Source organism: Pinus tabuliformis, chromosome 5_2 (assembly GCF_031772625.1).
Source record: "Pinus tabuliformis cultivar Carrire ecotype Pingquan chromosome 5_2, CPIR1, whole genome shotgun sequence".
NCBI classification, from domain to species: Eukaryota; Viridiplantae; Streptophyta; class Pinopsida; order Pinales; family Pinaceae; genus Pinus; species Pinus tabuliformis.
In genome coordinates this window covers 186,328,850-186,400,938 of record NC_142306.1, presented here as the reverse complement: position 1 = coordinate 186,400,938, position 72,089 = coordinate 186,328,850, and the positions used below count along the sequence as shown (strand labels likewise).

The 72,089-nt window shown below is 36.0% G+C and overlaps 1 pseudogene; it reads left to right on the top strand.

Moving 5' to 3' along the window:
• The first annotated feature begins 20,703 nt into the window (after nucleotides 1-20,703).
• LOC149158180 (putative polygalacturonase At1g80170) lies at nucleotides 20,704-52,955 on the top strand (annotated as a pseudogene).
• The last annotated feature ends 19,134 nt before the right edge of the window (nucleotides 52,956-72,089 follow it).

The window sequence follows — 72,089 nt, the reverse complement described above, 5'->3', positions numbered from 1 at the left end:
GCTGAATCTCCATGATTAAGAATCTTGTTAGATGTTTTAAAAAATGTATGTATGTGTTTAACTTATATATTAATTCTTGAATTAAATTGGTTAATTAAAAAAATATCATATGGACATGAGTTATTGTCTTTTGGGCATGTCGTATTAATAAGCCATGGCCTTAGCTCATGGTATTGTAATAAACATCCATATAAATTATATGGTTCATGAAAGCACTTACTTCATGATACATCTAAACTATGAATTTTATTTTTTTATTATTATTATTATAAAAAATATGTATATGAGCTAGACATGTGTGTGTGAAAAAATGTGTAATAAGATTTTTGACTATGATGTTTCGTCCCCACTTTGGCATGTCGATTCTTAACATGCAAATAAACTTTGTTACAAAATGTGGGTCAATACCATGGATTACTACTACCACATGTAAAAAAAAACCATACCTCATGTTCTATCATATATATTTTTAATTAATCAATCTAATTAAAAATGCAGAAAATGCATAACTGCATTTGAGATAAATTTCAATCTTCCATTTATGATTATTATTAAGAACATTCCAAAATATTCTAGAAAGGTTAAATCCCTACCGTCCACTTAAAAATGATTAATAGTTAAATTATAAAATATACACAACTATTAACTATGATAATTATTATAATTTTGTTTTCCATTAATATTATTAGTTGTTATTAACTAATATATATTAACTCATTATTATCATTATTTAATGATGATGATGATGATGATGATGATGATGGTTAACGTCCGCTGAGACCAAATAATGATCTATCGGACCTAAAAAGACAAATTATTTATTTTGATTTAAGATTTTATTCCTATGCTCAAAAAGTTTGGAGAGAAGCCTCCCGAGTTCACTATAATTTTGGCATTGTAAAAGGCTAGGAAGGTCATTATTGTAACAAAGGTTGTGAAATTGAGATCTAATGTGGTTGTATGCAGGGCACTCTAAGAGGAAGTGGTTTTCATCCTCGATGCTCCCATTCTCACAAATATGGCAGATCCTTTCCATCCATGGCGTTTTAGGAACTACCCAGCGGCCAGTTTCGCTATGGAGCTCATGAGAATTCGCTCTAATCTTTGCTATATTAATTTTCTTTTTTGAGCTAGTTAGAATAGAGAGATACTTTTGATCTTCAAGGGTGGGGTTGATGACCTTCTTATAATAACTTAATTTTCTTTTAGACGCTAAATCTTTCTCACACCACAATTTTTCTTTGAACTTAGAAGTAACAATATCTTTAATGTTATTTATGTTTTGCAAAGCATCATTCTCATTGATCTCCCAATAGTTTAACCAGGCCCTTGTGTCCTTATGCCATCCTCGGTTAAGCCTTACGTGATTTTGGCTGGAATTTAAAGCTAGCTTAGGAAGTCTATGATTGTCTATGTTATTGAGCTTGTGCTTGTACATCAGAAACCTGAGCATAGCTAGGCTCTCAATAGAAGAAACTACATTCAAATTTATAAAAAATTATGAGTGAAAAATATATATTATAAGAAACAATTTAATTATATTTATAAAATGAAATTATTTGATTATAAGAAACAATTTAATTATATTTATAAATTTGAATTATTTGATTTTTTATTTATTTTAATAACTCATTTATAATTAATTTTTATCAAAATTAACATATATTTATATAAACAATATATTTCTCTTAACGATATTATGGTTTATGAAAGGACTTTGATTCACTTTAATTCTATTTTACATGATTTTATTTATTGTTTTTATAATAGAGTTTATAGGTAATTAAAATCATTTTTGATATTTTCATCTAAAATTCCATTATTATTTAAAATTTTCATTTCTTATATTTAAATTTGTTTTAAAATAATAATTTTCATTTTTTATATTCAAATTTATTTCAAAATATAACGAAACAAAAATTTAAATTTTAAAAAATAAAAATATTTCATTACATTATATATTAATTAAAAAATAAAATATATCACCTAAGTGATAAAATAGAGTGCTTAACAATACCTTAATAATATATTTAAAACATTATTTTACCAACCTAACCATTAAAACATATACTTTGATACAGGTATAATAATTATAATTCCTCAACCATGCAAAATAAATAAATATATCATATTCTCCTCCATCGTCATTTGATCGAATCACTCCATGACCCCACAATCATCTGATCGAATCACTCAAAATAGTCTATTCATGACCCCATAAAACAAAGTAAGTAAGTAAAATATATATATCTCGGACATTTGGGGATTGAAAATTATATATATATATATAACTCGGACATTTGGGGATCCAGTGCCATACATTCCATCCTTTGCCCCTTATCCCGATTGCAGATTCGTTCAACCTGCTGACATGTCTGTTCGGACCCACTTGTTTATCTCCGTTTAAATTGACGGACGTTAATGTTGATTACGAATGTATTTATCACCGGAAAATGGTGCAGCCAGAACTTATCCCTTAACGTGCCTTACAGCTGGTAATGTCCTTCCCTTTACATGTCTTATCACTGGTATTGCCCTTCTGCCCTTGAGCGAGGAGCTAGAGGCCTAAAACCTTCACGTGCCTTCACGTGGAAAAATAGAGGTGAGTGTTGTTAAAATTTATAATTTAATTAATTGCACTCCTAGTGGATGAACTACACATACAAACTAGGTATGAGTGTTTTTTTGAAATTTTTTTTTTTTTGACAAAATATAATAATAATGATAATATTTATTTTAAATCTATAGAAATGGGTATTAAATAATTTATAAATATTTAAATATAATTTAATGTCAATTTTTTTTATCTTAAATTATTTAAATATAATTTAATGTCAAATTTTTTTATCTTATTTTAAGTTATTTCATTAATTTCTGGTTATTTAAGACTAAATTTTACAAAGAAGATTTTTTCACATTTATTTTTTTTACAAATGTCTCGTCATTATTGTCTTTCTAAAATTTAAAAGGGGAAAATCTAATATTTTCCTTTTCCACACTCCGAAAATAAGATCACATGGTTGTCAATTTTATGTTTAAAAGCCTATATATATATATAGTAGAATGAATTATAACATTAAGATATATTTTTTATAGGTGGTGACCTATTTAATGATAATGATAGTGTTAATTATTAAAAATAGTTGTTCATAATCCAAATATTAAATTTATTTAAAATTTTCATGTTTCAACATCATTTAATTTGGAAGACATTTACAAAATTCAATATTGACACAATTGCATGCACACATGAACAATTACAATGAATCATTTACATCATACTTTAAAAAAATTGCCAAAGAGTTTCTAATGTCATTAAACATTGAGAGAATAAAAAGAAAGAGTTGTATTAGAGATCTTGAATCAAAGTAACATTTTGGATACAATCCTCAAATATTCTATGGTAAACATCATGAATATAAAATTGTACAAGAAATAAAAAATTATAGCACAAAGGGATCTCATGGTTCTTAATATAGTTAAAATGTATCTATTTATGTAAAATTACCAATCATGGCGAGAATCTACTAAACCTACATATTACTACCTCAAATTTAAGTAATAAATTGAATTCATTTACCTTCCACTACTTGACCTTCAAAGTTGGCATTTCATCCAATTTCTTAGCAATATACGGGCTTGGCACAACAAGGATTATCGCTAATGGAAGAAGACATAACCCAAAACCACCCTCCTTGTAGATTCATAATCATATAGTGTGATCCTTGTAGATTTCATAATCATATAGTGTGATTAGGTCCTCCAACTACTTACCCTCATATTGTAGGCATTGAGATGTTAAGATAACCACTTTGGCTTGGTGTTCATTCTTGAAGGAAATAATAAAATTCAAAGAATTTACTAGAATGATAATGGATTTCTCCACAATAGTTCTCACAAATATTTGATAACCCTACTTGTAATAATGAATTAAATTAAAAGGTGTGGGATTTCCCACTTAAGCTCTCGAATATGCTTGAATCACCTAGAGAGATTTAGATCTTCCCAAAAGTAGTCAAATCTAACCATATTTTCTTAAATCAATTCAAGAAAACATGAAGTTGTACTAGATGACACACATTTGCTAGAATCTAATTACTTCACATAAAACATATGTTGATAAAAAGCTAACTACACACTCTGATCTCTGCAGATTGGAATACATCAGTCATGGTTGCTTGTATTATAGACTAGAAGATGGGATATAAAGAATACCAAACCTTTCCTTTCTATATCATATGGGGAATTTGGAAATGCAAGAATATGTGTGTTTTTGAGAATTATTCATTGGACATCAATCAAACCAATATTAATATATTTTCATACTTCAATGAGACTTGTCCTTGGGTATTCAAGGGATTGAAGAGATGCATTAAACAGGTGGAGATTTGGCATCGATACCTAGTGAGGTTTTTTTATGGGGCTGCAAATAAGAACATTTGTGGGAGTGGTGCATATATAGTTATTAAGCTTGGACAATACTATAATTTCTATTGGTTCAATGGGATGGGCACCAACTCAAGGGTAGAGATCATTGCACTATGGGGTATATTATATTGTGCAAAATGGTTATCCATAGAGGTAATAGACGTATTTGGTGACATAATGCAATTATTGAGTGGGTTGCAGAAAAGATTTCCTTTGATCCTCCCATACTTGATTAAAAATATGTTTGTACTATTTGATGGGATGACTTTTACTCATATATTCTGGGAACAAAATAGGACTGCAAATGCATTATCAAAATTTGGCCATTGATATCTTCCTGGAGAGATCATCTACATTGCATATAACAATCACTATTATCTTGGGTCAGGGATACTCTTTTATACATGATATAGCACAAGATTTTTTTGTTTATTGTCATCAGGGTTTCTAGCAATAATATACTTGTTGCGGTCATATCACGGGGGCTTCACTCAATGAACCTCTAACATATCACGTGCGTTCGAGGCATATTAAACAATACCCTTAATTTGACTACATATTGGAAAATACCTCTAAAAATCACTTTATTTAACCCCCTACCAATATGAACCCAATATACCTTCCCAATTTAAAAACCCCTACTTTCACTAGATATTGTAGGTACCCATTTTTCCATTAACATTTTTTATACCCCTTTATATTTTTTCCTTAACTTTAGGCTCCATTTTTTATACCTGCCAATATAAAAACCCTCTAACCCCTATATATCCCCCATTATATTATGCCATTTTTTCCTCAATAAATATCCCCCAATATGAACCCATGTGGTATGGTATTGCTCCCCCAGTGAAGCCCCCGTGGGTCATATGTAGATATGATATTTCTATTTAAAAGATGTAGTTGTTTTTGGATGATTTTTTATAGATGCCATATGGGATACATTGGACATATTGTTAAATAGGGGTATCTCTGGTGATTAATGCAAGAATGATGACAAATATTAATATATGTAAATGTACTTATTAATAGAAAGTATGTTGATTTTTTTCCTTCTAAAGAAGAAGAAGAAGAAGAAGCAAACTACACACTCCAAAATGAAGGCTCTCTACTAATTCTTAACAAAAATTACAAGATACTTCAATGACATGAAAGTGAAAATTTTCCAAAATAATAAATGAAACATTTATAACGAATTCCTCACCTATAAATCCTTCATCACTAAGTGCACATAAAATGAAAATATAAATGTGTATCCCTCTTCAATTTCTCTAATAATATCACCCTAATATTTGAATAATGTAACAATAAAATTTCCCTTTTCCCATCTCTAGAATGTAGTAACACATTAAGAGCAAGGTAGTTGAGTTCTATAGAGAAAAAATACCATTGTAATGTTGTAAAACCTTTACACCTTACCCATAACAAAATCTTTCCTCAAGACCCATGACAAAATCCTTCCTCAAGACCTTATCACAATATATTTTAATAATTACTTTTTCTATGAGGAGAATCTATATATATATATATATATATATTTATTTAATAACATAAATATTATAATGAATAGATACACAATTTCATTGTTTTATGTTTTATTTTTTTTTGTATTAAGTTTTTTTAATTGATTAGGGATCTATTAGAATGGAAAATATTAGTCATATGGTTGCATAATTTAAGTGTCTTACAATTTTTAAGTTTTTAAGGTACTAATCAATTTATACATTCAAAAATATAATTTGAATAATTAAAAATTACAATCTCATTAAAAAAATATATTAATAAATTGTAAAGGAAAAAATACTAAAAACATAATAAAATAAATTTTGAATTATATTTCTTTTAATGTTAAACCACACCTTTTATAATTCATATATATTTAAAAAAATTATTAAAGAAATCAATATAGTTTTTATTTATACATCAAATAAAATAAAATAAAAATACGTTAACATTTATATTAATTTCATACATTTTCAAACCTAAATACTTTTCATTACAAAAATTTAAATTACTTAAACAAATATTCAAATTTGTCATATTCACACTCAGATTCAAAAGCTTAAACAAAATTCTAAACAAAAAATGACTTTACAAATAACAAAAAGGTAGGCGATAACAACCCTTAGCCTTCCAGCAATATGATGCATCTAAACCAGCCTAGATCCATCTTACCCTAAGATCTATCAAGTGCCAAGAGGGATCAAATATCTCGAGGTGAAAACCTCTTTTTTTAGTGCACAATTTGAGGAAAGGTTTGCACCTCGAGAGATTTGATCCCTCTTGGCGCTTGATAGATTCGGGGTTAAGATGGATCTAGGTTAGTTTCAATTGTGCGTGATCACAACAATTTTGATTTTATCTCTTTCTTTAATGTTATTTTGAATGCAAAGTGACAATGTAATAGTGTTGAATGATAGAAAATGTGAATAATAAAAATATAGTCAACTTATTTCCTTCTACTATTGTTATTGCCACACCTATTAGTTTTTCCATCTTTTCATATCGATCATATGAAAAGGGTGGTTGAAATTGTAGACCATTCAAATCTTTAAGTCAAGCTATTGTAGTAAACATCATACCTTGTCTCTCTTGCTCTCTAATATTAACAATATCTTTTTCCAAGGTCAATCATTGTGACTTATGGAGTGTTAAACCCCAAGTAATTTTCAATGGTAGTTGTTTTCTATTACCTCATTTGAATGCAAAGTGACTAACAATGTTGAATGATAGAAAATGAGAATAATAAGAATGTAGTCAATTATGAATAGTTTACAGTTACACAAAGAAAAATTTCAAGTAAGATAAAAATTGAAGTATTTATTTATGGTTGAATTATTGTAACATAGATGTCAACATGCGTCATCAATATTTTTTTGTGCTTACATTGAAATCAATGCATCTATTTAAATGAAAAACCAAAATATTCATAAGATGGAAGAGTTTGTCTCTCTTCCTCTCCATGTCTCTCTCTCCCCCCACCATCTATATCTATATCTCCCAACATATTTCCTTCTTTGTCTCTCTATCTCACTCACCAAACACACATTCTCTCTCTCTCTCTCTCTCTCTCTCTCTCTCTCTCCATGTCTATCTATCTCTCCCTCTCTCCCTCTCCTTGTCTCTCTCTTCTTCCCTCTCTCCACCCTCCATATATATCTCTATCTCCCTTCGTCTATCCTTCTTTGTCTCTCTATCCCATCCCTCAAACATACACACTCTCTCTCCATATATATTTATCTCTCTTCCCCTTCACTCAATCTCTCTCTCCTTCTCTCTCTCTCTTGCCTTCCACTCTCCTCTCTCCCTCACTCTCTCTCCATCTCTCCCTTGTAACTCACTCTCTCTCCCCACCTTTCTCTCTCTATGTCTTTCTTCTTCCCTCCCTTCCCCGCTCTCTTATCAAATAGGATCAAGAATAAACATCTACACTGAAATCAATGCGTCTATTTTAGTGAAAAACCAAAATATTCATAAGATGAAAGAGTTTGTCTCCCTCCCTTTCTCTGTCTCTCTCTTCTTCCCTCTATGTTCTCGTTGGCTATATCTATATCTCCTTCCATCTTTCCTTCTTTGTCTCTCTATCTCACCTCCCAAAACACACATGTTATCTCTCTGCATATCCATATATGTCTTTCTTCTTCCCTTCTTCGATCTCTAATCAAATAAGATTAGGAATCAACATCTACATTAAAATCAATGCATCTATTTTATTGAAAAACCAAAATATTCATTAGACAAAAGAGTTTGCCTCCGTCCCTATCACTATCTCTCTCCTCTTCCCTCTCTCCCCCCACTATCTATAACTATATCTCCCTCCATCTCTTCTTCTTTTTCTCTCTATCTCACTCCCCCAACACACACACACACACACACTCCATATCTATATATATATCTATCCCTCCCTCTTCCTTTCACTCTCTTTTCCCCTTCTCTCCGTCTCTCTCTCTTCCTTCCCTCTGTCCTCTCTCCCTCGTAACTCCCTCTCTCTCTCTCCACCTTTCTCTCTGTCTTTATTCTTCCCTCTCCCTCTTCCCCTCCAACTCTATCTCTGTCTCCCTCCCTCTCTCCTTCTCTCTTTATTAAACTTCATATTCATACCTTATATTATATTATATTAAAATTCTTTATCCTAATATATTAATATATAATATACATGAATATTAAATTTATGACATCAATATATATCCTAATACATTAATATATTTTATAATATATATCAAGTTTAATATTAAATTAAAATTAATTAAATCATAATACAGAATACTAAAATACTCTTTCACTTATATAACTAACAAAATTACCTTTTTCAACTATAAATATTTCACTTACACTAAAATAGTAATAAACTGAAGTATCTAAATAATGATTAAAATCATTATAGAAAAAAATATATCATTCAAAATGGGTCTTCTCCTACAAAGATAAAACAACATATATATATTATAATGAGTAGTTATAGGCTATATGAATGATACAAACATCAATATGATGATGATGATGATGATGATGATGATGATGGTTAACGTCCGCTAAGACCAAACATTGGTCTATCGGACCTAAAGAAACAAATTATTTATTTTGATTTAAGATTTTATTCCTATGCTCAAAAAGCTTGGAGAGAAGCCTCTCGAGCTCACTATAATTTTGACATTGTAAAAGGCTAGGAAGGTCAGTATTGTAACAAAGATTGTGAAACTGAGATCTAATGTGGTTATACGTGGGGCACTCTAAGAGGAAGTGGTTTTCATCCTCGATGTTCCTATTCTCACATATATGGCAGATCCTTTTAATATGAGTCTGCCCGAATCAATATATGCAATCTTCTTTTACAAGTATAAGTTAAATCTTGGGAAACCCAAAATTTACACTTAGCCAATTTTCAACTTCGGCAAACTCGGTTGCCCAGCCTGTCGGCGCCTCCGCACGGTCACCACACGACTCACCAACCCTTTGTTCACCTCGTCGCACGATTGTGTCGTTTGCCCAACTTGGGTGTGCCTCGTCGTAACCAAGTCGCCACACATAGGCGCCTCCGCACGAGTCACACCTTCGTTCACAACCCAAACACTTCACCGTTTCCACCATTTCGTCGTGCACGACGCGCCCTACCCAAGTCGCTCGTCCGCACGATTCTTCGTTTCGGCGTGCACGGTGCACCCTCGCCCGGCTGCCCCTCCCTTTATAATGTTGTGCATTTCTCTTGTATAATGTTGTTTATGTGAATGTTATGGGCTTTCACTTGTATAAAGGATAAAGAAATAATACTTGGTAATGAAAAATAAACTAAGTATGGAATGTTAGGCGTAGTCTACAATCGTAAGTATTAGTGAAAAGAAAATGATTGGTAGTGCCGCACCTCGCTATAAGCGGTTGAAAGACTACCGCAGGTGTAGGGGCGTGACAGGTGGTATCAGAGGTGGTCCAAGTTTTGCAGGGAACTTGGTGTACTGAATCAAGGAGCTGATTCTACGAAGACCGAAGACTTGGCAAGGAGTTCAAGTTTTGCAGGTGACAAGTGGAATATCAGAGTGATTCAGGTGAATGGTGAAACAGGTTTAGTAGAGGTAAAGCTTAGTGCTTGGGCCAAGCTGAACGACAAGGCATGGCAGGTTTGGAAGAATGTGAAGGGAAGCTCTTGCTTACCTTATACAGGTTGAAGCAAATGAAAGACGAGAACCCCCGGATTCGAGATAAACTTGAAGTCTTGGAAAAGAATGTTGAAGACGAACTTCTTCAACTTGGTTGGACAATGGAGCAAGATGAAGTTGCAGATTGTGCTGACAAGAAAGAGGAAGCCGTGATGATTGAGGATGTTGCAGATGTGACAACGATGGAGGATGAACTTGAGATTGATCAAGTTGGACCAGGATCGTGCAGTTTGCAGACATGGATGGATGAGGATACTCATATGGAGGAACCTCATGATGATGATGTAAGTATTGTTGATACTTGTGTTTCACTTGAGCATTTGGTAGATGGACTGTATGCAGGGAAGGGCAAAGTCAGTTTGTCGATGCTAGGAAGCATCTTACCATGGATGTCTATGATGAGACCTTGTATGGAGAAGCAAGGATTGTTGACTGTTGCAGGACTTGTTGGGGTTGTTTGTGACCTTATGGTAGAAGGTATAAAGGCCCATGACAAGGGAGGAACATTATGATCATTGCGGAGGATTGGGTCATGCTTTAGCCACATATTGGCTAAGTGCCCGACATGACTCATGGACAGGATGAAGGGCACACACTTGAGGTACGATGATACTTTGGTGGACTTCTCATGGCCGAGACCAAGAGATAGTCTTGGTGGAACCTTCAGTGGGGGAGCTATGATGGAAGGGACTCGTGATGATGATGTTATGGTTGGGTGACCGAGTTCACTAGACCGGATTTGCAGACTTGGATGAGGATGACCGATTGTTGTGATGGGTCTACTTGGTTGGACTACATGGGAAACTTAGTCATGGAAATCAGCTTGGAGACATGGCAGTCTTATGCAGGAACATTGTGCAGGAGCACTTGTAGAGGTGTCATTTATGGGCATCCAATGAGGAGTGCCAAGGCAAGGATGTTGTGTAGGTAGATTTGCTGGTGTGACATGGAGATGTTTTACTTATGAGCCGATGGAGAGGTTGTGCACTCTTGTACAACAAGGCCATGGACTTGGATGGAGTTGTGAGCAGACTATGGAGCATTCCTACTACATGGGGATTTGAGGCATCTTGCAGAGACCTTTGGGCCGAGACTTGTATGCTTGCCGAGATGTTGGTTGGGGATGACACATGGAGCTCGTGATGACATGAGATTGTTGTGACTTTTGGAGACTTCATATATGGTGGACTTGGAGGATCTGATGCATTGAGGAGCTGAGGCCAGAGACTTTGATGCAGGATGGGGTGCATACTTTCAAGTACATGTATGGGAATGGCTTGAAAGAGTGACTTGATGTGGAGGATCGATATGAGACACTTTGGAGTGATGGAGTTACGACGATGATGATGCCTTGGTGGCAACACTTGGACATGGGTTGAGCCGAGACTTAACCACTTTGACACATGGGGGCTGATTGATCTATGATCATGGGCAGCACATGGATAGATGAGACAGGTGTATACTTGTTTCTATGGCAGACTTGAGGGATGGCACATTGTAGATATAATGGAGGTTGCTTCATGGACATGGGTGTGGCATGTCGAGAGTCGGAGTTTGATGAGATGGTCTCTTCATATTGAGGAGGCACACATATGGATGATGATGTTGGGATAGATGTGGCTGATTTCATGCAACACATTGACACCAAACATCATGGACAACATGTTGCAAATGAGATGAGGGTTACTTCATGGACCTGAGCATGGCTTACACTTGTATGGAGATGGATTCTTGATCGAGTTGAGGATGTGACAGGATGTTCTGAGAAACGACTCATGATGGCATGAAGATGTGCATTCTCATGGTTTGAGCGTGACAGTTGGACTGATCACCCAACTAGTTCAAACATGGGGACTAGTAGCGTACAAATATGTGTTAGCATTTGTTGGAGTATCATGGTAGCAGTTCACATAAGGGCAACACATGATGAGGTCGACACGAGATGTTGCAGGAAGCATGTAGCTTGAGATGGAGGGACCAACCTTCCACAATGGGGAGTAGCATGTGGAGATTGTGAGAGGGTGGTTGATGATCACAGATTGAGATGATTTCCGATGTATGACATATCGATGGGGTGTATACCTTGGTATGGTGATCTTGGTGACAGATGTTTGCCGGGATGAGATATTGTCGAGGACGACAGTGACTTCCAGTGGGGGAGGATGTTAGGACCTGCGGTCCGTGCGACGGGCAGGGCGACCCCACCGTGCGAAGTATGAAATGAAACGAGCCAAGAAACGAGTTTATAAGGTGTTGGACGAGTTGGGCGGGCCGACCCTCCTCTTGGGCAAGACAACACATGTTGAACGAGTCGGCTTGGGCGTTTGGTGTGGGTCGGCTGGGTGACATAACCCGCCACCTGCCCGTATATATTGGAGGGCGTTTGGAGGCAAACGACCATCATTCGATCACACGAGTTCGAACAAGGAGTTCTGCAGTGCGTGGATGAGCCCACACAACGGGCGGAACTCAGGTGTAAAACTCGTTCAAGGAAGTTGTTCGAGAATTCTTTTGAGAAAGTTGTTCGAGAATTCGTTCGAGAAGTCGTTCGAGAAAGTCGTTCGAGAAATTCATTGGAGAAGTCGTTCGAGGAAGTCGTTCGAGAATTCGTTCGAAAGGTCGTTCAAGAAAGTCATTCGAAAAGTCGTTCAGGAAAGTCATTTAGAAAAGTCGTTCGGGCAGAACTCGGGCGAGGTCATTCGGGCGACCTGGGCGAGGTCGTGTGGCGACCCGGGTGAGGTCGTTCGAGCGACCCGGGTGAGGTTGTTCGGGCAAACCGGGTGAAATCGTGTGGCGAATCGGGTGAATGAGGTTGGGTGAACGGGTGGATGTCCGGACGGGCGGCCGGGCGAGGGCACGCCGAAACGAAGAATCGTGCGGACGGGCGACCGGGTGAGGGCGCGCCGTGCACAACGAAGCGGTGGAAATGGTGAAGTGTTGAGATTGTGAACGGAGGTGTGACTCTTGCGGAGGCGCCCATGTGTGGCGACTTGGTTACAACGAGGCGTGCCCAAGTTGGGCAAACAACACGATCGTCCGACGAGGTGAACAAAGGGTTGGTGAGTCGTGCGGCGACTGTGCAAAGGCGCCGATGAGTTGGGCAACCGAGTTTGTCGAAGTTGAAAAGTGGCTAAGTGTAAATTTGGGGTTTCCCAAGATTTAACTTGTACTTGTAAAAGAAGATTATATATATTGATTCGGGCATACTCATATTGCAGGGAGTTGCGCCTCCCTTTATACTGTTGTGCATTTCTCTTGTATAATGCTGTTTATGTGAATGTTATGGGCTTTCACTTGTATAAAGGATAAAGAAATAATACTTGGTAATGAAAAATAAACTAAGTATGGAATGTTAGGCGTAGTCTACAATCGTAAGTATTGGTGAAAAGAAAACGATTGGTAGTGTCGCACCTCGCTATAAGCGGTTGAAAGACTATTGTAGGTGTAGGGGCATGACAGGCCACCTGTCACGCCCTACACCTGCGGTAGTCTTTCAACCGCTTATAGCGAGGTGTGGCACTAACAATCGTTTTTCTTTTCACCAATACTTACGATTGTAGACTACGCCTAACATTCCATACTTAGTTTTATTTTTCATTACCAAGTATTATTTTTATCCTTTATACCAGTGAAAGCCCATAACATTCACATAAACAACATTATACAAGAGAAATGCACAACAGTATAAAGGGAGGGGCAACTCCCTGCAATATGAGTCTGCCCGAATGAATATATTATACAATCTTCACTTTTACAAAGTTTTACAAGTTAAATATTGGGAAACCCCAAATTTAAACTTAGCCAACTTTCAAATTCAGCAAACTCGGTTGCCCAGCTCGTCGGCACCTCCACACGGTTGCCGCATGACTCACCAACCCTTTGTTCACCTCGTCGCGCGATCGTGTTGTTTTCCCAACTTGGCGCGCCTCATCGTAACCAAGTTGCCACACACGGGTGCGTCTGCACGAGTCACACCTTTGTTCACAATCTCAACACTTCACCAAGTCACACCGTGCACACTTGCACGACGGGCTGGCGCTCACCCGAGTCACCCAAGAACCCGTGCCAAGTCGTCGCACAAATTGGGCACCCACGCCTTACCTGTACACGCCTTACTTCAACCAGCCTTCATTTAGACTTGTGCATTCAAGAGACCTGCCCAAGACTTGGGCGCATATCCATCTGCGCCTTCCTCTTTTCTGCGCCCTCTTCTCTACGCACTTCTTCTTGAAGACTTGCTTGTCGAATGGTTATCTTTTGCTCCAACACATCGTTGAATATATATGGATGGCTAGGCGAGTTGGCTTGCCCAAGCCGACTCGTCCACCATCTAATAACGCACCTCTACACTTTACAAATGCCACTAAAACTCATGTCAGCCTTGGTCCAAGTTGTAGGTCGGCCATGGGAAATCAACCATGCTTCCCACGCTATAACAGAACTCACTCTCCTCCTTTGTGCGTGCATTATCACATGACTCGTCCGTGTCGTAAGTTTGAGCTTGTTCAAGTCGCACTTCATGTCGGGAGCTCGTGTCAAGGACCACAGGTCCTTACATCCTCCTCCACCTGAAGTCGTTGTCATCCTCGGCAACATGCCATCCTGGTAGCCATCCACCAAGATCATCAACAACTGTCTCACCCATGATGTCAACTCCTCTACATACTGCAACCATTCCTGCAACATATGTAGAACCACCGTCTCCATCATGTCTCATCCCAGCAACCATCTGTCACCAAGATCACCATAGCAAGGTATACACCCCATCGGTATGTCATACATCGGAAATCATCTCAATCCATGTTCATCAACCGCTCTGTCACAATCTCCACATGCTGCTCCCCAACATGGAAGGGTGGTCCCTCCATCTCAAGCTACATGCTTCCTGCAACATCTCATGTCGACCTCATCATGTGTCGTCCTCGTGTGAACTGCTGCCATGATACTCCAAGATAATGCTAACACATCTCTGTACAAGCCGGACTTCATGTCTGAACTAGTCAGGTGATCAGTCCAACTATCACGCTCAAATCACAACAAACTCGCTCATGTAAAGAAGGCGCAGGTCTAAGTGCATGGATGCAAAGAAGGAAGGTGCAGATTTGGTGATGCGCCCATTCTTGGGCGAGGCCGCACGGAGATAGATCACTTCTTGGTTTTGGGTGAGGGCGTTTGGGTAGGCGTGCATGACGGGCAGCCGGGTAAAGGTGTCCGTGCAGGCGTGCACGACAGGGCGACCAAGTAGGGCGTCCGCTGAACGAACGAACCGAAGTGCTGAATGGGCAACCCGGGTAGGGCGCGCTGTGCACGGAGGTGAGTTGATTGACACGGTGAGGGCGTGCGGACGGGCGGCCGGGTGAGGGCGCGCCGTGCACAACGAAATGGTGGAGACGAAGGTTGGAACCGGAGGTCATAGAGTTGGGCAGGCGGTACTACGTGCTGTTTCATATGATTTGGGCGTTTGCCAAGGGTTGGCAAGTGGGACTGCGTGTGGGTAGGTATACACAGTTTGGGCATTTGCGGACCAAACGGAGAGCGAACCGGTGAAGACGTGCGACAAGGTGAACGAAGGGTTGGTGAGTCGTGCGGCGACCGTGCGGAGGTGCCGATGAGCTGGGCAACCGAGTTTGCTGAAGTTGGAAATTTGGCTAAGTATAAATTTGGGGTTTCCCAAGAACTTAGCCTATACTTTGTAAAAGTGGAAAATTATATATATATTGATATTCGGGCAGACTCATATTGCAGGGAGTTTCCCCTCCCTTTATACTGTTGTGCATTTCTATTGTATAATGCTGTTGTGTGAATGTTATGGGCTTTCACTTGTATAAAGGATAAAAATAATACTTGGTAACGAAAAATAAACTAAGTATGGATTGTTAGGCATAGTCTACAATCGTAAGTATTGGTGAAAAAAAAACGGTTGGTAGTGCCGCACCTCGCTATAGTGCAGTTGGAAGAGTACCACCAGTGTAGGTGCGTGACAGGTGCAATAGTATATGAGTGCCTTACGAGTGCTTTATATATAATCAATATAAAGAAGTACTTAAAAACCTCTTCATGATTTCGGGAAAGGTTTTCTCATCTTCATCATGGAAAATATTTTTAGTCATTAACACGAACATTATTGATTTCATTGTTGTTTCTCTCGTGAAATGTATTATTTTTGACGGTCTTCATTTACGCGAGGAATTTGAGAGTTTCTAGTCTATCCTTCTGGACACGAGTATGAAGAAGTCTAGAAAATCTTGTGAGTGCTAATAAGAAGTTTTGCAAATCTGAGTAAAATGAATCTCGTTATATTAATAGATTTTGAGTTTTTTATTTATATATTTATTTGTATTTAGAAAATATTTTATTTTATTGGACATTTGTTAACTTCATATTGAGCACGAACGAAATTACACATCACCTTCATACTGGGTTGTAGAATGCATCTCTTAACGCAATAATGATTCATGCATTTATTAACATTTATATTAATTTCATGACTTTTTAAACTTAAATATTTTTAATTACAAAAGTTCTAAGAATAATTTTAAATTACTTAAATAAATATTTGTATCTTCCATATTCACACTAAAAAAGTTCAAATGTTTAAACAAAATTCTAAACATAAAATGACTCTATAAATAACAAAAAGCTAAATCACAATATCCCTTAGCCTTCCTATGATATAATGCATTTAAATAATGATTCATGCATTTAACTAATGAACTTTTTTCACTTATATTTAAAGTTAATTTAAGGGGTAAATGATTTCATATAAATTTTGTTTGCAATGTTTTGCCATCATATATTAATTGCATTAATTACAATTAGAACATTGCTACACACCAGCTTAGCCTTTGTTATTGAAGTTGGGAATTCCCTTATTTTGTTAACTTATAAGAGAATTATCTTAGATTATATATAAATAATAACTCATTCTCTCAAATTAAAAGAGAATGCTATATTGAAATTACTCTTCATTTAAAATTTTCAAATTATGAGTAAATGGATAGTACATGGATAATATTATGATAAAGACAGTTTGTTCCAACCTAAAATCGTGACAAATTAAATATACATTTACAGTCTTAAAAATCAATAATATCTAAAAGGAAATAACCATTGCATATGAAACATGACTAGACAAACACATTATGAACCTAAAAACATAATAAATTTAATCTACTTTTATAATCTTACATATAACAATTAATCAAAATATCCCTAAAAAGGAATAAATGTTACATATTTAACATCGACCATCATCATAAGGAAATGGAAGAATTCTTGAAGATAAGATACGAATGTACTTGATTATACTTATGGTTTTTGCTTTCAAATTTCTATAAAAGAATAATTTGTTTACAAATAGTCCCTCTAAATTGCCCAATTCATGTTCCTTTTTAACTTCTCTTTGATGAGAGTTTACAAAAAAATTTAAACATAATAGATGTTAGTACATAAGTCAAACTTCTCAAGGATGAGGGCACAATGAGGAGTGCTAGGGCTTCTCTGTTCATTTGCAAGACATGCCGACCTATCGTCACTGAGTTCCAAATTGTATCTGGTGGTCATGGAGGGCATTTCCTCCATCACAATCTCTACTTCAAGTGTGTTGGTTTTTGGTCTTTGTTGAGAGTATTGTGTAAAGATCCAGAGCCATGTTCTAATGTATATTAATCAACAACCTATCTTAGGGTCCGACGACATTATTTTGCGTCAGTTAAGGCCGGTGTGGGTATGAAGATATGTTTTCTTGTTTTTGCTTTAGTTGGGGTCAGAATGGATTCAAAGGACTTTGGATCAGAGTAGTATGACAACAGAAAACTCACAACTTTCTCAGTCAGGGCGTATTTTGCCAGATATGCAGATAGAGAGTGTCTTTTTGTATGATGAGTTTATCTCGTAATGCAGTCACAAATGCACTATGTGGGGCTTTCCCTTCGTAGATTCATGGAGTCAATCCCAAGAATAATCACTCAATGATGAAGATATGCAAGTTTTTTTATCGGATCTGATAGGAAAATTGGTTTTTTCAATAAATATAGGAGAGTTTTCATGGTTCCCCTTCCAATCTTTGAAGTTATAGGATATATCTAAAATCCAAAGGAAATCGATAGTCGTAAATCATATATGGCAAAGAGAGCAATCAACAATTATAAGGGTTCAGGGGATTAGGTGCTTTTTAGCATTATGCATTATTTTGGTCTTCCTTGATTGGACTTTTATAAATATCCCCAACTCTTTAGTGAGCATGCCATATTTATAGATTTTAGAACTTACCTTAACACAAATTTTGTGATAACTTATTCTAATTTTCCTTTTCAAATAAAAAATTATATATATATATATATAATCTTTAATAAATGATCTCCAAACTATTTAAAATAAAAAATAAAAAAAAAAATTATTTTATTTTTATTATAATTCTTTAATTATATTTTTGATATTAAATTTTATAAATTATTAATCTTTCTCTCTTTGAAATTATTTAAGAGTAGCACATTCATATAAATTAAATGGTCGGTAAGCCCCAATTGACATCAACCCACATCAAAACACTTACTATCATACATCTCACATTACTAAAATTAAAAAAGGTTAAAAATTAATTAAATTATTAATTCATATGAACTAACTAAGTTCATATGACATTATTTTTAATTGATCAATTTAATTAAAAGTACAAACATTACAGATAAATCTCAATTGTTGATTTATGTATATTATTATGAATATTATGTAGAGGTAAAATCTCTACCATCCACCTAATAATTATTGATAATTAAATAAACATTTTAGAAATCTTATTTCAAATAAACACATCTATCAACATAATTAAATTGTTACTTAGTTTTTATTCTAATTCTCAAAAACAAAAATTATTAATTTCTCTTTTATAAATGAATTTTCTTTTAATCTAATAATCTATAATCTTAATATTTTATTATTTATTTAATTTCATTTTTTTAAACATAAACCAAATATAAAATATTATTTTATATTTTATTAAAATATATATTATTTATTGAAGTAATTTTTTTTAAACATAAACTAAATTTATATTTTATCAAAAAATAATAATAATTAAATGTCAAGTTTTAAACATTAACACATGACATAAAAGTAGAAAAAATTAAATTTATTAAAAGAAATGTGTCATGCCAATAAAGACACGGTTAAGACAAAATTCAAATCCATATATAAGACAATGATAAATTAATGCATAATCTAGAAGTAAAAGAAAGATGAAACCAACAACGTTTAGTTCATTATTAAATTATTAAAACAGAAGTCCAATGCACACTGTTGTGTTAACATCATGGTCAATTGAAACTCTAACGGTTAAGCCATTCACAATAACCCATGGTCAGTGACAGATTTGCCAATACTTCCATCGCATGCAGCTTGAGATCTCGAGTTGTTGTAACTGCTTTGTATAGTTGGCGATGCTCCTAGGTGATCAGTTCTCAGGGAGCAACAATTTCTGCTTCCTCTGAAAATAAAAAAAGGAAGTGAAAATAACAAAAGGAAGTCTATAGACAACCTGTTCCTTTTCGATTCGCCGTGAACCACTGGGTGCTTTGAGCTGCTGTATTTGCCATTACTCCAAATGTGCCATTCAAATTTACATTAACTATTGTTTGAATATTCCTCTACAACCTAATTCTAATTAATATTTAAATCAATATTTGTTTGAATATCCCCTACAACCCAATTCTAATAGTCTGGAAAACAAAAAATAGTTTAGTTTCTCACTTGTAAAGAGTGACCGAATGATCCAGGAATGGGCTGGATATCAACCCACTCTCCTTCCTTTGTTTGGATCTGGAGGCCACCCACATCATCTTGGTAGAGAATGATAAGGCAACCTAGATCTGTATGAGCTTTGTAGAAAATCTCCTCAGCAAATCAGGCTTCAACGTTTCGGTTACAATACCAATTCATGCATAGAAACTTGTCAAAGGGCACTGATCTGTAGTGCTTACCCACGTCCACACCCAAACTGTACATAATATGTTTCAACATTCTATGTGACAGGTCTTTCATCTTGGACATGTATTTCTGGATCGTCTCTCTGCAAGACATGATAAAAACTATCAAATACTTATTCTGGATATGGGTGACTTCATAAGTAGAGGTTTTAATTTTTCATAACCATCTTGAGAAAAAAAATAAACATACCGAGATTTCTGGCCAAAACTTGGAAGATGATGCGTGTTGATTCTGTGGTTGATAATATGGAAGAAGCCCAATTCGCTGCAAGCGTATCTCAGTGACTCAAAGCTCCATCTATTCATCATTGCTTCTTCCATATCGCTGCATAGAATTGCAGGCCTCAGCTTTGAAGAAAGGATACCCACAAGAATTGAAAAATTGCTGCCGGAAATGGATGATTTGAACTGATTTTGGGGGGAGTTGGGGATTGGAAAGGGATCAAGACCTGTCACTGGCAACATTAACTTGACAATTAATTCGACATATACTGACACTTACCCAACTCGGAAGAATTTCCAAAATTTTTCGGGCACGACATTGGATAGATTATTAACGAAGACCGTGACGGAGATGGAGGGGCCCATTTTGCCACGTAGAGGTGGTCAACCTACCTGCAGCTGAGATAAGCTTGACATTATAAATGGAGAAGAGTATTCAGTTAAATGCATTGTTGTTCTTGTTCCTTATTTTATGTGGTAAATGCAAGAAAACCTACATTGAAGGCGATTCAATTTCAATATGTATGCATAGAAATAGTCAAGGACTACTCTGGCTGTTATCAGTTGAAACGAAAACTTGTACCCTATTAGCTCAAACCATTGATTTGGTGCACCAATTCAATAATGAAGACACTTCTAATTTTGAAATGAATGATTGGGTGCCTAGATCCGATAATGTACTATGTGTAGATGAGTTTGGAGTTAAAGGAGATGAAGAGAATGGAGACACCAAGGTGATTTTGCATTTCCCACTAATTCTAAGGCATTCTAATCCATTATTTGATGTTTGTTTGATGTGAGGGTTTACTAGTATTAGCTTTGACTGACTGGAATGTGCAGTGGGTAACTTGCTGTCTTTTGGTTACTGATCCATATATATGTTTGTGTAAAGGAGGATTTCGTTTTGGGTATGCGTATTTTATATTGTCACTCATATATTTAGGAGACCCAAATAATAGAAATAAAGCCCATAAAATTTTCAGCATAAATAGTTGATGGCTTCATAAATTTGATCTGTAGTATAATATTTTCCTTTGGGCATTATGGATGGATTTGCTCTGGAGCACTTAGCTCCAGAATACTAGTGAATTATGATGATTGGTTTGTTTCAGGAATTTAAGAATGCATGGAGAAAGGCTTGTTCATCGGCTCTTGCAGTTTTCCTTATGCCCCATGGAAAGAGGTATCTTGTGAAGCCCATCAAATTCTCCGGTCCCTGCAAATCCGCCTTGACTATGCAGGTACCATCTTTTATTGTAGAGATTACTTAGATGGGATTTCAATTTTGATATGTGTCAAATTCATATTGTTTTCCTATGCAATTTGGCTTCTCTAGGTGTCTGGAACAATCATTGCCCCTGCAGATCCCAGGGTTTGGTATGGATCAAACAAAAGGCAATGGCTTCATTTTAAGGAAGTAGATGACATGACAGTAGATGGGGGAGGGACATTTTATGGTAGTGGAGAGCAACGGTGGGCATAATATTGCAAAAGCAAGAAAACAAACGTAAACGAAGAAACTCTCATCTTCATTAAATCTCTTTTGCATTAATCCCTAATTTTGGCCTTCCTTTTGGCCCTCTCATTTCTAGCTTAATTTGTGGCAGAAAGAGTAAAGAAAAATCTAAGCTAGTTTGCATTGAATATATAAGTTCATGACAAACTTTTTTCTTCTCTGTTGCATCCATGTTAATCAGCTCCAACTGTATGTACCTCCTCTGCCCCTTTTTCCTTTCAAAGCTCAACCCACAAGAGAAAAAGAATTTTGATGTCTTCTAAATTTGTAATAAAAGAAAACCAACTGCGATGCAATGTGCTTATGAAATTACAATGTTGTGTGGTAGTCTGAATGGACTTAGACTATAGAAAGTTTGATTCTTTCAGGAAATCAGATTCAAATTATGCAACAATCTAAGAATGATGAACCTAATTGTAGAGAATAGTCAACAAATGCATATAAAATTTAGAAAATGTGTTGGGTAGAAGCAACCCATCTCAAGGTTCTTGCACCTCGTCATAGTTCTAATACAAATGGCATTCATGTCAGTGCTTCCAAAGATGTGGTGATTAGGAATACCATTATTAGAACATGTATCTCGACAAGGCCATTTACTTCTATTTCCTTAGCTCTGCGTAGGATTCAAAATTCATTCTTTGTGTTGATATTTAAATATTAGGGTCTTCCAATTCCATTGGAACAGGAACACTAACTTGACTAGTATGTTTTGTTCTAAAGTTGGACCTTGATCTTGCAAGAGAAATTTGTCTCAGTGGTTGCATATAGGTCTCAATAGTTTCTTACCATGACTCAATAATTTGTCTTTGGAGCTCTGAAGATTGTTTAAATTCTAATGCAGGGGATGATTGTATTTCCATTGTAAGCAATTCATTTAACATTTGTATTGAAAACATCACTTGCGAACCAAGTCATGGAATCAGGTAATCTGAACTAAGTAGATAAAATTATCAGAATCTATAATTTCATTGAAAAATCCTATAATTACATGGGCAACCCTTCATATCAGTAGTATTGGAAGCCTAGGTGAGGGTAGCGGAAAGGCCTAGGTGGTTGGTGTGATGGTACATGGTGCCTTTCTCCAGAATACAACAAATGGGCTCAGAATCAAGACTTGGAAAGTATGTTTTATGTCTGTTCATTCTTTCCTCTGGAGACTAGTAATTCATCATTCTGAGCCACCACAAAGTGCAGAGAGTCACAAGAGAGCTATTGGATAATCATAGTTTCTTAGAGAATAGATGATGATAAACCATAAAAAATAACTAGTCTTTGTATGAAAATAACTAGTATTTTAAGGATTCATTACCAAGAGTTTAATGTTTAGGGATCACTCAAATCCTAAATATTAAAGATTGAAAATTTATAATGTAGTTTAAATTAACTTAAAAAATTGGCGTTGCTCCTAAAGACATTTTGAAATAGAAGCGACACACTATGATGAATCCATTTTTGCTAACCTAAACTTGCATGCTCAACGTATGAGCCCTAGAAAAAAATCCACATAACTTATAGCCCCTTCAAATGGTAAAGTTCATTTAGCTCACCAAATTAAAAACCATGTACAAGGTGCTCCAACAAGGATTCATGGCTATACATAATTTATGAAATAAGTAATAATTGGCATAATTATATACATAATCATATAAGTAAATGTAGTTAATATTTGTGGATTGTTATTATTTTTTCTTTTTTATACACCTATGTATTTATAGGCTGCATTTCTTATTTCATGCAATGTCATGATTGTATTAAGTAAACATGAAAAGGTAAAACTAGATTTAGAGATGTAAGGTAACTAATATTTGAAATTCTATTCCTTGATATAAAAGAGACGATGAGAATATGATAAATTCTTTCATTTATGACCATAAAATAAATATTTTGATTAAAAAAAGATTAATTTGTCATTGTTCAATTGGGGGATGTCTATCGGCATAACTAGAAATAACCACACAAGTAACATGGTTGATATATGCTAACTAGCACCATTAGTGTTCTAAGGGTTGAAAATGGTGTCAATATGCATATATCAACCACTTTTACTTATGTGGTTGATTCTAGGTAATGATTGATGTGTGGGAAGGGTTAATAGACCATGGTTGACTGTCGTTAACCTTGGTTAAATATGGTTGACTATTGTTGACTATGTTTGCCGAGGGTAGAATATGGTTTGACTATTGTCAACTATGGATGACTGTGATTGAATATGGTTGAAGAGAGTTTATTACGATTGACCATGGTTATATATGGTTGACTATGGTTGATGAGGATTTGATCATAATTGACTACTTGCACAAAGTTACTTATGGTTGACTATGTGTTACAGGGAAAAGTGTCTATTTAGAACTGCTCTATCCCACTAAGGTGTGACAACTGCCTTAGAAACAAATAGAGAAAAGCTACTTTTGTTCTTCCTTTATGAATTATAGATAGAGAGGAACAGAAAGACCAACCTCTGTCTTGCGCCAATCTCCTGATTTGATCCCTCTCTTCTTTGATAGTCCTCAGCTACCTGCTCCCTTGCACGCCCAGCTTCACAAAGTACCTGTAAGATCACAGAAGCATAGCACTATACAAAGACATGGATCTATAATCATAAACAATCTAGGGTCAGATGTAAATTGACCATACAAATGTAACAAGCATCAATGACACAAAAGCATGGAGGAAAACTCAAATAGCTTTTATTGATAAACAAGAAAAGATCCAAGAGGAGTTACAACCGGTTGTTCTGACCCAGCATCAACCTCCCAGCAAAGAAGCCCCTCTTCACCTCAAACAAAGCTTAGATCACCCAACAATCTGATGTTTTTCTCAGGAAACCAGCAGCAATTCCTTACAATATTCAAAATTCCAGCCTCCGGATCTCTGGGATGAGGGACCCATATATAGATATCTGTAAGGGGGATGAGTTAGCTTGTGATTTGATTAGTGTCTTCTCTCTGATAGTTCTTACTTCCACTTGGAGACTGAGGGCCTCTTACTCATCCTTGGTCGAATTCAGTGAGGCAAGTGTCACAGGAGAAGATTCTGGAAGCTTCCATTGCTTCTCCACCTCGCGGAACGACACTGCCATTTGTCATTTCTCGCCCATCGCACCCCACAGAAGGGAATTTTAAAATGAAATGCACCCTCACAGTGTATTTGGGTGAGATGCAACGCACTTAGCCAGTGGAGCAGCTGCAATGATCATGTTTTGACCAATTCTGAGCAGTTTCTCATGGAGAACTTCTGGGAGAAGCTCTAATCTATTGACCTTGTTTCTTTATGAGTTAGAACAACACTTTTAGGGACTTAGGAGCCCTTGGTTTATGGACATTTCATGCTTGGGGTTGTAGGGCCCAAAAATGTCTATAACAGTTGCCCCCTAAAGTATGAGGCCGTTAATCTTTTGGTGTCAGGTGAAATGCTTTATTATGAGGATCTGAAGTTCTTTCAATGCTGGGAGGAGACCTGTAATAAGATACAGTACAATACATTATCTTCATACTATTTTCATGATCTAGCTGAGTTGGGCATTCCCATGCTCAGCTTTATAAATTCATTTTCATGTACATAGGACAGACAATCATCTGAGTGTAGATTGATGATTCTGATAGAGCCATCATCCTTTTGAGTGGATGACTATCTACGTAGCAATGATGTATATTTAATGTCTTTATTTCCCTGAATATATATCGCAGCCTGGATGGATGAAACTAGATCCGGGGTCTTCAATCTCGTCCGATCTTCACTCGAAGTACAAGTCGATCCATGTGAGAAATGTTCTGAAAATCGAACATGGAAAGACATTGCTTGATTACCAGTCAATGATGTAAACTGTTAACAAGCGCAAGAGGAATCACCGATAATGATAATGACCCTCAAGGTACTGCAGTACATTTCACGTGGTGTGAATAAAGGACTTGGCGTCGAACACCAAGCAAAATCTTTCGGTCGAAGGCCATTGATGTAAACCTGTCGCCAGAAGTGAGAAACTTGCCATTGAGGCATGCAAGCTTCAAAGTACTGAATGGGGTGTTCCTAGATCAACTTCTTGGATAATGAGCTGATGTCGACAAGAAGTGATCTGTCACAGGAGGGCCTTAATGAATCCCACATCAATGACACGGAACGGAGCAAATTATTTTAATGGAGGTGAAAATGATATGGTGATATAAGGTTCAGGGTGGCGGTCATGAAAGAATGGAGTATAATGTATGGTAGTGGGTGAGACACAGGTGAATTCTCTGAATGACTTCTCTTGAACATATCGGCGACACTGATGTGATGGATTGGTAGCATTAACCCCAAATTTGGATGGTATGGCGTGACCATGGTGATGTGACCGGTGAATGAAACAACCCAACTCGACTCGAACACGGAGTGGAAGTGTCATGTTCAAGAGCAACTTGCTACCAACAAAGTTTCTTTAAGTTTTCTTCCCAATTTTCCCTGGTCATTGCTGACCAGTACCTCTTTATTTTTGTCAAGCTTGAGGAGGATAACATATGCTTGTTCTATAATTTGCCCTTCGGTAAAACCCATCGCTATGTTTTAACGAGCCTAGCGATAGTGAAACTCGTTCTCGTCTATAAAAAAGTTTGTCGCTATTAATCTTTTTAACGAGTTTAACGACAAATATGACTTGGTCCTTTTCAATTTTAGAGAGTCTGAAAAGGGACGTAAAGGTAACTCCAAAATTCCCTTTTCATCATCTAATCCCTTAAGTCCGAAAAAGTATAAAACAATACAGAAGGGATGAATTTTCGATACTTTTAACGAGCCGAACAAAACAAGCGCTCGATCTTTTTGTGTAATAATCCCTCAAGTCCAAAAAGATTAAAATATAGAGGAGGGATAGCACTTCCTGTCCCTTTAACAAGCTGGAGAGGCCAATGGCTCGACAATCTTTTCATATTTTACGAGTCAGTTGAAAAGAGCTTAAAGGAGACTCGTCTTTTGAGGAACGAGTGATAAAACGGGTAGCAACTGATTCCAGGTAGGGTTTGGAATTTTCCAATCACAGCAGTGTCACAAGGATGGCTAGTGAAATCACTCTTCGCAGTTGTTCCTCAAAATGGGTAAACAATCAAATGGAGGTGAATGATCAGCCAATGAAAAAGTGGAGGTGACGGTGCAAACACGACCAAGGCTTTAACGGCTGAAGTACTACATTCACGATGGTTATTTACCGGGGAATAGTTCATTTTTTAACGAGCTTAAACGCGGGGGGAAACATTTGCTCATGTCTTATGTTTATTTTTTAATGAGCTTGAACTATGTGCTAAAACTGCTCGATTAATCCAGTCGTGTGATAAGAATGTCTCATATAAAACGACAACTTTTAGAGTTTTGCCCCACATCCTTTCTTTATGCAAGTTAGGAGATGACCAATCCTACGAGTTTAAAGGGTTAGAGGTCCTACAAATTTAAAAAATAAATAGTTGCTCTTCGCTTGCACGCCAAAAGGCTTGCATGCCCCCAGGTATAAAACAGAGTTTCAAGGTTACCCCTTCTTTAGTCCATTAAAACATTTGTTTTACTGAGAGAGGCCTACCTCTTACAGGTTACCAAAGATTGTTCCATTTACAGCGCAAACAAAACACTTCTTCGGCGATGTCTACCGAAATAGACAAAGGTGAGTGAAGGAGGCTACTCCACTCACATAACTTTGACAAGGGAATCTTGTTCTAGAATAACCCCCTTTTCCATTCACGGACGGGGGTACAGACTAGTCATATTCTCTCGCGGAAACCTACCCTATACCCGAAGTTTTCCTGCCGAAGCAGACCAGGGTGCATGCCCCCTAGGTTTCAGTCATGTCCCCCCGAATCACTCGCGCTCATTGGGAGGACAGACTAGAGATTGAGACATTTCTTGCGTGAAAAGACCATTCAGGGATGGTATATGACTATTTGCTATGCGTGATCCGGGAAATGAAAGCTGGTCTACGAGCTTGACCACTCTTCCTTCGTGTGGAAAACACATCACTCTAAAGAGTGATGAGACAATGGCTCTCATGCAATAAATATAGTCTCGTCCAAGGAGTAGATTGTAATCCAGGGGTCCTTGAACTACCATAACGTTCATGTGAATGGTTTTCCCTCTCAATGTTATGGGCACATCGGGAAGGATCCCTAACAGTCGACTGGTTCGTTTATCAAAGCTTGTTAGATTTCTCATCTCAGGCAAAAGCGATGGCATACCAAGTGCTTTCCAAGCAGTTGAGGAAAGGATACTCATAGAAGCCCCTTCATCTATGATGGTACCAGCCATAACCATTCTATATATTTGAACAATGATTTGGAATGGTATATTAGCTGGTAAACGGGGTCTGCCTAGTTGATTCCAGTCGAAGGAGACAACTAGGTTGCTTGGAGGTGGGACCGAATAGACGGCCGGGTACGACTTTGACGAACTTCCTTCCTGCGGTAAAGGAACGGGTAAATTGCCCCCATGTTCGTTGGAGTCTGTGCTTATGAAAAGAATTTGGACGGTGTCATCCTTGTTCTCTTCGGTGACTGTATCATCTGAAGATGGAACCTCTGAAGGCAAGACTGGGTCAACTGCCGCCTCGACCTTTTGACTTTCGTCTGGTATGGATTCAGATGGTTTATCTTCAATGATAGATGTTTCGGCCGACCACCTGAGCGGGCCAACCAGATTTTCAACTAGTGACAGACTCGGCAAGAGTTTTTTATATCCAGGAGGAAGTCGTAACGGTGAAACCGGACGATCATCCAAAACTCTTTTAGCTTTGTCTATGAAGGGACAACGGTGGACGGCATGATTGCCTTCGCACAGTTTGCAAGGAAATCTATATTTTCCTTTTTGTCCTGGGGCTTCACTTTCACTAGTTGACGGTGTGTTTTCAACATGATCATCAGAGGTTGACGACACCGGGTTGTGCAAACGAGGAGACCAGTCCCTTAAGATCCAAGGGATGCAAGGAAAATCTCTGTGATAGTGATCTCCTTTGCAAATGACACATGGAGATTTAGACCTAGTCGGTGCGGTGTGTGGTTTTTCGCTAGACGACACTCGTTTGCCCCCATTCGCTTTTGGCTCCTTCTTCTTCTTCTCTTTCTTCTTCTTTTCCTTCTTCTCCTTAGGTACTTGACTTTTGGCTTTACCAGCCCCATCAAGCGAAGAGGAAGGAGGAGAGGAAGAATTAGAGGAAGTAGAAGGTTGGTGGGTAACTTTGGACTCGTCTAATTGCTGATTCGATTGTTCAGGAATTGTGGTGTTCTGAACGAAAGAGGTTGAGAAGAGCCATACAGGCAAACCAATTGTCAGTCCTGGAAGCGACAATGTGGCCATATGAGGGCACCAACATCTCCCCAAGAGGAGAAGGGACTAGGATTTCCTCCAAGGGGAATTCCTTGGTTGGTGGATTCCATTTTCTCAACCCAAGATCAACGTAGGAAAGGGTAATGAATATTCCGTTTAAAATAAATTTTAGACGCTTTGACACAACTTGTTTTTTCAGTTTTTAAGAGACGAGAAAAAACAAAATATGACTCTAGTCTCCTTCGATTTTTAATGAGCCTGAAGTGACAAGTGCTCAGATGGACCTTTTCCGTTAAGGAGTATGAAAAGGAACGAAAGGGACTGCTCTGGAAATCTAGGTAGAGGGATTACCAAACCAATCGAAAAACTGCAGAATACTTTTTACGGTACGGCAATCAATCTTCCCGAATGCTGTGTTCAGTGCATTGCGATCGATAGGGCTGCAGACATGGCTTCCTATGGATAAAGGATTAAGCCTATTGGGGTCTCCCAAAATATACTCGATGGTACGTGGGAGCACAAGTCCGTACTGGCACTTCTCGTCTCAAAATGGAGGAATCACCCAACCATCAGTGAGAACAATAGTTACCAGGCTTTACGACGCCGGAATACGTCTCTAGCCCAGACTTCTAAATGTTGTGCTTTAAGTTCCAAAGCGTTGTTAGATTCATTGAATTTATTTTAAGTTGATCTTGGTTATGAAGTTTGCCTTTCGGGTTCACCACGAGATATAGATGTAATTCCTAAAATGCAATCTAAGATGATAAACAAACTTTTTATCTCCTTTATGCAATGAAAATCCTAGCTACTAGGGAAAAGAAAGACAAAATCTTTTCACAAAGAGCAAAGAGCACACTCTAAATGCACTTTCCTAAATCAAGCCAATCAGATTGTCTATATGCAAATGCACATGCACGTATTTGTTTTCGACTTTCTTAGTATATGAATGCTAAAAAGAAAGTTGATGCACAAATCTGAATTTCTTTTCAAACGACAAATATCAACAAGTTTCTTTTCGAAATCAAAAAATGGAGACGATCACAACACCTTACGATTTTGAAATGAATACTTGTTCTCGACACTAGAAAATTACAAATTCAGACCAAAGGCAACAGTAACAGGATAATCGACCATTAACAGCAATTAAACTTTTTCCTATGATTGAAATCGACACTTGCGACAGTTTCAAATCAAAGGACGACAATACGATTACGCTACTTTTGCAAAGAAGAACTGTAAACGACTCAAAAAACACACAAAAAACATCTATAGTCCTTCTGTACAAAGGAGGCGGAATAACAGCAAGGAAAAGGGGTTTCAAGCAGACATATACTGATCACATGTAGCAAAATTCAGGAATAGAACTGGAAAGAATGAACCATAGAAGCCACAACTGCATAGAGCTAGTCTGATCAGCGCACCTGTAACACAGAGAATCTGAAATGCAGTGCAGGTTGTCCACTCAGGAAGTTCGCTGAAATTCAGAATCTTTGAACAGTACCTGCGTTGGGCCAGAAACGAGACTCTGTTCGGGTTCCGGGTCACAGTCTGCAGTTCAGTTCTTGGGTTTTGGCCGAGCAAAAAGCAATCAGTAATGCAACAATCAGGGGTAGATCTAAGGAGGATCTAAGAGCTATCACAAGGGCAATCAGATTGTTTGTGAATCAGTTGTTTAAATCATAAACAGATCCAGTAGATGGATTGAAGTAGCAGTTGTCTACTTTGAATTTGTTATGGCAAATGCAGTTCGAATGCTACTTGTAAGTTTATGAAACAAACAACAAAGAATGATAAACAAACAAACTAATTAGTTCCCCAGTGGGGAGTTGCCATTTTGTTACAGGGAAAAGAGTTTATTTAGAATTGCTCTATCCCACTAAGGTGTGACAGCTGCCTTAGAAACAAACAAAGAAAAGCTACTTTTGTTCTTCCTTTATGAATTATAGATAGAGAGGAACAGAAAGACCAACCTCTGTCTTGCGCCAATCTCCTGATTTGATCCCTCTCTTCTTTGATAGTCCTCAGCTACCTGCTCCCTTGAACGCCCAGCTTCACAAAGTACCTGTAAGATCACAGAAGCATAGCACTATACAAAGACATGGATCTATAATCATAAACAATCTAGGGTCAGATGTAAATTGACCATACAAATGTAACAAGCATCAATGACACAAAAGCATGGAGGAAAACTCAAATAGCTTTTATTGATAAACAAGAAAAGAGCCAAGAGGAGTTACAACCGGTTGTTCTAACCCAGCATCAACCTCCCAGCAAAGAAGCCCCTCTTCACCTCAAACAAAGCTTAGATCACCCAACAATCTGATGTTTGTCTCAGGAAACCAACAACAATTCCTTACAATATGCAAAATTCCAGCCTTCGGATCTCTGGGATGAGGGATCCATATATAGATATCTGTAAGGGGGATGAGTCAGCTTGTGATTTGATTAGTGTCTTCTCTCTGATAGTTCTTGCTTCCACTTGGAGACTGAGGGCCTCTTACTCATCCTTGGTCGAATTCAGTGAGGCAAGTGTCACAGGAGAAGATTCTGGAAGCTTCCATTGCCTCTCCACCTCGCGGAATGACACTGCCATTTGTCATTTCTCACCCATCGCACCCCATAGAAGGGACTTTTGAAATGCAACGCACCCTCACAGTGTATTTGGGTGAGATGCAACGCACTTAGCCAGTGGAGCAGCTGCAATGATCCTGTTTTGACCAATTCTGAGCAGTTTCTCATGGAGAACTTCTGGGAGAAGTTGTAATCTGTTGACCTTGTTCCTTTAGGAGTTAGAACAACACTTTTAGGGACTTAGGAGCCCTTGGTTTATGGACATTTCATGCTTGGGGTTGTAGGGCCCAAAAATGTCTATAACACTATGGTTAATCGAGGAAAACCAAAATCAACTATGGAAAGCCATGTTGAACATGGATGATAATGGTTGACCATGGGCGGCGATGGTTGGGCATAGTGGACGATGCATGACCATGGTTGATAATGGTTGACCAAGGGTTACCATGATAGACTATAGATGACCATATTTGACCATGCTGACTATGGTTGACTATGTAGACTATGTATCACTACATCTGACCATGTTTAATTGTGGTCAACTATGGTTGATTATGGTTTCCCATGAAAGGCTATAGTTGATTATGGTTGACCATGGTTGATAATGGTAACCATTTTTCCACTGTTTCCCATGTTAATCATGATTGAATATCGTTTTCTATGGTTGATCATGTTGACTATGGTTGAGTACAATTGGAAAAGGTAGACCATATTTGACTATGAAAGACCATGTTTACCATGGGTTATCTTGATTGTCCTCAGTTGACTATGTATGACCATGGTTAGCTTATGACATTGGGTTATGTTCATCACATTACAATGCTAGATTTTGTTCAACACATTATGACATAAGGTTATGTTTGTCACAATGTGATGTCATGTTATGGTCATCACATTGCAATGTAGGGGTTTTTTCATCACATTAAGATGTAAAGTCATGTTTGTCACATTGTAAAATGGGGATATGTTCATCATATTGCAATGTTTAGTTATCTTTCTCACACAATGACATAGGGTTATGTTTATCATGTTGTGATGTCAGATTATATTCATATCGTAACAATGTTTGGCTATGTTTTCCATATTATGGTGTTTGGTCATGTACTTCACATTGTGACATTGGGGCATGTCCATTGCATTATAATGTTGGGATATCTTCATCACAATGTGATGTTAGGTTATATTGAATTACATCACAATGTGATGTTGTGAAAGTTTATGTTCAACACATTGTGGCACCAAGATATGTTGGATTGCATCACAATGTGATGTTTGTGAATAGATAGGTTCAAATGTGACATTGGGATATGTTTTTCGCATTGTGACGTTGGGTGATGTTGGACTGCATCACAATGTGATGTTTGTGAAGGGTTATGTCCAACTTCAACATTTGGATATGTTCATCACATTGCAACCTTGTGCATATGTTGATCACATTGCAATGTCAAGTTATGTTCATCACAAATCAACATTAGGAATGTTCTAGTGATGGGTTATGTTCATCACAAAGCATCATTAGTAATGTTCTAGTGATGTCAGGTTATCACATTGTGATATTGGAGAAAGGTTGCGTTATTTTCAATCACATTGTGAAATTTATCTTGGTTTAGTAATGCGAAATCACTATGTTCATGAATTGTTATTTTACAATGTCATGCTTTTCAGGGATTTTGTTAGTTTGTAAAGTTCCTCAAAGGTTTTTTCATATAACAATGCTTATCATGGTTGAATTATGTTAACCATGACTTGTTTATTTGGTAAAGGGTTAATATGGACATGGTTGACTAAGGTTGAATATGCTTACTTTCAACACATTGCGACATTAATTGATAGTTATGCTAGATTAAGGCATTAGGTATGTTCATCAGAATGTAACATTGGGTTATGTTCATCACATGGTCATTTTCATCGAGGATTATGTTAAATTGTGATGTTCCCATATGATTATGTCACTTTGTGGCATTCATCTAGTGACATCTACTCATGGTATTCATTCACCCATGGTATTTATCCACCCATGGTATTCATTCACCCGTGGTGTTCATCCACCCATGGTATTGTATGTGGCATATACCCATGGTATTCATCCACCCATGGTATTGTAAGTGGCATATACCCATGGTATTTACCCACACATGGAATTTAGCCGTGGTATTGTAACTAAAAAAAGACTATAAGTAACAAGTCACATTTTGTAAAAGAACATATTGTCCATCATAATGTAGCTTTAGCAATTATTATCTATTTTAATAAAAAAAGTTTCTTTGTGGTTTTATTTGCTGTGTGTTCTCTCTCTTTTTTTCTTTTCTTCTTTTTTTTTCTTTTTTTTCTTCGTCTTTTTTCTTTTTTCCTGGCATTTCAATTTTTTAGATCTTGGGGGCCTCCCCCAAGATCCGGCTCATTGTTGCACTTTGTCAAATTGCTACGTTCATCTACGGTAACATCACATTGCAATGTTCATTACAAGTTTTCACACCTCGTGACATTCCTTAAGGGTTTTGTTTGAGTGAGATGTTGTTGAATGGTAATTGTGTGGTCTAAAATGCGGATGCAAATTAGAGTTTAATTTAATGTCAACCCGGGAAGGTAAACTTAGAAGTGCTTATCTAAAATATATAGATCTAGAGAGATTCCTAATAACTAATCAAGCCTAGATCTAACAATTGTTTGAGATCTATGATTCTCTTACAAGAATACTTTCTACAAGATCTCTTCCAACATTAGAACATCTAATAATAAATTAATAGCTAAAATGAAATACACCTAGATCTAATAATTGTCTGAGATCTTATGGTTCTCTTACAAGAATACCTTCAAATAAGATCCTTCCAATATTAGAACATTTAAGAAAACTTGAAAGCTGAAATCAAACAAAAACATAAAGTAAATTATATACAAATAAGCATGCAAGTGAGGCCATGGGGGCCCTCCATAACTCCACAAGCACACCACTTCAATGGAGACTCAGATGTAGAAGCAAAATTGAAGTATGATCCTTTATTTCAAAATTCTAAGATTACAAAAACTTCCAGATTACAAATGGAGGAGATTGTACTCCTATTTATACAATGGGATGAGTAACAAACTCATAATGATCATCCACAAATCTACTTTCCCATTATTACAAAATATGATCCCACAAGTCTCTCAAGCATTTTTAACTACTTTCCCATTATTACAAAATATGATCCCTTTGAATCCTGCATAAATCTCTCACATATCTTGGATAAGATATGCCAACCAAATCCTCCATGATATTCTCCTTAGGAATTGGATAAGATATGCTAACCAAATCCTCCATAATTTTCTCCTTAGGAATTGGATAAGATATGTGAACCAAGTCCTCCATGCTTTTCTCCTTAGGAATAGGCTTGCATAATTATCTCCTTAATATGGTGGAGGAGATATGGATAAGTCTCTTGGAATTAATTCTTCACATATTTCCTAAACATCACAAAACTCACATATTCTTGAGATATATAAAAATATGTATATTTTCTAATAATTAATCATAAATTCACTTGTAATACAAAAATGAATAAAATGGAAAATAAGAAGGTGAAACCCAAATGTATGTATGAAGATGATATGATAAAAGGTTAATGGGATGATGAAATGTAAGGAATAGTGAAGAAAAGGGTGGATGAAAATATGACATTTATGAGTCCCAACATCCTTCCCAATTGAACTTGTTGCATGTCCTCATGCAACCATGCATGGGTCTCTTTAAGAACATTTGGCATCTTGAACAAATTTGGCTTTACATGATGATGTCTTTAATGATGAATGTTTCCAGGATATGTGAAAGACATGAGTAACAACTTACATTTTCTTATGGTTGGTTCTTGTGTGACAACCATGAATACAAAGAATGTTGGTTCTTGTGTTAACAACATTCATTTCGTTTTCTGTTCTCTTTTCTTCAATAATAATGTAGACACTCACTGGAAATCATAAGCTATCAATGTGCATAAGAAAACCCTTTTGTAATATTAATGAAGCATGCCAATATTACGTATGAAGCAAAGTGCAACAAAGTATCATTGGAAAATAAATGTTGGTGAATGGTAAATGAGAAAAAATGGAGTGATAGTGGTGAAGAAATGGAATCATGGAAGTGAATATGTAGTGTGGTGAAGAAATGGAATCATGGAAGTGAATATAGTTCTCCCCCCCTCAACTGAATTGGTTGCATGTCCTCATGCAACTTGACATGGCTCATGAAAGGAAATGTAGCATGGTGAGGGAATTTTCCAAAATATTCAAGTTAGCATATAAGTAATTGCATGATTAAAGATTAGAAAAGAGCATACCTCTACTTACCCAAGAATGATGAATGATGTAATAGGAATGTAGCTGCTGCTGCTGCTGGATCAGGAAAATGTGACTGATGTTGTTGTAACTGGATCCTGGGAAATGAAGGAATCTAAACTGCTGACGCTGAATCATGGAAAAGAGAAACGCTGAAAGTGGAACTGTGGTACTTGCATAGATCAGAATGAATGCTGCTGTAACTGCTGAGGGAGTCGTGAAAAAGTGTATAGTCTTCACCCGCTACAAACTCGATGGTACAATTCTAAACATGCGAATGAATGCGTCGATGTCGAGCATGAATAGAAATCATTGGATTACCGGCCATTGATGTATGCCGTTAACCAATGCAAGGCAACTCATCATTGATGTCAATGAGTGCCAAGGTACCCGAGTACATCTTGCGAAGTGCGAATGGATGTGTCGAGGTCGAGCCACTTGCAAGATCTGAAGATCAAGGGACATTGATGTATTCACATGATCGTCAGCGAGAGAACTTGCCATTAAGGCATGCAAGCCTCTAGGTACTCAAAAGGAACTCTAGTCTATTTCCCAGATAAGGTGCTGATGTCGATGGGGCAAGACTTCTTGAAAGGTGGGCCTTAAGGAATCCCACATCAGTCAATGCGAGTTTGTACAAAAAGATTTAGTAGGACTATAAGTGGATTAGCATGGCGAGGAAAACAAGGCAATGTAATCATGGAAAGGGAATGACTTCGAGCATCCAAAAATGGATGTAAGGAAATGCATGGTGTATGAAGATGAACTCTTGCTGTGAAAAATGGATATGGAAATGTCATGCTTTATGAATTTACAATTGGTGGAATTCAAAATGTGCTTCAAAAAGGGAGGTGCAAGGTAGTGGTTGTGGAGTTGGATTTGTCTTTAGAATTTTTCATGAATTGTAGTCTTTGGAAGACCAATTGTCGTCACAATGTAATCTCCTTATGATCACTTGATTATCCTGTAACCTGTAAAAAGAACTTGGCAGAAATAAAACATAAGTGTGTTCAAGAAGAAATGCCCATTTCCTTCATGATTCTTACGCAAAAATTTCATACCAAATAAAACATATTAAGGGCAATCAAAGTGTTGAAATTGACTTAATCATGATATTCCACGGCAACGGTGCCAAAATGTGTGGTCTAAAATGCGGATGCAAATTAGAGTTTAATTTAATGTCAACCCGAGAAGGTAAACTTAGAAGTGCTTATCTAAAATATATAGATCTAGAAAGATTCCTAATAACTAATCAAGCCTAGATCTAAAAATTGTTTGAGATCTATGATTCTCTTACAAGAATACTTTCTACAAGATCTCTTCCAACATTAGAACATCTAATAATAAATTAACAGCTAAAATGAAATAAACCTAGATCTAATAATTGTCTGAGATCTTAAGGTTCTCTTACAAGAACACCTTCAAATAAGATCCTTCCAATATTAGAACATCTAAGAAAACTTGAAAGCTGAAATAAAATAAAAACATAAAGTAAATTATATACAAATAAGCATGCAAGTGAGGCCATGTGGGCCCTCCATAACTCCACAAGCACACCACTTCAATGGAGACTCAAATGTAGAAGCAAAATTGAAGTATGATCCTTTATTTCAAAATTCTAAGATTACAAAAACTTCCAGATTACAAATGGAGGAGATTGTACTCCTATTTATACAATGGGATAAGTAACAAACTCATAATGGTCATCCACTAATCTACTTTCCCATTATTACAAAATATGATCCCACAAGTCTCTCAAGCATTTTTAACTACTTTCCCATTATTACAAAATATGATCCCTCTGAATCCTCCTTAAATCTCTCACATATCTTGGATAAGATATGCCAACCAAATCCTCCATGATCTTCTCCTTAGGAATTGGATAAGATATGCCAACCAAATCCTCCATAATTTTCTCCTTAGGAATTGGATAAGATATGCCAACCAAGTCCTCCATGCTTTTCGCCTTAGGAGTAGGCTTGCATAATTACCTCCTTAATATGGTGGAGGAGATATGGATAAGTCTCTTGGAATTAATTCTTCACATATTTCCTACACATCACAAAACTCACATATTCTTGAGATATATATAAAAATATGTATATTTTCTAATAATTAATCATAAATTCACTTGTAATAAAAAAATGAATAAAATGGAAAATAAGAATGTGAAAGCCAAATGAAGATGATATGATAAAAGGTTAATGGGATGATGAAATGTAAGGAATAGTGAAGAAAAAGGTGGATGAAAAATGACATTTATGAGTCCCAACAGTCATGATGCATTGTGATATTCATCTTTGTTGACCTATATCGAAATGTTATGTTCCATATTAAGTAGGTCAGATTGCAACATTCATGAAGGGTTGTGTTATGCCACAAGGCATATATGAACATTACCATGGGTGACTTATGGCCATTTTGATTGACTATCCTTGACCATGGTTCCCACATCACTATGGTTGAGGAAGATTGATTATATTTATGTTACATTGTGACATTTGTGTTCGCTGACTTATCTCAAATGCTATGTTCCTCAATAGTTCTACCACAGTTTAATGTCCATTAGTGATTTCATCACATTTAGATATTCCCGAAGGTTATGTTTGATTTTGACATTCCCAATGGTTATATTGCATTGTGAAATTCATCTTTTTTACTAATGGAAATTTATACATTTCTCTGTGACATGACATTCATCAAGGGTTTTATTGCTTTTTAATATTCCTCAAGAGTTTGTTTCATTATGATGTTCTTGAAAAGTATGATGCATTGTGACATCCATCTTAATAGACTTACGTGGAATTGTTGTGTTCCTTAATATTTTTGTTCAATTTCAACATTCATCATCAGTTATATTGAATTTATAATACTTCATAATTATTATATAATATATTTTTAAAAAGAGAGAATATATTTATATAGTTTTGATACGAGAGATATATAAATGCAATTTATAATTTAAGAACAAATTATGTGATAAAATAAGAAAAAAATATATTATTAACTAATTTTTTCCTTTCATAAATATAAATAATCACATCCTCAACCAAAAAACATTTTATTCTAATTAAAAAATAATAATTTTAAAAAATACAATTAATATATCTCTCTCTATATAAATAAGAATGTATTAATAATCTTAAACAAAATATTTATTCCGCTGTAATCAATTGTTAAAAAAAATCTTATTTACATCCATGATATGAACAAGACCATTTATATTAACGCCCAACATTTCATAAAGTCCCTTTGAAAGTGATATGTTTATCTTTGAAAAAACGTAGAATATATTGTCAAAGATGTAGTATTGTTCTCTAGTTATGCTGGATATCAGATTTTGTGAAAGACCAAAAAGTTGTTCTCCCTGAAAATCTTATATAAAACCAAAATAAATTTTGAAATTTTAAAGTTGTCCACAAACCTTACTATATATACACACAGAGGTAAAATTAAAATATTGAATAAAATAGATCACTTATTACTTTAAAATAAACCTAATTTATAAGAAAAGACTCTATCTTAAATATTATTTATTGATTTAATTGCAAATTTAAACCTAAAGTGTAAAAATCAAATTTTATTATTAATATAAATTTATTAATATTGAATTTATAAGATAAATATTAATGTAAAGTATTTAACATTAAATTTATTAATACAAACCTATCAAATATATAATAAACTATGTTTTATAAAGTAATAAATGAAAATCTTAATAATTAATTAGTATAAAGTCATTTTTTAATTTATAAGTGTCAATAAGGTTTAGTTCTATTAAGACGCAAATATTTTTTGAGTACAAAAATTTGTATATCTAGAAATTTGTTCTCTCAAAATACTTACTAAATCCAAACCTAAGATAGATATATACAAATACTTTATTATATTATTTATATTATACATAAATTTCAAATTTTTATATAAAATTATTTTTATTTTTAATTTTATTAAAATCAAATAATGCATATATAATTACATGTATATGTGCATGACATTTTTATTTAACATACCTTGTAATTTTTTAAATTTAAATTTTTAATATGACATGCATAACATAAATTATATATACATATATAGAGAAATACTATTGTAAGTATTAAGTTTTTATATTGTTATTAACTAAAATTAAACATGAAGTTTTGAAATATCATGGCTATGAATACGAATTATTATGTTATTTTAATTTCTTTAAAAATGTAATATGCAAATTATGAATTTTTTGAAGAAACTATCTATAATTTTAATAACAAAAACAGAATTACAATATAACAAATTGAATTTAATCAACTTATTATTATTTTTTATTAATTTTTTAGTTTTCCCATATTATTGTTATCATCATCATATAACACTTCACTACAACATCTCCCCCATAATGAAGAGGATATATATATATATATATATATATATATATATCTTTTTGGTTAAATTTTTTTGGCATTGGATACTGCTCGGGGAAGAAAGTAAGTCTCCCTCCTTCCCTGAAATAAACATAGTGGTTTGTTGGTACTAGGCCAACCCTCAGTATAGACTCACTTAAGAGTGCAACAAAATTAGTCTATTACAAAGCATCAACATGTCAACTTACGAGACTTGAACTTAGGTGTGGAGGATAACAACTATTCTAACCACCCAAACTAAACTCAATTGACTATATATATATATAATTTTTAAAAAATTATCTATAACTTTATTAAAAAAACAAAATTACATTATAACAAATTGAATTTAATCAACTTCTTATTGTTATGTTTTATTAATGCTTTAAATAATCCCATATTATTATTATCAACATCTCATAATCATGAAGAGTATATATATATATATATATATATATATATATATATATATATATATATATTGGGCATTGGGTATTTCTCGGGGAAGAAAGTAAGCCTCCCTCCAAACCCAAAGGAAAGAGAGTGGTTTGTTGGTACTAGGTCAACCCTTAGTATAGAATCACTTAAGAGTGCAACCAAGTTACTCTATTACAGAGCATCAACATGTCAACTTACGAGACTTGAACCTGGGTGGGAAGGATAACAACTATTCTAACAACCCAAACTACTCTCTCTCTCTCTCTCTCTCTCTCTCTCTCTCTATATATATATATATATATATATTTTTAAATTTAATTTTAGGTCTAACACTTCATTGATTTAACACTCCACTACAACATCTCTCCCATATTAAGTTGTAGATTGTCTCTTGATGCAATAATGAATAGTTTAATACTCTGTAAATTGTTGTGGATATTCCATTGGATAGTTTGTCACAAATAATCTATTAAATTATATTTGAAATTCTAAAACCTACATTATGAGGGCTAAGATTTCCTTCGATTTCTAGATTTGTTAATTACTACGTTATACGTATGCATGCAATAGATAAAATATGGAAAATAGAGAATACTCAAATAAAAATCTAAAATCATAATGAACACAAGATATGATCTCAGAAGTCCTTACAAGAGAAAACCTTACTAGAAGGTGAGGTTGCTCTCCTCTTTCTTTTTCTGAATGGAATGAATGCAAGTGAAAATAAGTGAGACATGTAGCCCATGGTTTGCTACAATACAAAATCCTCTCTCTCTCTCTCTCTCTCTCTCTCTCTCTCTCTCTCTCTCTCTCTCTATTATATATATATATATATATATATATATATATATATATATATATATATATATATATATATATATATATATATCCACTCTTAGATACTATGTATGGAATAGGATGCACTCGAATAGAATGGAACCTTTTTTTTCCACTTAAGTTTGACTCCTTCAACTTTTACTTAGAGTTACAATCTTAACTCTTCTAGAGATTTCTTCATCATGATCATGTGGATAGCCTCTTTCCCATGAATAATTGGGGTCAATGTGGCATCCTATCAAATCATAGTGGTCAAGACAAGAAAGTTAACTTATAGGTAGCATAACTTTTGCATATAGACATTGATTAAGCTGATTCTTACTTGGTTGAGAAGGAATCTACGTGTAGAATAGTTCTAGGGGGTGTGGAATTTAAGAAAAAAAATTTAATTCCCAATTTTTTTTTTTTAATATCTCAAACTACTTTGAAAAGTTTCAAATCCCAATTTGTCAAACTAAGATTCCTTAATAAAAATGCTCCTATAAAATAATTCCTCCGCTTTTTCTAATCTAAAAACATCAAAATAAAAAAAAATTAATATAATACCAATATTTATATTATTTGATAAAAATTAAAATACACACTCACAAAATAAAAATATTAAATATAAATTAAATAATTTAATAATACAAATAAGAACTATAAATAATGAAAACCATAATAATCAAGAATAAATACTTGATAATCCAAATACAAGCATAACAAAATGAATAATGACATAACCCACACCAAAAAATAATTTAATAAAAATATAATGCAATGCTTATATGAAAATAAATAAAAGCACAATAAATTAATAAATAATTTAATAACATAAATGAAAACCATAAAATTCATAATAAATAATTTAATAATGCAAATGGAAACATAAGGCATTAAATAATAATGTAAATAAATAATAATATAATGTAAATGGAAACCTTAGTTTAATAAATTTATAAATAAGATAATAATTTATTTATTTATTATTTTCAAAAATTAGGATAGCATTGTATTGTTATTCAATAAAAATATTATATTTATATGATTATTGGTCTATTATATGGGAAATTAAACCATAAGTTTAATGTTAAAATGATTATATTAAAAAGTTTATAATATTTATCTAGATATCTAAGTATGAGATTATTTAGAAGGCTAGAAAAAAAATATAGTAGTAAGGCTATTAATCTTGTAATTCTCCTAAAAATTATAGTATAGCATAAAAAAACGAGTTGGCCAATAAGAGAGTTCACATAGGTGGGTGTTGGAACATGTTCATCATTCTCATTGTTGTTGAAGTTTAGATTAGGAAATTTTCTAGCTAACACTAAGACCTTTTTGTCCAATTTATTAACCTGCAATTTGAGGGCACCTATGTAAAACATAATTTCTTGTTGGGATTTTCTATGCTCAACCAGAACCTTTCCCATTATAGCTTTAATTTTCTAATACAAATTGATAATTTTCTTGTACTAGGTAACTTGTCTAGAACATGTATTACCTATGCCGAAAATCCATTTCCTAACATTCTCTTATACATCAATGTCTGAAAGGAATCAACATGTTCCACAATATCCATCTCTTCCTGGGTAGTCCAAGTAGTGTTCTCCCAATAACATCTCATTAAGGCTTCTGCATTGGCCTATGACCATGTTCGAGGAGGATCCCCTATTCTATTTCTTCCTCACCTAGAGTGAGAGTGGCCACAAGGAGGCATGGAAGGAAACAATGATGTGGTAAGGAGAAGGATAAAAGAGTTGGATAAAAAAGAGAGAAAAAAAGGTAGGCACCAGTAGAGTAGCATTTGGAGACATGAAAATTTCATACAAGGAGAGGATGGGAACTAAACTCTAAGAGAGGGAAGTGAGGGATAAAACAGAGGACTAGGGAAATTAGTAATGGAGAAGGAGCACAGAAGCAAAGGTTGAGACAAAATGAAAGGAGAAAATAACTGAGAAAATAACCATTAGATGTCACTAAAAAATAGGGGGAAACTATAGAAAACTAGATGATCCCAAGGTAACTTACCTAGATACAATGATAAGGGTGGAGACCAACATCATTTGCAGAGATTTTAGGTTCTCCAAGCCATAAATGTGAACAAAAAACCATCCTAATTGCTGATAAAAGCTCACTTTGATCATAATAAGGTTGGAACACAAGATGGGTCATTAGATGATGCAATGGGATCTCTGATATGTGGTTAGCCTTAGATTCTCCTAGTCGATGAATAACACCCATGACCTTATTGCTATCCAATTATCCATATGCCATGAAAAATGGAGGTAGTAATAACTTTGTAGTACAAGGATCCTCACAAGATGCATCCTCGATAGTCACCCTTGTGGGAAGGCAATGAATAATATATTAACACAAATAGAAATGGATGAAGCAAATAAAAAAATATAGGTATATAAAATGAATTCATGGAATGAATAAAATAAACAAAATGGTAAAATGCGCTGTAGTCATGATTGGAATGAAAACATATAGTTTAAATGACAATGATTAAAATAATTGTAACAATAAAATGCATTGAATCCTAGATACAACATTCAACAAGTGCATGAGGCGTCTTAATAAGAAAATACTTATAAATGCTCATGACATTAGAAAATAAGGTAAAAATTCTAGAGAAAAAATCCCGAGGCACATACGATAATAGAGAGAGGTTGAGGGGAAAATGAAGAAGTGGATTTTTTATTTTTTTGATAAAACCTCTGATATAGCTTTTATAGTCAAAAGATTATAATGTAGGTAATGTTGCAAACTAAATTTCATTGAAGAACATGGTGCATAAAGGGACTAAAAAACACAACAACAACAACAACAATAATAATAAAAAGAATTTATGTGTAGGCCATAGTGTAAATATATGTGGAGATGGTGTACACACGCCTAAAAAACAAAGTAATTCCAAACAAGAACACATTAATTTCAAAGAAAAATCATTCTTGTTTGAACATATAAATGGAAAGTTTCAAAATAATAGGGAAAATCTTGCATAGAACCAATGGGATACTATCTAATGATGAATGATGCCCTACTCACTAGCTGGTGTTATTGTACAAAAACATGCACATTTATTGTCATTATATTTCAACCTAACTATAGATATTATGGTTTTAAATCTCATTTGGAAATAATTTCCCCATGAGTAAGATTTATTTTTTCCTACATCCCTACTTTCCAGGTTCTAAAACATCCCTACCAAAGGTTAAATTTGATAGGTATTCTCTCTCTCTCTCTCTCTCTCTCTCTCTCTATATATATATATATATATATATATATATATACAGAAGACAAAATAAGTTAGTGATTCTCTCTCTCTCTCTCTCTCTCTCTCTCTCTCTCTCTCTCTCTCTCTCTCTCTCTCTCTATATATATATATATATATACACACACAGAAGACAAAATAAGTTAGTGATTCTGTTGGAAGATACTCCAAGATAAGTATCACACTATGCATCACCCATATATATATATATATATATATATATATATATATAGATATACAGAAGACAAAATAAGTTAGTGATTCTCTCTCTCTCTCTCTCTCTCTCTCTCTCTCACACACACTATGCATCACCCATATATATATATACAGAAGACAAAATAAGTTAGTGATTCTCTCTCTCTCTCTCTCTCTCTCTCTCTCTATATATATATATATATATATATATATATACACAGAAGACAAAATAAGTTAGTGATTCTGTTGGAAGATACTCCAAGATAAGTATCACACTATGCATCACCCATAATACCAAGGTTTTAAGATGAGACCTAAAGGTAAGCATAGACTCTCTCTCTCTCTCTCTATATATATACAGAAGACAAAATAAGTTAGTGATTCTGTTGGAAGATACTCCAAGATAAGTATCACACTATGCATCACCCATAATACCAAGGTTTTAAGATGAGACCTAAAGGTAAGCATAGACTCATCCATAGTGGATCATTGGACTTATTAGAAAAAAACTCCTCTTTGTCTTCAGTCGCACCATGTGATCCTACATTATACACACTTAAGCATAAAGCTTGAATATTGTATTCTAAAGATTAAAGGATGAGACTCACAAAACATGTCCACGCACATGGGCCATTAGTATTATATATAAAACACTAACTGAATTTTCTTGTTTATGTAGGTGAAATAGTTGTATTTCATTTGATTTTGAGAGTGTTATGTATTTTCTTAGGGTTGGCACATTGGTGATAGATATTGGGTTCTATAAAATGGGTGTATTTATTAGTTTGATTAGAAAACAAATATATTTTGTGGTTGGATATGGAAATTTCAAATGTGTGGTTACCAAGTCTATTATGTTTTTGATGCATTCACACTTGAATCTAAACACAATTGGGTTTGTGCTTTTTAGGTGTTAACATGTTCAAAATACATGCCCATGTGTTATTATTGTTTGAAATGTTATAATCATCCCAAATTCTTATCTAAAAGTGGCTTCAAACTTGTATTATTATTTATAAGGCCCTCCGTAAGTCCAACTCATCAAATTGAAAACTAAAATGGATTGTTCCTCTTCATTATACATTATAGTTAACGAGTTTGACCAAGCTACTTGAAAACATTTTAAGAATGGTTTAGAATAATTTGTAAAACCTTTGAAATTAAGTAAGTAGTGACTATATATAATTGTACCAAATCATTGGCTAGTTTAGCATGAAGAATGAACATGGTTGAATATGTTTGATCTTTTTAAAGTAGTATAAAACATATATATCTATGCTATTACTTTGTTGAAGCAGATATTATGGTCAAACCAGAATTAAGAAATTTACTAACACAAAACACAAAATTCATATGAACAAAAATCTATTTTTACATTCATAACAAAAATTAAAAAAAAACACATAACACATGATACTTAAATGAAGGTTAAAAAAGAGAAATCAAATGTCATGTGAAGGGAAATTTTAAAAGGAGGCCCTTCATAAAAGCATTACTTGATGGGTAGGAGATCTTGTAAAATTTATACCTTGATCCATACATTTTAAGTCCAACTTGGATATATGAATTGTTGGGCGCAACCCAACTTGGTCCAAGTTTTGGTCAAATACTCTGCATTTTGAGGAGTGGAGTGCATGGATTTGGCGAAGTTTTATTCATCGCGCAATGTATAGGGGCTTTGGGGTGGGTAAAAAGTCCCTTATTTTGTAACATGGTTCAAGTATTAGCCTGTTTTTTTGTCGGATCCATGGTATGTGGACCATGGCCTTGAAGTAAGAAAGTCTATATAAAGAAGATGTAATACTTTGTCGAAATAAGGTAAGCACAGATAGAATTCATAATTGAACACATTTTCTGTGTCTGTGTTTTGGGGAAGGCTCCACATCTAAGTGCATGGAGGTCTTGAAGAATCTGCATCTCATTGCGCAAACCACTTGCAGTTGGGTGCACAGGTTAGAGAAGTGCATGTATTGAAGATCCTTATTAATAAAGAAGAAGTTTTGGCGAAGTATTGAGTATATTTCTGTGTCCATTATCTGTTGTTATATATATCATCATGTATGCTTTTTACTGAAATATGTGAAAGAATACATGGTATACTGTCCTTTGTTATGTTTATGCATTAAGTACCCATTTATGAAGTTAATCATCAACGCGAAGTTATTCATGTATGCGAAGTTGTAGATAGATATAAGACATAAGTGAACACACGGGCGCCACAACGCGGATATCCCTCTGGTTACAGAAACTTGGTTCTGCAACCTCTCATAACCGCTTTGGGTGACACTGCGATCTGCTTGCAGGTCGTTGTCAAAAGGGCCAATGGTTGAGGGTTTTGTTGGTGCAGAGTACACTCTGAACCTGGGTCAAGCTCCCTTAAGCCAACAAATGGTTCCATTGTTGGGACCGAGATCTACTTAAGAGATATGTTTTGGCGTCTGTCGAAGAAAAAGATCCATGAGTGGGTTGAACAGAAAGAAAGAGAATTTACGGAAAAATAGAATAGAAACCCTCGATTATTAGCTGAAGACTGGTTGCAAAAGTATATCTTCAAAGAGAAATAAGAAATCTTCTTTGGTTTGTTCCACATTGAATTCTACAAGTGGGTATCTAAGTTGACTGAGCATAAGACTTGTTTCAAGAACAACGAACCTAACGAGTGGAGTCCTGAATTGATATGGTGACTTAAGAATGACAGTAACAATATCTCAAGGGTTGTTGATTTCTGGATCGATAGCATTTTGGGAGGATTTATCACTGAATTCACGATAGATGTGATTGTATCCTATAGCGAAGCTGAACGAAGATTTTTCAAAGGACCATGAGGTAAGTTCTTAAGATCTTTTAATCTCTGGATTAAGATGTTATTATTCGAAAAGGGGATTTTGTGAATGTAGTCAGATTAATGTTTGGACGAAGAGGAAATAAGCCTGAACCAGGGTCTACGCGAAGTGGAAAATGATATAACATAGATTTGAAGAATTTTATTGAGACTAACTATATCCCCTTGTTAGGAGGATCTGAGAGTGAAGAAGAAATAAGTAACCGTACAACCCCACGACATTCCCCCTCCCATCCTAAAGGCGCATCAAAGTTAGGAGTTGAGAAGAATTAGGGAGTCTTTGGGATTCCCCATCCATCCACCCCCCTTACACCCCATCACCCTCCCCATAATTACCCTACACCCCCACCCCCTCCCCCTCCACCTAGCCCCCCGAGAAGGAAAATGGACGATGACATTAAGTTGCCTATTTTTAAAGGACTGGGATCAGAGGATCCTGATCAGTTATGGTTTGTAGCTGATGTAGTATGGGCAACAAGACAAATCACTAATGATGGTGCAATGAAGGCGCAACTTGTCACGTCGCTGCGAGAAAGAACGCTAACCTGGTATATGGAATACTCTATGATTAACTCGACTTCTTCGTTGGATGAAATTAAGAAAGCACTAGTATGAGAATTCAAGAAGATGAATTTAAAATCATAGTGCATTATAGAGCTAAAATTAATAAAAAACACAATGATTGAATTTGTGTGGGAGTTGGATCAATGATTCAAGGTGTTGATGGGTCAAGTAAGCTTTAATATACCCCCAGAACAACATAAGGAATGGTTCATAGTCGTGCTACTGCCACATATTAGGTTACATTTGACACAACAGAAGATCGTGACTCAAGCTGAAGCATTGGAGATTGCGATGAAGCTGGAAGCTTTGCTAATTGGAGATACTCATGCAGGAGTATAGCAGATATAGAGTCAGCTAGCCAATTTGACCTTGGAATTGCAAGATCTCAAGAAAGGTAAAGAGACTAGATTAGAAGTATGGTGTACAAAATGCAAAGCAGAGGGTCATTATAAGGATCAATGCCCTGTGTTCAGAGATTATTTGGCAAGTGGAGCACCTAATCCAGTAAACCCAGGTCTGTGGTGCGAGATTTGTAGAATGAGAGGCCAACATCGCTCTGAATATTTCTACCTATTACAGAAGTATGTGTAGACCCCAAAGCAACTATTTTGCAACTTTTGTAGGTCAGTAGGCCATGATGAGAAAAATTGTCGAAGTTATGACTTGATGATGGAGTGCACTGCTGATGCTTATAGACTGCAAGCTAAAGGACATACTCATGAGGATTCAAGCCAACACATTGGTCGAGGAGGATTTCATGGACAAGGATGAGGATGAGGACGAGGATCTAGTCGAGGATGTGGCCAGATTATCTGTTATAACTGTGGACAGGTGGGAAACTTAGCAAGAGACTGTCAGAACCCTACGACAACCTGTAACTACTGCAAGTCTTTCAATAATGTGATAGAAGAATGGCTTACCTTATTGTGAAGATGCAGGAGAAAATAAACGATCAGCCTACAAAAAATATTCAAATGATGACCATTGAACCAAGGGAGGATCAATTGCGCATCGACATTGTAACAAGAAGTAGAACTACGACTGGAAATGATAAATCCAATGGGAAAAAGGAAGCTGGTGCTACACGGGTAAGAAAAACTAATGAAAAATCTTCTGTATTTGATATCCTGAAGAAAAATAAAGTATTCATGGAGGTGAGGCAAAGCTTTATGGATGATGGGACCTCGACCTCTATCGTGCAACCAACTCAGAAGGATAACTGCGAGATAGTATTGGTTGCAACACAAGATGTGGATCTGAATATTTTGAAGTCTTTTCTACAGACTTTCATGAAGTCGTTGAGAAATCAAAAGGCCGTAGAGGGATTGGAGGAATTGATAGACTCTTGTTCTCCTAAAGAGGTACCACAAAGTGAGATGCGTGTAGTCAATAATCTACACAAACACAAGAAGAAAACTAGAAAGGAGATGAGGCTTACAATGCAAATTGGAGAATACGACATGGATTAGGTTATCTTAGACTTAGGATCTGATGCCAATGTTTTGCTGAAGAAAACTTGGGAATTTATGGGTAAGCAGGAGATGCAATGGTCAACTATTCATCTGAAAATGGAGAATCAATAGAAGATTGTCCCTCTAGGAAGATTGTCAGGTATCATAGTAGACATTTATGGAGTGTGCACTACCACCGACTTTGAAGTGATTCAAATTGTGGATGACAATAATCCCTACCCCACATTACTTAGATTGGATTGGGAATTTGCTAACATGGCTAAAATTAACTTGAAGAAAAGGAAAATGACATTTAAAAGCAATAATATGAGAGTTATTGTTCCATTAGATCCATTGGAGGGAGCAAGGTATATTGAACTTGTCAAAGAAGAATACAACGTAGATGACATTGACAACATTTATCAAATAACAACAAAAGAAGAAGAATGGATTAACCCTACTACAGATGGAAAACTAACTTGGGAGCAAGATAGTTCTTGCACTTCAGATTCAAAAGAGGAATTAGAAAACTGGCAGAACAGGTTACATGAAGTGTCTACAAGGCGATGTTCAAGGATCACTAAAGCAGTGCGTTGTATGACAACTGAGGTATGTGATTTATCTTTGTATGATGGTTTGCGTAATATAAATACTTTCTTTAGAGATTATGAAATATGGGTACCCAAATGTTAGAGATTTCTAGCTTTGTATCAAGCACTGAGGGCTAATCTTGCTAGATGGTGGGGTACTCATAAGAAGAATATAGGATACTGGCAACAATGTATAAGATTGATGTGGGTAAGGTTTGGTCAAGTAGAAACAGAGCTTGTAGACAAGTATAATGGCTAGAATGATCCTAGAGACCACATACATCTCTGTATGGAAATTTAGGGAGAAATTACGTGAGAAGAATGGGTGCATGGCTTCATCCATACCCTAGAGACAATTCCTTAGAATTGGTATTTGGAAACCGAGCTTCGACATGGTACTGCTAGCTAGGCATAAATGGTTGATGGATTTATAATGACATTCAGATTTGAAGATGATTGTCCACATATAGATGCAACTCTGAATATAGTTAAGAAGAATATTTTTGAGAATGAAGTTCTAGTTATTTGGCAACCTAATTGGGCTGCGCAGATATGTAATGTAATGGAATGCTATAATCTCACTGCGGAGGAGGATGAATGTCCTCGCAATATTGATATCAAAGAATCAAAATATCATCGAAAAATACATAGAAATGCCTGATATAACGAATCCATTGAAGACGAAGAAGGTCAATATAGGGTCAGAGGTTGAAACAAAGTATGCAAAAATAGGAGATTACTGGGATGAAGACACAGTCAGCAAGATAACAAATCTCTTGCATGAATATTAGGAGTTATTCCCCACTAATTTTTCAGATATGAAGGGCATATTAAGAGATTTGGAGTTATGAGGATTCCTTTGAAGCCTGATGCGAAGCCTGTCAAGAATAGACCTTGTAGACTGAATCCAAAATACAAGGAGAACGTGAAGGGGTAATTAGACAAAATGTTAACAGCTGGGATAATTGAACCTATCGAAGAGTCAGAATGGGTAAGTCCCATGGTGGTTCAGGAAAAGAAGGTGAAAGGGGAAATAAAAATTTGTGTTGACTTAAGGAAATTGAATGATGCATGCCTACATGACCCATTCCCTACACCATTTACATATGAAGTATTGGACAATGTAGGAGGGAAGGAGGCCTATTCTTTCCTAGATGGCTTTTCAGGATACCATCAGATTCAAATTGCGCTAGAAGATAGACATAAGAAAACGTTTGCTACAGAGTGGGGCTCTTATCAGTACATGGTGATGCCTTTTGGATTGAAGAATGCACCTGCTATCGTTTCCATAGATGTAGTTGTGGCCTTCAAAGAATATGTACACAAGTTTCTGGAAGTATGCTTCGATGATTGGACAATGTTTGGGTTATTAAATAAGAATGTGACAAGTTTAAGGTTGTTGCTGGATACGTGTAGGTAGTACCAGATCTCATTGAACTTGAAAAAGTGCATATTTTGTGCACTAATTGGTATATTGTTGGGACATGTAGTTTGTAAACAAGGACTAATGGTGGATCCTGCGAAGATCACAATTATTGTGAATCAGCCAGCACCAAAAACAGTGAGATAATTGCACACAACACTGGGACACATTGGCTACTACAGAAAGTTTATAAAGGGGCATGCACAGATAACTGTGCCGATGGAGAAATTGATGAAGAACGCTGTGACTTTTCGATGGAGTGAAGAGTGACAGGAGAGCTTGGACGTACTGAAAGAGAAGATGGTAACTGTGCCTATTCTAGTTTTCTCGGACTGGAAGGAGTCCCATTTACATGTTGATGAATCTTGCATAGTTTTGGGTGTAGTGCTAATGCAACGAGGAGCAAAAGAAATTGATCATCACATAGCATTTTCAAGCATGAAACTATACAATGTGGAAAAGAACTATAGCACGATAGAAAGAGAGGGATTAGCTATGGTATATGCATTACATAATTTCAGGCACTACTTGTTGGGAGCGCATTTCAAAATGTTCACTGATCACTCTGGATTGAAATATTTAGTGAATAAGCCTATTTTAGGATGAAAGATCTGTCTATGGCTGTTATTATTTCAGGAGTATGACTTCGAAGTTATAGTGAAGCTAGGGAAATTAAATGCTGGGCCTGATCATCTATCAAGAATAGAGACAGGAGAAGAACCCATAAATATTGAAGATAACCTTCCCGATGCACAACTATTTGTAATTAGATTCGTAGATGATCACTTTGCAAATATTATTCAATATATGGCCACAGGAATGGCACCCACAAAGTACACTATGAAGAAAAAGAAGGAGTTGGTGATTCGAGCAACTGATTTCTCATTGATTTCTGGGCACTTGTACAAAATGGGACCGAATGAAGTACTACGCACATACGTCCTTGAACACGAACGATGCAAGAAAAGCCACTGCGCAGAAAATCTTGAGAGTCGGGCTATGGTGGCCCACATTACATAAGGATGCAAAAGAATTTTGTCAAGCATGTGATGTATGTCAAAGAACAGGAAATCCATCTAGAAGAGACGAGATGCTGCTAGTACCATAGGTAACTTTGCATGATTTTGACAAATGGGCTATTGACTTTGTTGGACCTATCAGTCCGTCAGGAAAAAAAACTGGTGTGAGGTATATCATCACTGCCACTGATTATTTGACAAGATGGGCCGAGGCACAACGGTGGAGGAATGCAGGGCAGAAAATGCTGTGAAGTTCATCTTTAAAAATATACTATCCAGGTTTGGCTGTTCGAAGATCTTGATGAGTGACCAAGGCACACATTTCTTGAACAAGACCATCAAAGCACTAATTGAGGAATTTCAGGTTTACCACCAGAAGAGCACTCCTTATCATCCTCGGGCAAATGGAACATTGGAAGCTTTCAATAAGATTATGGAGAATGCATTTACCAAGGTATGCAATGTGAATAGAGATGACTGAGATTTAAGGATTCTACCGGTGTTGTGGGCATATAGAACAACATGCAAGAAATTGATAGGGTAGACACCTTTTAGGTTGGTATATGGACAAGAGGAAGTTATGCCTATGGAATATATTGTGCCAAGTTTGAGAATTGCAACTTTCATAGATATGGCAGACCCTGACATTATGAAGGAAAGAATGTCGCAGATAATAGCTCTAGAAGAAGACAGGTTCATAGTAGGGTTCCATCAGCAAGTGCAGAAAGCAAGGGAGAAAGCCTAGCATGACAGACATATCAAGAAGAAGACATTCCAGGAAGGAGATATTGTATTATTATATGACATAAAATTCACAAAGTTCCCAGGAAAATTTAAAACACATTGGTTAGGACCATATATCATCAAACACATCTTTGATGATGGTGTAGTTTAGCTCGCGAAGTTGAATGGTTAGCTGATTCTAGGACGAGTGAATGGTAGCAGGATAAATATATATATATAGGGATGACTTTGTCCTTGGAGCTTCGCACTGAAAAATGAAGGGAAGGGAGTCTTAGTGCCACTTGTAGGTGAAAGTGGGTGCGGGACTATACACTACTCTACAAAAAGGGATTTTGCCGAAGGAAGATTTCTACACGATACTCAGGAGTATGATGAGGTCCGAAGGAGCTATGACAAAGAAAAGGTGACTGTGCCATGGGTAAAGATTCGTTGAAGTTTTCCCGAAATATTACCGTTGGAAGGAAAAATCTACTGTTATAAGGAAATTTCCGTTAAAGGGAGCGGAAGAAGAGCATTTATGAAGCACAAATGGTTGTATCTAGCCCCATACCTACATTAAATGAGAAAATATTGAGCCAATCATGGGCCTGGGAATTCAAATCATTATAAAAACCATATCCCACACCGCATTTGACACTTTTATATCTGGAGAATTTGAGAAATTACATCTATGTGTGAAGAAAAGAGAGCTACTGTATGTCTGAGGATTTTTTTGAGGAACTTGTTAAAATGTTTGCAGAAAGAGGATTAGCGGGTATTAGGGAGGCACAAGCATCACTGACGTCCCCAAGGCACATGAGGTCGCCTAGAAAGTAGGTACCCATAGAACCACAACCACAAAAGAAGGATGAGAAGAGATAAGCTGAGGTCTCTGAGGTGGAACTCATAACATCCTCGCGGAAGTAAACACAAAAGAAAGTGCATACGAAGAACAAAGAAGATAAGGGGAAGAAGCTTGTGTGGAAAGGAAAGAAGTCGATGCAGCATAAGGCACCTCAAAAAATCAATGATAGTGAAGAGGAGGCTGAATTTCATAGGATGGAGACAGAGGATGAAGATATTTCCGCTGTGCTCCCACCTTACATGCCACCAAGAAAATTGAACACCAAGCCGGTTAAGGAACCAAAGGAGGGAAATTTTGCCACGTACAATCTATTACTGTAGGAGGAAGTGTTGTTTGATGTAGAAGTGTTGGGGAAGATCCCCCAATTGAAGATGGAAGACTGGGAATTTAACGAACGAAGCAAATACCTGCAATTTGAACCAAGTAGATATATGAAGCAGGTTCGGTACCCAAAAAGTGGAGTCACGAGTTTGGAGCCATACTAGTGGGCTACAGGATTGCAAAGAGCAGGCTTCTTGAATATGTTGAATGTGCCACACTTCTCCTTTCCACATTTCCAACACTACAATTGTCCCTTACCATCACCTTTATTCTGCTTCCCTCCAGGTTGTGACCCATTACACCTATTGCAAGTTGCAACATTTTATTTATCTCTTACATTCTAAGGCTTGGTTCACTTCGGCTGCCATTCACCTTTAGTTTTGTCTTTCCCTTTCCAACCTTGCTGAGGTTTTTTCTTACACTTTGATTACTCATAACAATACTTCAATTTCCCAATGACTTCTGCAAGTGACTGAGGCTTATCATACTCAATCCGATCTCTAAATGCTAATGGTAATCCACTGAAAATTCTTTGAACTTTGGGTTTTTTATCCTTTAGATATGGTACATACCTCAACAACTCTAGGAACTTGGTCGTATACTCCTCATCCGTCATCGAACCCATCTTTAGCTCATATAATTCCTTGGATTTGTTGTCGTAGTACCTCTCTGACAAATATTTCTTCCTAAAAATTATCTTGAATTCATGCCAACTCAACTCCTTTGTCCTAATTTCTCTAACTTGCTTCGCATCTTCCCACTAGATGTATAGTTTCCCTTTGAGGTTGAAGATCACTATTCTAGCCTTCATGTTCTCCGTGTAATCATGTAACTCAAAGAACTTATTCATCCCAAGTAACCTTGCCTTTGCATATTTCAACTTCTTCAAATATCCATCAATGTTTGGTGGATTTTCTTTCTTGAACTCCTATGGAAAACATCCCCTGTCATTTCTTCTACAAGGATGATAATGATGATGACCATGATACCTGTCAGAACCAGAACTAGAATAGAACTTGTGTCCATCACCTCTCATATCAGGTGTGTCCAAGAACCTGCCATCTCTGATCGTGTCATCCCTATCCGACCTGTGCCCACCATGAGATATACTGCCATATGCCCCATTAGTCCTATCCTTCTGCCCATGGCTGATCCTAAGCGGTCCCTATCTCTGCAAGTTTGACAAACTATGAAGGATTACTGCATTAACTTCTGCTTATTTGTCTTGTGCCTAAATGATTTTGTCATTATCTTCTTTGCAACTTCTTATTTTTTCCTTCAAACTTCTCAATGTGTCTACTAAGTCAGAAGAGTTCCCACCACTATGTTTCTCATCTGATCCATAGGGAGAATCTCATGAACTATAGTCTACCATCTTTCTAGTCATCTTTGATCTTCTTCTTGCAAGTATGACATGTCATATTAAACCAAAACATAACATTATGGACATACCTCAATATAGTTCAAGGGAGGATATCTCATCTGCAAGATTAACCAAATTAGCGCAATACATGTATAAACATAATCATATCAATACATTAATTTCATTTAAACCATAATCCAATTATCATGCATGACCATACCAACCACATACCATGACCTCATGCATGACAACTATAACCATGTTAATGTATGCATAATGAAACATAGACACTGACATGCATAACAAGCGCATAAATGACACACAGTCATGACAAATACATGTAACAACACCACCATCAGCTTTCACATGATGACACAACTACAACCATGACTACACAACAAGCACATAGACCACAAGAATAAAGAACACATATGCAACCGACATGTATGCATGACCAACACATTCCACCCATCCAAACCAAGGGGGAACCATGCTCTGATACCACTCTGTAACACCCTCCTCCAACATTTACCCTAGTTAACTGGTCCACTGGGATAAATATGTGATGAAGAGTTATTATGATGTCACGATTCAACTCTCCATGTATAGTTAAGCAAGTGGAACCGACAAAACAAAACCAAGTTGACCTTTATCAGGAGCTATAGAATCTTCAGGAGGCAAACAACCTTTCCAGGTGCCCAACCCCTGAGATAACTCATCATTTTGTTGAGCTAGAACCCCAGTCACTCCCATGACAAGCCATGCATGCAATTGCGACCCTCCAGTCACTCCCATAACAAGGCATGCATGTGACTGTGGCCTTTTTCAGGCAGTTCTGAGCTAACGACCTCAAATTTTGTGTCACTTTTTCAGGGCCAGGTCTCATGCCCCTGCCCAGAACTTCATGAAACTTCTAGAAATGTTAAATAACAATGAATGAAAGATACTAATGCAAATATTGGTACAAATACTTGATCTAACCTCTCATAGCCATGATAGGCATTTCGTCAAACATATCACAAACATGTAATCTACATGTCATAACCACATATCTGAGCATAGGGGTCTCATACTTATATGAGAATCATCAAGAAGGACTGATGCCGTCACATAATCGTTGTATTATCATCTGTTAGGTCATATATTCATTATTCATTTATTTACCAATCAAAACATGATGAGAGTCATAACTCAAGTCTGTCATAAACCATGCTTATAACCATCAAAATAACTATGATACAACAACCATTATAATCACATAATAACAAGCACATTTACACATAATATACAAGAGGAAAGGACCTCTTATTAATATATGCAAAATCCAACCAAGCTAGGGACTTCCATGTACCACCTAACCATAGATTGGGCTGAACCAAATCTTTCTTTTAGCCAATCACCCTCGTGCCATATTCCAAGCATGAATGTGGGACTCACACCAAAACCAATCAAGGCGTCCTCGGGCTTTATCGTATATCCAGCAAGGGATTCCTAGGCACGAAACCGTCATCAACAAAACTAGGCTTTACGCAATCCCACCAGATCACTAGGCCCTAAACAAGCATGGATGCCTCTGAACCTCTCCACCTAAACCGTGATGAATTTGTCCATCTCCACCTCTCGGATTTACCGTGTGTCATGCCATTATCAGTCAAGGGATTCCTAGGCCTACGAGATCTCCACCCTCTGGGATTTACCGTGTATCCTGCCATTACCAGTCAAGGGATTTTGAGGCCCAATCAAGGGTACTCACGACCAGGATTTACCATATATCCCACCAATGGATTCCTAGGGCTTGTGATTAATCCTCAGACCACCCCACTTAGCTTTGAATCCATTCGGCTATCTAGCTCAATCCAAACAAGAGAAACCCATCACACCATGGCTATCCAGAAATGGAAAGGCAAGGCTGAAAACCACCGTCAAACCTGATAAAACCCATGCCAAAGACAACAAGAGAACCAAAAACACACATGCATGTACCATGCATGCCAAAACCAACAAGGAAGTCATACTTGCAACTCGATACCTGCAAGTAGTTTCACTGTAGTCACTTGATCCTACTCTTCCTTGCTTGATATTTGCTTCCCTCTACTTTCTTGTCCTTCTTTTTCCTTTCTTCTTCCAATGCTAGAGTGCTCCAAGAATACTCTAAGTGTCTAAGAGTATGAGAGAGAGCTCCAAAAACGGAACTGATAAAAGGTTGTGAACTCATCCTCATAAGCCTTTTTATTAATTAGGTCTCTGTTTGCTTCATTTTCTATTGGTTTCCTTCATTTTCCTCCTCACATGCAACATGTGACCTTTCACCTTGACTTTCTCTTAATTTCCATTATTTTCATAAATAAAATGCCAATTAATGCCACTTTGCCTTTCCAAATCCTTTGCCATTTCCTTAACCATAATAAACCAAATAAACACCCAAACTAGGGTGTTTTGCCCAATATTCGGCTTGGAATAAGTCCCATGACCTTGGTTATTATTTTTCCTTTATTAATTTTATTACATGGAATTTTGACCAGGGTTGTTACACTTTAAGAACTGAAATTTATACATTCAAAACCCTTATGATTCTGGTTCTTCAAAGGAATCTAATTATTTTTTTATGATTCCCCTAATTCCATGGACACCATTTTGAATGCCCCTATATAAAATGATATCTTTTCTTTGGAAGCATTGAGTTTGGGGTCAGGTGGCTTTCTAATTAGAAAACTAAGGATATGGAAGGCTACCAAGCTAAAATTCTTAAAATGGGAGGGCATATCCTCATCCCTCATATACATAATATCCTCAATTTGGAACTGAACCAAGGCTTCCCTAAGCCTTTCACATAAAGTTTCATTGTGAATTATCTTTAAAATTTGGGATAGAAGCATTCCCTCAAATTATAGGATCATTATGATTAGCGATACTTTAGTTAAATTGTATAGAATTATTTTAGAAAAGAATATTAGACTATGGCTAAAAGGCCTCAGTAAACGAGTTGACGAACAAGCTTGTTTCAGGAGACATCATCCAACTTTGGGCCAGATTGTTATCTCAGGATCACTGCATAGGAATGTCACAATTATAAAATTGATCTCTTCACTTTAGAAAAACATTTGACACCATTCCTAGGATGAAAATACGAAAGAAATTGGAAGAGATAATGGTTCCTCTCATGTTGAGGGTTGTAATAACAAGGCTATATCATAATTGTTTTGCTAAGTTTAGTACTATTGAGGGTTCATCATATTAAAATAAATGTAATATTTGAGTCAATAAAGTGTGTCTCTTATCCTCTACCCTTTTTGACGTATACATTGATAACCTAGACGAGTGTTTAGAAGATCCATGTTGTGTTAGCCTCACACTCACTAATATAGTCATAGCTCTTCTCCTTTATGATGACGATATTGGTATTTTGGCAATGATACAATATGATCTTGGAAAACAACTAAGAATCATCCTACATGATTTATGCTCCAAGATGGGTATGACTATTAATACTATTAAAACTAAAGTCATGATAATTAAATCCAAAAAGATCACATAATATACTTTCATATAGGACAACAACTACTTGGAGGATGTTCCTTAAAAAAAATCTTGGGATTGATATCCATCATGAGTTCAATTATAATCACATTATTGAGAAAATAATAAATAGAGGATAAAAAACTTACTATGGGCTTGAAAACAATTGTAGGTCAACAAATCTTTCGATATGAGATAAAAAATGAGTTCTCTTTAAGAATCTTGTCACTCCTATTATTTTATATGATGTGAGGTTTGGGGTTGCAATATCTCATGTAGAGGAATATAGAACAAATGCAAAAATTAAAAGAAAAACTCCCTCTTATCGTCTTGATTGAAGCAAATCTTCCCCCCATTGAAAACATGGCTATCACTAGGTATCTTATGTATAAGAAGAAGCTAAACAACATGGAAGCCAAGATATTTCTTGAAATTGCTTCTAACTCTAGCTAAAATCCCCACCTTTAGCTCAAGCCACGATGGAATAAGGATGCGGAACCTTGATTAGACAATTGGGGGATAAAGAAGGAGGTAATTTTGTAGAATAAGGATAATATTCAAAATATTATTACTTCAAAATTTAAGGAGAAATTGGGGGTAATAAAGAGCTAGAGGGAGAAAGGAAACTAAGATATTATAAAGAGGTAATCAATCCATCTTGAAAATAAAAAATATATTAAAGTTAAGAAGAAAATAGATTTTACGAAAATAAGAACAAGTTCTCATGAGCTTTAGAGTGAAACTAGGCATTACCATGGGATGAAAGAATTTTTCACCTAACACTAAGAGGGTTGAAGATGAAAAGTAATTTCTTTTAGATTGTCCATCTTATACTCACATTTGATGTAATTTTCAAAATATTTATCACACTACCAACCTACTATGATTATCTTAGAATACTTCTCTTAATGTTTTTCAAACATAAAATAAAATGTTAAAAAATTCAGATTACTTATATTTGATATCTAGAAAAATCGACAACTAAACCTAGTATGTGGTAGGAAATAAATCTTCTTGGGTAAAGCAAACACCTTGCATTTCAATATGAGACTTATTAGTCCCTGCCGGGGACTATAAGCGATCGATAGATCGCTGACTTTGGGTTGACCGACGTGATTTTTGCAAATATTTGGCATATTTCCTAAGTCGAACTAAGGTTTACGGGGCGGAAAGGGTTGGGGGTCTTATTACGCGCTTCGCATGGTTCGAGGCGAATGGCACGTGGCGCGCGTGAGGGGCACATGGTTGCATGCGGTCTGGTGGTCTGATTGGCGGCCAGGTGTCCGTCCTCGAGATGGTGGAATGTTCGGCTTGTGTTTTACTGTCTTCGCGGCATTTGGGTTGGTATTGTTACTTTCTTTTTTAGCTCTGCAGTCTATGCAATGTTTGGTCTGCGGTAGAGTTCCTGCCTGCCCGGGTATTGTTACTTGCAGTCTGTGCGATTTTTCGTCTGCGGTGGAGTTCCTGCCCGCTCGGTGTGGCTTTGGTAAGTTTGGCTACTGTGTGGCCTGCATGCAAGAGTCGATGGTTAGTTGAGCATTATAAGTTAATGGCATTTTGGTTGAATACTGAGGGTTTGTCTTCTGGTTAGATACTGAGGGTTTCTCTTACCTGCATGCAAGAGTCCATGGTTATTTGAACATTATAAGTTAATGGCATTCTGGTTGAATACTGAGGGTTTGTCTTAGCTGTGGTCGGCATGCACTGTGGTGGTCTCATCGGCGGCCAGCTGTTCCTCCTCGAGATGCTGGAAAGTTCGGCTTGGGTTTTACTGTCTTCGTGGCCTTTGGGTTGGTATTGTTACTTGCTTGTTTAGCTCTGCAGTCTGTGCGATTTTTCGTCTGCGGTGGAGTTCCTGCTTGCTCGGGTATTGTTAGTTGCTTGTTTAGCTCTGCAGTCTGTGCGATTTTTCGTCTGCGGTGGAGTTCCTGTCTGCTCGGTGTGACTTTGGTAAGTTCAGCTACTGTATGGCATTCTGGTTAAATACTGAGGGTTTCTGTTACCTGCATGCAAGAGTGCATTGCTATTTGGGTTTTACCCTGTTCGCGGCCTTTGGGTTATTATGGTTACTTGGTTGTTTAGCTGTGCGGTCTGTGCGATTTTTCCTTTCTATTTGTTCTATTGTCTGCGGTGAAAACACAATGCGGTTCCTGCCTGCTCTGTTACCTGCATGCAAGAGTCCATGGTTATTTGAGCATTATAAGTTAATGGCATTTTGGTTGAATACTGAGGGTTTGTCTTAGCTGCATGGGTTTTATGCAAATTTGGGTAAATGTCTGCGTGAAGCTATGATTCTTAGTTGTATTGTTTAGAGATTAAGTTCGGCTACTGCATTATAAGTTAATGGCATTTGGATTATTATTGTGAATACTGAGGGTTTGTCTTCTGGCTGAATACTGAGGTTTTCTCTTACGTGCATGCAAGTGTCCATGGTTATTTGAGCATTATAAGTTAATGGCATTCTGGTTGAATACTGAGGGTTTGTCCATGGGTTGACGGACGCGATTTTTGCAAATATTTGGCATATTTCCTAAGTCGAACTAAGGTTTACGGGGCGGAAAGGGTTGGGGGTCTTATTACGCGCTTCGCATGGTTCGAGGCGAATGGCACGTGGCGCGCGTGAGGGGCACGTGGTTGCATGCGGTCTGGTGGTCTGATCGGCGGCCACGTGTCCGTCCTCGAGATGCTGGAATGTTCGGCTTGTGTTTTACTGTCTTCGCGGCATTTGGGTTGGTATTGTTACTTGCTTGTTTAGCTCTGCAGTCTGTGCGATGTTTGGTCTGCGGTAGAGTTCCTGCGGTAAATGTCTGCGTGAAGCTATGATTCTTAGTTGTATTGTTTAGAGGTTAAGTTCGGCTACTGCATTATAAGTTAATGGCATTTGGATTATTATTGTGAATACTGAGGGTTTGTCTTCTGGTTGAATACTGAGGTTTTCGCTTACGTGCATGCAAGTGTCCATGGTTATTTGAGCATTATAAGTTAATGGCATTCTGGTTGAATACTGAGGGTTTGTCTTAGCTGTGGTCGGCATGCGCTGTGGTGGTCTCATCGGCAGCCAGCGGTTGCTCCTCGAGGTGCTGGAAAGTTCGGCTTGGGTTTTAGTGTCTTCGCGGCCTTTGGGTTTTACTGTCTTTGCGGCGTTTGGATTGGTATTGTTAGTTGCTTGTTTAGCTTTGCAGTCTGTGTGATTTTTCGTCTGCGGTGCAGTTCTTGCCTCCTCGGGTATTGTTCCTTGCTTGTTTAGCTCTGCAGTTTGTGCGATTTTTCGTCTGCGGTGGGGTTCCTGCCTGCTGGGTGTGGCTTTGGTAAGTTCGGCTACTGTATGGCATTCTGGTTAAATAGTGAGGATTTCTGTTACCTGCATGCAAGAGTTCATGGTTATTTGGGTTTTACGCTGTTCGCGGCCTTTGGGTTGTTATTGTTACTTGGTTCTTTAGCTCTGCGGTCTGTGCGATTTTTCTTTTCTATTTGTTGTATTGTCTGCGGTGAAAACACAATGCGGTTCCTGCGTGCTCTGAGGGTTGCTGTTACCTGCATGCAAGATTCCATGGTTATTTGAGCATTATAAGTTAATGGCATTCTGGTTGAATACTGAGGGCTTGTCTTAGCTGCATGGGTTTTATGGAAATTTCAGTAAATGTCTGCGTGAAGCTGTGATTCTTAGTTGTATTGTTTGGAGGTTAAGTTCGGCTACTGCATTATAAGCTAATGGCATTTGGATTATTATTGTTACTTGGTTGTTTAGCTCTGCGGTCTCTGCGATTTTTCCTTTGTATTTGTTGTATTGTCTGCGGTGAAAACACAATGCGGTTCCTGGCTGCTCGGTTAACTCTATCGCAAACGTTTGGTTGCGGTTCTGTTGTTCCAGGTGCGGCTGGTATCCCTCGACTGTGTGCTGTCGCTTTGGTAAGTTCGGCTACTGCATTATAAGTTAATGGCATTCTGGTTAAATACTGAGGGTTTCTGTTACTTGCATGCAAGAGTCCATGGTTATTTGAGCATTATAAGTTAATGGCATTCTGGTTGAATACTGAGGGTTTGTCTTAGTTGCATGGGTTTTATGGAAATTTGGGTAAATTTCTGCGTGAAGCTGTGATTCTTGGTTGTATTGTTTAGAGGTTAAGTTCGGCTACTGCATTATAAGTTAATGGCATTCTGGTTAAATACTGAGGGTTTCTGTTACCTGCATGCAACAGTCCATGGTTATTTGAGCATTATAAGTTAATGGCATTCTGGTTGAATACTGAGGGTTTTGTGTGCAGACTTCGTTAACCAATTTCGTCATTTGCACATTTTCTCATGGTACTGGCATAGGCTGGGTTGTGCATGCATATGGTCTAGACGAGAAGGAATTCGAACGCTCGTCTTCGTTGTAGGTACGGTGTTATTCTACTAATTGCTTTTTGTCAATTTTTGTATTACTTGCTTTTTGTCAATTTGTTAGGGTTTTATTTTTTGCATTGTGTAGGTTTATGGTCCAGTTACTCTAGGTTTATAGTCCAGTTACTCCGTGATCCCTGCTGGGGACTATATGCGATTGATCCGTGATCTCTGTTGGGGACTCCGTGATCCCTGATTGGGGAGTATATTTGCGGTTGTTGCCTGCCGTGATACTGTGGGTTTCTCTTACCTGCATAGGTTTTATGGAAATTTCTGTAAATGTCGGTTTCAGCCACGATGTGACTTCCTTATCATTTGAGCCGAGTCGACCTGGGCGAAGCTATGGTTCTTGGTACAGATTGAGTCGCAGTCTTTTGTAGTTTGAACTGTTTTTGCACATGAAGATCTAAATAAATTGGGGATTTTGAACTGTTTGAAATGTTAAAATATTGAAGATTGCAGTCTGTTTTGTAACTGCACGGTTTCCTATCTTAGGCGTGTATTCAAGGTTTTTCGCTCGTATAATTTATGTGTATGTTTACTTTGGTCCATAATGTTTGTTTAAGTTTGTAATTCTGTTATGGATGTATGAATATTCGACTCTGATATTACTCCTAGAACGGAAGGTTGCTTTTTTAACAACTTTGTTAAGTTCATTTAGTTAGTGTTAAGTTCATTTGTTCTGTTAAGAAGTGCTGAATTGAAGGTTTTCTATATTGGTACTAGATGTTGTTCATTTGCTGTTGCTTATATATTGGATGAAATGTTTCGTTTGCGAAAATTATAAGCTTTTCCGTGATACTGAGGGTTTCTCTTACCTGCATGGGTTTTATGGAAATTCCCGTAAATGTCAGTTTCGAGCACCATGTGACTTCCTTGTCATTTGGGCCGAGATGACCTAGGTGAAGCTGTGGTTCTTGGTATAGGCTCTATTGTGCATGAATATGGTCTAGACGAGAAGGAATTTGAATAGTCGGCTTTGTTCCAGGTACGGTGTTATTCGACTAATTGCTTTTTGTCAATTTTTGTATTAATTGCTTTTTGTGAATTTGTTAGGCTTTTAATTTTTGCATTGTGTAGGTTTATGCTTCAGTTACTCTAGATTTATAGTCGAGTTACTCTGTGATTGTTTTAAAAAACATAGATATTTAAGCTGTATTCAGTCATTTATATTTTTTTTGTCATTCAATTATATTGGAATTCAAATATGAAATTGTCATTGTTTATTCTGTGTTTACATTAATATTAATATTAATATTATCAATTGTTATAATCATAACAATAATATTATTTGAGATGATCCCAACAAGTAGAAGTTGAGTAATGCATGCAACTAGCTCCATATAATGATGTATCAAGACATTTTGTCTATTTAAACCTTAGATTAAAATGTCATGTTAGCTAGTTATAACCAGATTGGTTCTGATATGATGTTCAACTACCTTATTCTGCTCAGAGAGAAAAATTATTTTATTATGAAAACAAAATTACATTTATTATATATGTTTCTGCATTTCATAGATATCCTTAAGCATAGGAAGTGATAAAAGTATTGCTGGGAACATATCTTGTTTCATAAACAGTTTGCAAAAATGTCAATATGACAGCCCTATCATAGTCATTCTAACATATATCAGAGCTTTGAAGCGAGTTTTATCTCATAAGAAATTAGCTGCTAGATATGTCCATAAATAGTCCCATAAAAAAATATAGATATAGAGATATGCTTAAGCATAGGAAGTGATAAAAGTATGGCTGAGAAGATATGTTGCTTCATAACCAGTTTTCAAAAATGTCAATATGACAGCCCTGTCATGGTCATTCTGACATACATCACAGGTTTGAAACCAGTTTTGTCTCATAAAGAATTAGGTCCTAGATATGTTCATAAACAGTGCCATAAAAAATTATACATATAGATATTGACATTTAAAAGACATTCCATCAGCTCTCCTTCCACTCTCTGTTGAATGAGCCAAGCTCATGCTACCAAGTGTAATCTTGCTTTTGACAGTCCATCAGTTTCCATGTTCGTGTCTTTGTAAACATGTTCAAACATAATGTGTTAAATACTCTGTTTAAGCAAGTTGAATCTCCTGAAATATAGGTTGAAGTTTATAATTATCCAATCAATTTGTTCCATTCATCCAATTCACCACAATTTGTGAATCATCAAAGATCTGTAATTTTTGGGCATCTTCTTTCACATGCCACAATTGCCAACAGTCTTGGGACAATTTGCTTAGGCAGATTGTTGCTGTGTTTGCCAAAGCTACCCTTTGAATATATTACATGTTCATCATTTATATGGATCATACCTGCAGTGTCCCATAATGATGGATCTTCTTGAGAAGTGTTATGGAAGTATGCTTATGCACTACTCGTATCTGGTTCTCAATGCCTTGTTTGGGTTCCTTGATCCTTGAATTCTGTTTAGATCCATATAGTATAACCATAGGTTGATAACGAATAGCAGGAAACTTTTTACCTTGGAATATGTTGGAGTTGCAACCTAGCACAAATCAGAGACAATACTTTTTATATTTTGTCAGTTGAATTGGTGCACCACTTATGTAAAACTCATAAATAGCCTCATGGTCAATTTATTTGACAAATTCAATTGACAATGATGTTAACTTTCAGAAATATTCTTAAATTTCTGTTGCATTTGTTCATTTTGTCTTTCCATTGCTTCCTTTTGTTAACTTCATTTTGTGTTTCGATTGTTCCGTTTTGTTAACTTGCACAAATATTCTTAGAATTATGCTCCATTTTTTTCATTATGTCTTTGCATTGTTTCCATTTCCAATTTCTTTGTTATTTACAAATATGGCTTGTTGCTAGAAATTTGATATTTGTTTACCAAGATAATGCAATAGCCTATTTTTTTAATATACATACATTTTGTTCAAAACAGTCATGTTCAGTTTTTGCTAACTTCATTAATATTTTTTGCAAAGCTGTACAAGACAATTGCAAAAGCCAACTCTGGTAAGCAATTGCAAATGATGGAAGAAATAATAGATGTTGACAATTACAAATTCAGATTGCAATGCATTTTGCCTGAGAACATTGATATTGTATTAAAAAGAAATGGTCTTTTTAGACTAAATGCATTTTCATATACTGTAGGAGATTGTCTATTTGACTCGTTCGAAATGCTTCTACATTTTCGTTATACTTCAAATGAATTGCGAAATGGGTTAATAGACCACTTTCTTTTTTGCTTAAAGAACAATGACGTTGAAGCAATATAGTCATATCAATATGAACTAGCACCTGAGTTCCTATACGAGTTACATGGTGTTAATGATATTGGTACATATCTTCATAAAATGCGTTATTCTGTATCTACAAATATAAAGGAGTCTGAACGAGGTTTATGGGGTGATACCTTTTGCATACGTTGGTTAGCTAAATGGCTAGATATATCAATTGCAGTTTGGTCATTGACAAGAAAAACGAGATATTTGCTCTTTAATCAACATGAAAATGCAATTCCATATTGCATTCTCTTTCATGATGCAAATCCTGTTAGTGGTCATTATGAACCATTGGTTTACCAAAAGTTTCCAATTTGCATTTGCAACCAGTCTAATATCTACCTATCACCTATTTGCAAAGATATTGAAAGCAATTGGATGCACATTGCAAATAATATGCTCTTAAATGGACTAACAATTGTAAAGCAAGTGACATCTAATTGTGGTGACAGTCTCTTTAATGCAATTTGCTATTTAGTAGCGACAGAATTCAATGCAGAGTCTTTGCGACTTTACATTGTGCAATCTTTTTGCAATGCAGTTATGCATAAGAATCAAGAGGCATTGCATTGTTTAGAGCAATACCTAGTAGTTGATGCGATACAGTATACAATAAATAGCAATTGGCAACAATATCTAATAAATATGGCAATGCCATATGAAAAAGGACAAGTGGAAGGTGGACCATTTTGCCTACAATGGATATCTGTCATATTCAAAGTCAATATCCAAGTATGGTCCTCTGTTACTAATAGCTTTGTCAATTACAGTTGCGCTTATTCGAGATGCAATGATATTGTTAACATCTTGTCATTCATGACAAATACATCACATATTCACTATCATGCAATGATACAAGAATATGTTCACAATTCTGAACAGTTGTCCATGGAAGCAAATGATGTTTGTAATCAATTGCGTCATGAGCATGTACTAGAAAAAGAGCAATGTATATCTCAAGTACATTTTAGCAATAATATTGCATTTGAGATAGCATGTCATTTAGAGCAAATGCAACCAACTAAGGATTGTAGGCTGAATTATCACAAGCTAAAGCAATTCATACGTGCAAAACGCAAATGCAATGACAAATGCAAAAAACCATTTTATAATAAGAAGTCAAGAAAGAAAAATGCAATACAAATTTATATGGAAAAAGTCGAAGACACGCCTAGGAATACATGTGCAGTTTGCAACAAATTGCATTTTACAAAAATATTAGGTTCTTCACTACAAATTTGCAAGAAAAGCATATGGATTTGACGTTGAACAATAGGACCTTTACCAATGAAAACATATGTGTTTCTTGCAAGAAAGCACTCGAGAATGGAAAGCTACCACAATTTGCAGCACCCGAACAAATAAGACGTAACATTTCATTGCCAACTGTAAATATACTTTCAGACCTAGAAGAAAGACTTGTGTCATTGAGAATTGCATTTGCACAAATCAGACAATGGGGACATAGACGGTCACAAATTGGCTTAACAGGATCAATTATCAATGTACCAGTTCATATGGACATTGTGCAAAAAGCATTGCCACAATATCTAAATGATACAATGACAATTGCAGTTGCATTGAAAAGAAGATTGCAATACAAAAATGCATACCAAACAGGTAAAGTACGTCCGATTATTGTCATGAAGGCATTGAACGAACTATGTTCTAGAAGTCTTTATAAAGCTAGCAACATTTGTATAAATGAGAATTGGGCCCATGTTTTACAAGAGGATAATGAATACATTGTACAAAATTCAAACAGTGACAATGAAAGTGATACAGATAGTGATGCAAATAATGAAACACCTACTGAAACATTGGTGCATGGATTAATAGAATCACAACGCATCTACGATCTGCAAGACAAGATTATTGAAGTGGCCCCTGCTGAAGGACAACGACCATTAGGCATCTTCAAGGACAAATATGCAGAAGAAATGAACTTTCCAACATTATTTTATGGCGATGCACGTGATCATGACATCACAAATAGGTTTAGTTACCAAAAAATTGTACAATGGGAATTGTTACAAGCAAGTGGTGACTTCCAATATCATACAAAAAATTTGTTTTTCAAGACAATGCGAATAATAATTGATAAAGTGCTTTCTTGCATATGGGTGCGAATAAGAAAGGGACAACTAAAAGGCAGGAAAATATTAGCAAAAGATGTCAAGTATCGAGCAAATTTGGAAAAGTTATTGAAGTCTGACATTGGATACATAGATTTCAAAAACATTCGCATATCTTCTGACCATTTGGAACAAATTAGGAAAAACATATTTGCAATGATACGACAACTGGGCCCTCCAACTTTCTTTGTGACATTCACAAGTGCAGAACATCGATGGAAACCATTAGTAGATACACTTGTCACATTGTTTAGAAATAAAGCAAATAAAAATGCTATTGATATATTAGAAGATGATGACATTGACTACCTTATAAGAAAATATCCAGTCACATGTAGCCAATACTATAGACATAGAATTAATGCTATAAAGCGATTGATATGTCAAGATACTACATTCTTTGGAAAAATATCTGATTACTATTTTGTAACAGAATTCCAAAATAGAGGAACTGAACATGAACATGGACTGTTATGGATAGAGAATGCTCCAATATATGGAAAAGAAAGCAACTCAGAAATTGAGAAGTTTCTTGACAATTACATCACTTGTAATACAGATCATTTGGAGCCAGATGTTGCTAAATTGCATAAACATCACCATACAAAAAGTTGTAAGAAGCGAAAAAATTCAAATTGCAGATACAACTTCCCCATGCCACCAATGAAATCAACAATGATCATTGAACCAACCAATGCAGAAAATACAAAAATTGTAGAGAAATCAATATCGTTTTTTGCATTCTTGGAGCAAACAAACTACAATGATTCAACAACACATGACGATTTCCTCCTAGAAATAGGGCTGCTACAAAATGAGTACATAGAACTATTGCAACATACAGTAAAGCAACCAACAATTTTCCTGAAACGAAAACCTTCTCACATTTGGAATAACAGTTTTGCAAATGGTATCCCTGCTTTATGGAATGCAAATACAGATGCACAATTTGTGCTAAATGCATATGCTGCAGCATCGTATTGTAGTTCATATATGACCAAAATTGACAAGTCTATGACAAATGCATTTAGAAGAATACGGAAAGAGCATCAGAAAGATGAAATTGACGCTATGCAAATGATTCGTAAACTTGGAAATACATTACTCAATCTACAGCAAATGTCAGCTCAACAAGCAGTGCATATAGCACTTTCATTGCCATTGAATTCTAGTTCAAGGGAATGTATATTTGTGAACACGTCTCCAGTTGATGAACGGACGTTTATGCTTAAACCGCCTATTCTTTTGAAACAAGAACCTGATGATTCAGAAGATGTTATGTGCCATTCCATTGTTGACTACTACATTGGACGACCAAGTTCCATTAGCAAAATCTGCCTTGCAGAATTTGTATCAAATTACAAGAAAAATGGCAAACCCATATCTAAAAGGAAAAAACCAAATGTTATACGATTTGTCAAATATAACAAACACAATGATATTGAAAACTTTTGTCGAGAGAAATTATTGTTATATATGCCATTTGAAAATTGTGAAGATACATTGAAACAAGAATTGCCTACATGGCTCTCTGCATATACATTACATGAAAAAACAATTCAAGTTAATGAAGCCAAATTTACATATAACATCAATCCAACATGGGGTGATTTAGAGACTGCAACAAATGAGCAAATTAGTTCTTTGAATACTAACGAAATGAATATGCAAGACCAAGAGAACAATTCCCATTATGAGGAATATGATTTGCAATTTCCAAAACAATTTGAAATGAAGAAAAAAATCAATCTTGGATTTCAAATTACTGCCCATCCATTTTTAATGGAGAACAATGAATATTACAAACTTAGAAGAATCTTGAACAAAGAACAACAAGCAATTGTAAAAGACATTGCAGTTAAAAAAAAGAAAAACCCCAAGGAACCAATTTACCTTTTTATTACAGGTGGAGCAGGTGTAGGTAAAACGCTCACAGCAAAAGCGATTTTCCAAATGCTTATACGAATTTATGATTCACAAAACACAACTGATCCTATGAAACCAAAAGGTCTAATATTAGCATACACAGGAAAAGCTGCATATAATGCAGGTGGAACAACAATCCATTCTGCATTGCTAATGCCTTTTAACAAGTCTCAACTGTTCTCACTGAGCAAAGAAGTATTGGACAACTTATCAAAGCTATATCAAGAATTGCAAGTAGCTTTCATAGATGAGATCTCGATGATTGGAAGTCGGTTCTTATATTCTATTGACAATAGACTCAGAAACATAAAACATGTCCAAACAAAATACTTTGGGAACATTGACATCATATTTTGTGGTGATTTCTATCAAGCACAACCTATTCAAGACTCTCTTATTTTTGAACAACCAACAATCAACAATCAAACAATAACACATGATTTCTGGAAGGATAATGTCAAGTGCTTCCAATTGCATATGACAATGCGACAAACAAATAAGAGATTCATATCAGTGTTAAATAGAATGCGAACAAATTGTCAAACATCTGACGATATAAAATACATGAATACAAGTTGCATGTGCCCTGTACCAAATGATCCAACATTTCCCTACTTATTTTACAAAAACAAAGATGTTG